Below are 72,089 nucleotides of genomic sequence, written 5' to 3' on the forward strand. Positions count from 1 at the left end.
TTTTATTCTGATGGGGTTATAATATTTACATTGATTGACTGGTTCTGTCAGACCCAATCTTTTCTCAGTCAGGAAAATACTTACCGGTAAGCCTAGTTGGGTACCTAGTACCATCCCTTAGAAATCCCTAACAAAAATTCAAAATATGCATAAATTTGACAATACAAATCCTCAGTTGATAATTTTTCAAATCCCCATAATGCCAACCTATCTTCAATAATGAGATATTATCTCACTACAGTTACGCACTCCCAGAACACGCTGGAGAAACCAACATGGCGTACTGGGCAAAAAAACACAGGTAAGAGAGTAAGGAAACCCCAGCTTGAGTCAGCATGATTAGCTATGTGACTTGAGAAGTTTCTCACTTTCTCTGAACCTCAAATTCTTCATCTGTAAAGTAGGGATAAAAAACTTAACTTGAGGGGTTACCATAAGTGTTAAAGAATACATAGGAAGTGTCTAACAGATAAGCACTCAATAAGTAGTAGTCACTTATTAAAAGCGATAGTATCCTTTTTAAAACAGTAACTCTTAGAAGTGGATGCTTATGTGGCCTAGGAGTGATCTTAGATAAAACTATAAACTAGGCCAAGTTTGTCTTTTAGATTTCATGCTTACCTCTTCAGCACTACCTCCAAATTCCATATGAAAAGCTCGCACAGAATAAATAATACAAGGATCAGAGAAAATATTTGAGTCTACAGTGAATGAATTGAAAAGACATGTCATCAAAAATCAAACAACCATAAAGCTTTTAAAGACAGGTTTATTTATACATAAGTGCATGAAATTGAATACAGAAACTTTATTAAAATACTGTATATTACAAATTTTTAATCGAATAAATTCTGTGTAATGACATTTAAGTGCTGGATTCATTTTTAACAGTTGTTTTGTGTGTATCAGTAAAGAGTTCACCCTGTATGTTACAAAGAGGAGAGACACGTATGGGCCTGAGAAATGGTCCTGTGATTAGACAGTGGATGATATGAATTGTGCATCTTTTTCAAAAGCAATGAACTGGACCTAAATCTTGTCTTTGCAGACCAACTTTCTATAATCAAAAATAACTTTCATATGTTTATTGCTGCCCTGTGAAAAAAACGAGCGGTAAAAATAATTTAAAACAAAGATCGACATCTCTAAAATTAGCCTGATGCTTACCACAATTAAAATAATTAAAATCCACTGCAAAATTTGTGTTCTCCAGGAAATTATGCTATATACACAATGAGATTTGTACATGAATTGGGAAATAAAAAAATTGCTTATATAAAATTAAAAATCAATAGTATACAATATTTACAGCTTGTTAGGTATTATACATAAACATAGATTTTTAAAATAATCCTTCAAAATTAACTGTAATATGTAAACATGCAGTACATACTCATACAGTGTGGTTTATAGTCTGAACAGAAGGGGGAAATTGTATTCACATAACGCAGGGTACTTCATCAGATATGCTTTTGTTTTTGTGCATTATCCCTCCCACATTTAGTCTTCCTGTCTTTAAGCTTCACAGTACATTAAGTATTTTGATAGTAAAAATAAATCCCTGATGCTAAACATATTTCTAAGGGTTACTTACATAAAGTGTCTGCCCTTGCACTACAATATAAAACCAACAGTGTTCACACTAGAATCTCTAATTTACAACAAAATTAAAATTTAAAATCACACATTTAATTGTCTTGATTACATTTTTCCCCATTTCAAACATACTTGAAAAAAAAAAAGAGAGAGACAAATACCATGCCATGAAAATGTAATGAAAGTAGTTGTCATCTGTCATCATCAATGGCAAAAAAATAACTGATTTTTATTAAACCATAAGGAATTAATTCTATTACACCATTCCTAACCTTTGCGTCCCCAGTAACAGGTGCACCAATCCTGAATTTCACACTAAATTCACTTTACAAAAGTTCTTAACTTCCAGGGCACCAAGATGTCATTTAGCTTTTAAAAACTGTACTGTGGTTTACTAAATGATTCATCAGTGATCTAAGAGTTAACACAATTTGAAAGTGAGTCTTTTAATATCTATCAGGTAAACTATGTTTTTGCTATTTAAATAAATACATTTTAGTTGGTTAACTTCAAGATAAAGTTGATCCTCTCATTCTAGAATGACTAGAGTCAGGGGTTAATACTTTATAGTAAAAGCATATGAATTTTACCAAGTTATATGACTGAAATGAAAAATACTGTGGAATTTCATGTAGTTCATGTAAATGTGCAGAGCTTGTGTGAGTGCATGTGTGGGGAGGGGGAGGGCAAGAATTAAAAAAATTCCTCCATCGTAAGTGCATCCAATACAAGTTCTAAGAAAGGGTCAACAATTAGACTATCAACTCATCCAGTATTGAAAGTAAATCATTTTTATTACTATTCAAACAAGTGCCACTTTTTTGCTTTCTATGGAGAAAACTTTAAAATGTTCCTTCCCAAAGATTCTTAGTGATGATGTGCAAATACTTTAAAAACAAAGGAAAACTTCATTATCAGTAGTACTACCAAGTTAACATTCATTTATACAGGGCTCTAAAAAAAATGATGCTTTTTAGAAATTACCAATATATAACATATTTAGGAGAAAAGTGACATACTGTTATGGTAATTATGCATTATACTTCCTCTTTCTATATATTTATATTACACTGCTTTCCAGTTTCAGTTACATATTTAAATGCATTCCCCAAAAGGGGACAGTCATGTTACCACTGAGGGAAGATACATATGGGTGCAGTATACGACCTAAAAAAATATGTAAGAGGTTCATGCTCTCTTGACTTGCCTATAGTATTTATTTTTCAATAAGATTACGGCTGCATAACCATAAGGTGTTAAGAACATTCACTTCTAAACCAGGACTTCTAATTCTATCAACAAACTGTACATACGGTTAAATTATAACATATAACATCTGTATGGAAGGGGGAGGGAGGTTTATAAGAAACTGCTAAATTAGTTATCAAAATCAAGAAAGGGTCATTACAAATAACTTCAACCTATGTGCAATGAATGTAAAGAATATGAAAATGAGTCCCCTAAACTTGGGACAAGACAGTTACTGTTCACAGCTCGGTTCACTCAGAATTTAGGTGTTCCCATTAATTTAATAAAGTATTAACTGGTACATCTGCACATTTACTGAAAATACTTTATATACTAAACACTACTTCCTCCAAACAAATTCACAGATACGTTTTTAGATAATTTATGCAGCAACCTCTTCAAAAACAATGTGTTGCCTACACTGAACAGAGAGGTCCCTAAGTTAGAAGGGCAAACCTACCACTACACGCACACGCACAAATGTAACACGATTTCATAATGCTTTGTGTTAAGTCTCACATATAAAGAAACACAGAACTTTGTAAACATGCAGTACACATATTCATACAGTGTATAGTCTTAACAGAAGGGGGGAAGGTTGTTCACATAGTGCGGGGTACTTCATCAAGTATGCCTTTGTTTTTGTTACTCTTCCAATGTTTCTTCTTGTATTTAAACTTCTCTCTGCTACAACATGTTTGACAATTTTTATCATTTAAAATCAAATAAAATGTCCTTTTAATCCTGAACAGTATCCCCCTAAGATGTTGTAAAAATGACTGAAAGTTGGAAATTATGACCATTTGATTACTAGTCAGTTTTAACCACTGAGATTCTCACCCCGATTATTAAAACAAACAGCAATTTACCCAGTTACCCAAGTGTTGCCAAATTCTCTGCAATCTAGGTCTAGTTAGAATTTCTCCAGTAACTTTCCACATTCTTCACATCTTAAAAACAAATGACAACTCTTTGAAGAGATTCTGATTAAGATGTTCTGAAAAATTTGTGATAGCAAAAGGAAGTGATTTGAGAGTATTTTAGAAAGTACTCAGCGTTCTGTTAATTTTTCAATTATAAAATGGACATACATTTATAATAACTGTATTTCTTTTTAAGTTAAAAACAACCAACGAACCAACCAACCAACCAACCAACCAACCAACCAACCATTTAGAGCTTAAGCTCTTGGTCCATGGAAGGAGGACTTGGTAGAACCTGAAGCCCAGTATATCTCTCTACAGAATTTGCACGACTCTGAGAGGCCAATGCCTGGAGTGCAGAAGAGAGGTGGACATGTGGAGGATATACTTCTCCAACCCTTAAACAAGGATAATAAGTTGCATGTAGTAGAGATTCAATAAATGGCAGCTGAACGAATACAAAGGAAGTAGCAGGATATGGAGTAAATGCTGACTACCTCTGCTTTTTTCCTATTTTAAACAGCGGTAAACATAACCTGCAATTTAATCCCGCCTGCTCTGCCATTTCCACTACCCCAACTTCCGAAAGTGCTCTTAGATAAATATCTGCTGATTTTAAAAATAAAGAGGTGGAGAGGAGGTCAAGGAAGCAAGATTATAAGGGAAACATTTTAGTTTTTCCTCCTTAAAATACATGTAGGAAAAATGTGGAAATGGAAGAAAAGAGATGAATTTTACAAAACAACATATTCAACTGGTATTGCAAAATGTAACTTAAAATAATTCTAAGGACTGATTGTTGATCATTTACTGTCAAACATATACTGCTTTGCCATTCATAAACAAAAAGTCAACAAGTGACAGGGCCTGGATTCAAATTTATGTCGCTGGCTTAGATTCTAGTATTCTCTTCATTATGTCACAGCAATGGTATCTCAGTTACTGAAACTCCATTTGGTGGATAAACTGGGAAAATCAGAATTCGGGAAGAAAAAAAAACAAACACCAAAAACAGGACTTGAACTCTCAGCAAGAATCAGGAAGCAAAACACCGTCCCAATCTTTTTAGGATTTAAAATCCTCTTGCTAGCTCTTGGTGGACTGAAGGGTAGGAATCCTATCTTAGTCATCCCGGTACTTCCTATAGAAAATACTTGGTACAGGGCTTTGTCTATAGTAGATCCACCAAAAATGTTTAAAAAAATTGAATTAGTTGGTGTGTGAGTATCAGCTTGGGCATGTTAACATGTCAGTCCCACTCTCCTCATCTTAATTAAATTTTTCTAAAAACCTTTTCCAACAATGTTCTTTGATTCTAAATTAGCCCTGTTCCTTACATTACAAACACATGATATACAGGGAAGTTCACTTTTTTATTTCTCGCTTATAGTACAAACAAAACCCTTACACTTTTTAGGGCAGTGGAAACGTATGCTGCAAATACTAAGACAGTACATTGGGTAACAAACTATAACACTGTTTGGTAAACATTAAGATCTAAAGGAAGAATAATTAAGCTGCAAGCACTGAATATAGCCACCATTTAGCCCTTTCCTTATTTTAGGCAACCAATAAAATCATTCCATGGCACAGATTACTTGCATGTCCTTCATTTAAAGGTTTTAAGCATTATTGTAGCTTAGATGAGGCCCACTGATTAACTCTGATCTATGAACTTTTCTAAACAGTATTTTAAATAATAATTAGTTTGGGCATATACGAGTCTCTTCTTTGGGGAATTTATTTCAACTGTCAGCAATATGTTACCAAACGTTTTTTTAAAAAAAGAAATGTAAACTGCAGAGGATTTCCCTGCCCTTCCTGCATTTATCACAGAAAATTTACAGCTAAATCACAAACACATTTTAAGAAGTTGTAACACAAATACATCAATAAGGGCTTTTGTCACATCACAAACAAGGGTCTCCAGCACTATTAAACCAAGAAAAATCTCCCCAAATTAAAAAATCTCAAATATCCTCAAACCTATTTAAAATATCATTCAACTGAACAAATTCTCCACTGGAACATGAATGTGTTCACGGAACAAAAGCTTTCTAATTAGTAAGTATTTATCTATAGCAGCTTTATATATATGTATATAATGATATATATGTGTGTAGATATATATCATTAAACATTTCTTATCTCTATAGGAAAACCACTAACTTTTTAAAAATCTCAGCATAGAAATAGCTATTAAGACAATTCCATCAATTCACACTATTAACTGTAATTTCAAAACATCAAAAGAGTGACAGTTACACAAAATCCCAATGGAAATAACTGAAAACAGAAAAGAAATAAAAAGTTCACCCCAAAGTTAAAAGTACACACACACACACACAAATGTAAATCAACTTGATGAGATTAGGACACTCTACAAATGAACTATTAACATCCAATTATACTTCCATTCTAGAGTAAAAGCAGGAGTTTAAATCTCTTTGGTCCACGCATTCATACCCTTAATGTACCCAAGTTATTTTCTGGTTAATTTTGGATTGTGAATCATTTGCTCCATAATATCTTACCATGATAACTTTCTTTCTTTTTTCTTTTTTTTTTTTTTTTTTAGCTGAGCCATCCTGCCACCTGTTAGCAGCTCAGCTCGGGCTGGGACTCAAACTGCTGTTGCTCAGAGCTCGCACTCTTAAACGAGCTCTTAACCAACTGAGCCACTCGGCCAGCCCCCATGATAACTTTCTTAACATAATAAATCATAACATAACCATATGTTAAAATAAATATTCATTTTATACATCTTCAACATGCTATTCTTAATGCCTCTCAAAGACTATGAATACTTTTAATTACTGACAGAATAGACAAAATTCAAGTCTAACAGAAAAAGAGAAATCAAACTGATTTGGAAAATTTATGCCTAAATTTAATTTGGGAAAATATCAAGAATATAAAGAACACATGAAAATAATTTCAGGGTTATACATAATTAAAAAGTCATTTTTTTACTTCAATGATCTCTAAGAGTGCACAGCTGCTAACTGTTTTTCTTTAAAACAAATTTCCAAGCCACATCATGAGAAACTCCCCCAAACTGGCTTTCCCACTGGTAAAAGTAACCCCCCTGAACTCTTCACTGTTGAGTTGTTGATATAGTCTGCATTTTGGTGAAGGAAAAGTGGCATGGGTAACAAAGATCTTAAATTTAAATGGGACCTAATAGAAACCTACTTTTTTATCAAACAGGTTACAAAACAGCAAGGCTAGAGGGTGCCAATTATTTTTCTGGATTGATCTTCATATTCTCTGCAGTGGCTCTTCCTTTGAGTTAGCACATTTGTAATTGTACCTGGTACTAAAAAAAAAATCTCAGCAGGAGATAAGTTCAATAAAGTTCTGTTTCCCTTCATTGCTGTACTCTTAAAAACAAGTATATATTGCCAAAACCCCTTAAAATGTTTTATACTAAGGAATTTTTCATTTCCAATAGTCATCACACATTCTAATAAACTTAAACAACAGCATAAATCAAGAACTGAAAAACTAAGATGAATCACTTAAAGATATGTTTAGTACTGTTCTGATACGCTGAGATGAGTTGCCAAGTTTAAAAATTATTTACTAAATTCCCCAATTTTTACTTAGCGAAATTATGTTACCACATATTCAAAGAGTTTATTACTCTTCCTATATAACTTACTACTTATCTACAAATGTGGCTTTTTGTTTTCACAGCCTAATTTAGGCCATCTTTAAATATAGTTAATACTCCAGAATGAAAGACTGTTTACATTTTGTCAAAAATCAAGACATATCAACAAGTAATATAATCCCACTGAGATACTAGTTGTAAAGATGTTTTCTCCATGATATACATGGCAAAAATTTTCTTTAGAAGGGTCAAATAATGCAACATGCATTTCAGACTTCTTTTCTAACAAAATTTATATGAAAATTTTTATTTTCAAATTATATTTTTATGCACACAAACTACAATCAGTGTGTGTGACCCATAGAGTTTTTGAATTCATCTCAATAGAACATTTATGTATGAGGGAGACTATTAGAAGTGTTATTTAAATTAGTGAAAAGGATGCGCCCTACAGATATACTTTGAGTCTTTAAAAGAGTTTAGCTAGTTTTCCATTATTATTTTCCACATAAATTAAATAACAATAATGCCTAGGCATATTAAAGCCCTAATCCCAGAAATGTTTAACATTAAAAATCAAATAATTTACCTCCTATTAAATGATTCGGTATTCAGCACTCATACAGGGTTTAGCGTTACAAAACAAAAATCTCACTACGTTACCTGAATTCATGTTAAACATGTTCACAGCACTCATCTACACTTGCAAATTGTCACATGATCAATTTATAAAAAAAGAAGAGAGTTTGGCACATATATCAATTCCTCGAAACGTCCCTGTAACTCAACACTGTTATAAACGATGATTCAACACCCATGTTAACCTGATTTGGCAGCTAAACAAGGTGCTTTTTCTTGCAGCTTCTCAGTGTCGTTGGCCTTGCCTGGGACGGAGGCACGTGAGGTGCAGTGCGGTAGTGCAATCACTCGAACACCAGAGGGCAATCTTTCCATGCAGCTCAAGGCCTTAGCTTCTGCCGGCTCCTTCCAAATTCTTGTACAGTATCATTCCCACCTGTTAACAATGCCATTTTCAGAGACTCTGTACATCTGTTTCCTTATGTGAAGTAAGACATTCCCACAGAAACCTCAAAGTGTGGCGAGGATCCTTGAAAAGGAGATGATTAATGTCAGTACAGTCTGTCCAACGCCCCACACCAGGGCTTCCAAAGGGGCCATGTTCTTCCCTGCGACTCTGTAAATGCCCGCTACTGCTGCACCTGGATGAGAAACGAGGGCAGAAACAAAATAACGCGTTAACTCATTTTTATAACACACTTCATGATTGTAACTTAGGATTGCTTTTCATTTTATCAAAGCAGAGTAAGTCATTGTTCAATTTCACAAATTTTCTGTGGAGTTTCTTTGTGATTGGTAAGTTACACTTTACCATACCACATTTACCCACTTAATTGAAACAAAGGTTTCCATTCAACCAGAAAATGTATGTTTATAGTAGAGTTGCTTGCTTGACGCCAAATACATGCATAAAAAATGAATAATTCATTACTGTATATAATCTCTCACCTGAGTACTGAATTGGCCAGAACTCATTACCATTTTTATAAACATACAAAATATATTGATAATTATAAATGATAATTCAAAACTACACAATTTACTGTAACTTCTAAATGATTCAAGGGCATTTTAATATTAAAGGAATCTTTTAAAATTTCTTTCAGTAAATTAATTCTTAAATATCATATAAGATATCAGAATACTTGATAAATTCATTTCACAATCTACCATATAAAATAGTTTATATTTACTACATTTAAATACAAATGTAAGGTTATTTGGAGAATACTATCGTGATATGTAATAAAAATGGAAGATGAACTTGACGTCTGTTTTAGGAAAAGTGTTTTAGATAATGTGCACTTTTGAGAATGAGACAATTTTAGAGTTACAAGGAGCCTCAGAGCTTTTCTGATTCAATAGTTCATCTTATTAATATTGTACATATAATGATATGGTGTCTAGATGGATGATTTTAAAAGCACATTTGGAAATCAAAAAGGAAGAAGCATTTAAATTACAGTAGGCCACCATCTCACAAATTGAGATGGCCTTAAAATGATTTTTCTGAAAAACAAACTGTCTACATATCGTAGAATGGTCAAATATACAGGAATAGCAGAAACAAATTATTCAAAGACACTCAATTGACAATTATTTGAGATAGCAATCTATTCATAAAAATTAGCTAAGAATTAATTCTGTAGTTCATTTAAAACCTCCCAAGTAAAAATTACTGTATTCCTCTATAAGAGATATAAATGAAAAAAGCAAATTATTAATCTAAGCTAAGGACCTTCATATGCATGTTTTAAGAAGGAAATTAAAATGTATAGTGTATTTACTGTATATTATGTATCTTGATAGGAACTTTACAAATATCTTATTTAAATATTATACCACCCCTGAGTAATATTGCCTAATTTAAAGATGTAAAAAGGAAGCTCAGAGTGGTTCAGTTACTAGCCCAAAGAAATATAGTAAGTAGAAGCTGGAATTTCAATCCAGGTTCATCTGGCCATAAATCCCCCAATCATTCTATCATTTCATAGTTATACTAAGTGGAAAAGAGTACAAGGAGTCCAGAAAATAATAAAGTAACTGATAATCATCTTAATAATAAATAAAATTCCTAGTGGTACCAAAATTTACTTAATCAAGTTATGTGCTTCACTTGTATAATTGGTCATATTGAACTTTAGAACTGAATGACATTCTTAAAAACTTTTTAGATCCCATGCCTTTTTCGTTATCAGATATTATGCTAAAATAAACCTGAAAAAATACTCTGTTTTTATTTGAATTTACCCTAGATTTCCATGAGTATCTTCATTTTTTTAAATTTTTTTTATTGGGAATTGGGGAAGGGGAACAGTGTTGAGGCATTGGGGAAGGGGAACAGCCACGTTTTTCCTCCTTCAATCTTCGTTGTGGAGGGTACAGCTAGCTTAGCTCCAAGTCCAGTCGCCATCCGGCTGCTCAGTTCAAGGTGCCATGTTCAGTCTTAGTTGCAGATGGGCGTAGCCCACCATCCCATGTGGGAGTTGATCGGGAAACCTTGTTGCTAAGAGCCCGCACTCTAACTACTGAGCCATCTGGCCACCCATCAGCAGCTCAGTGGCAGGTCAGCTCGAGATGCAGTGTTCAATCTTAGTTGCAGGTAGGCGTAGCCCACCATCCCACGTGGAAGTCAAATCAGCAACCTTGTTGTTAGGAGCACATGCTCTCACCAGCTGAGCCATCCTGCCACCTGTTGACAGCTCACAGCAGCTCAGCTCGGGCGCAGCTCACTGGCCCATGTGGGAATCGAACCAGCAGCCCTGTTGCTCAGAGCTTGCGCTCTTAACCAAATGAGCCAGTCGGCCGGCCCGAGTATCTTCAATTTTTAAAACCACAATTTGGTCTCTATCTCTCTGGCCCTAAGTTTCCAAAAATGATCCAAGAAGTAGAAAATTTAAGCAATTATTAGCTCAGGCTGCCTGGGAAATGGCAAACAAATCTGTCAATTCAAACTTCTCATGTTTATGTAAGGTTAAGAGCATGGGTTTTATAGCTAGGCTTGTGAATTAAAATCCAAGCTCCACTAAGGGCCCAGGAAATCAGTTTGGGACATCTCCCAAAAGGGTTTAGAATTTAATTGGAGGCCAGGAGCCATGGAAAAGCACCATATGAAATGTCAGAAGGGAATCAGAGAAGAGTTTCACGAAATAGAAGCATGAGTACTGAAAACATTTCTACTTCACTGTCATCTTTTCCAAATAAGCTGACTCCATTACTTAGTATGTAGCTGTTCTGGTGAGGATATAATGGCTTTCACTTTGGAAGGCCCTGTTATTTGGGGGAAAACAAACAAAACTACTAAATATTCCATTTTTCTTTATAATCTTTCAAGGAACAGAGGGCAAGATTTTCAAGTGTAGCCTACAATGAGGGGAGAAAAATGAATTTAAAAAAAGAAGAAAAGCCAGTATAAACTTCAGAGTTTCCACAATCAAGGGAGACATTTTAAGAAAATAAAGCCAGTTGCCAATTTCCTCCCAGTGGATAATCAGTTAGAAACCAATTTGTAAATTACAACTCTCCTCCAAAAAAAGATTTATAAAAGTTCTCACTGCATTGTATCATTTCACAGCACAGAAGCACTGGTCAGAAAACACTGTTCCAGTGAATCTCTTAATCTAAAAGGTCTCAAAGAAAATAATTTTGTGTGCCTATTAAATGATTTTGGAAATACTGCTATTAAATATTGGCAGATGTGAAAGAGTATTTATAAAATTATATGTAGGTTATAAAAATAACCATAAATTTCCAAGTACCTATCATCCAATTAAAGAAAAAAACATTACTACTTCCTTTGAAGTTCCCGTGAACCCTTCTCAGTCATGTTCCATTCCCTCCCTGGTTTTTATCATTTCTTTCCTTTTCTTCAGCTTTACCACCAGCTTATATTAATAAGGAGATATATTACTTAGTTTTTTAATAAAGGAATGTTATACATATTGATACTGTAAATATTCTACAATTTTTGGCTCAACATTGATGTTTGAAGTTATCCATGTTGTATATAGCTATAATTCACATTTTCATTGTTGTATAGGATTCCAAGTATGAATAGACCACAACTTATTTATTCATTCTACTGCTGATGACACTTGTTTCCAATCCGTAACACTGACAAACACTGCTTCTGTGAACATCTTTATACGTGACACCGGGCACACATATGCAGTCAAGAGTTTCTCTACAATACGCGGGTAAAAGTAGAATTGCTCTGTCCCTATGTTATGGACATTTATGACTTTACTAGAAAATGCTGAATTGTTTTCCAAAGTAGTTGTACCAATTTATACTCCAGTGACTACTCCATATACTCAGAAGCAGTTATCCAAAATATTGTTTAAAAGTTTTGAAATCTGGTAAGCGAAACATGTTATCTCTGTGGTTAATCTGCATTTCCCTGATAATTAATGTGATTGGGCTTTTTTTTTTCACGTTAAAGGCCATTAAGGTTTCTACTTTCATAAAATGCTTGTCAAATCTTTCATCCATTTTTCTACTGGATGGACTTTTTCTTATTTGAGTCATAGGGTTCTTTTCTTTAAATATAGCTTGGATAGTAATCTTTTTTACAAATGTCTTTCCACTATTTGTGCTTTAGTTTTCACTTGCTTTAAGGTGTATTTTTGCTGAATAGTAGCCAGCTGAAGGAGTACAAACATTATGGTATTTATTTTCTTGGTGAAATATGAGACGAAGATATGTGAGAATGAAGAAGACAGAGTAGAAATAGGGTGCTTGAAATAAATGATACATGATAGGAATTTCCAATATGAACAATGACAGGAAGAATCAGTTAGGAAAAAGGAAAAAATCCCAAAAGTATTAAGGGGTAGAGAAGACTGGTACATTGAAGACGAAGTGAAGAAAACAGCTGAGTTGATCTGAAGGTGAGTAAAAGATAAGCTATAAGGACAAGACAGACCAGGAGAAGATGTCAATATATATATATATATATATGTATATATATATATATATATGTATATGTATATACATACACACACACACACACACACACACACACACACACACACACACACACACATATATAGCAACATAAAGTGCCTGCAGAGGAGTATACCAATTTAAAGTGATTTGATTTGCCCTCCATATTTCCTGAGAGAATGCAAATATAAAGGTTATGACATTTAGTTTTCATAGTGTGTTGATTCTATCAGTTATATAGTTAGATAAAGGGTCAAGACCCTACAGTCCACAGGTCAAATGTGGCCCACCCCCTGTTTGTTTAAAGCATACAAGCTAAGGATGGTTTTTATATTTTGAAACAGTTGAAAAAAATCAAAAGAAGAATGCTATTTCTTGATACATGAAAACTATGAAATTCAAATTTTAGTGTCCATAAATGTTTTATTGACAGACAGCCATACTCATTTCTGATATTGAACTATCTTTGCAATCCAAGGTAAATGAGCCTCTATATTTCCGTTCTTATGTAGTCTTCATCTTGTTTACCAACAAGATTACTTTGGCTAATACACTATGCCTAGTTTTAACTCTTTCTATTATTTTTAATAATTTGGATAAAACAGGAACTAATTGTACCTTGAAAATTTGATAGAGATCATCTGTAAACTCATTTGGGATAGGAGTTCTTTTGGGAGAAGGGGTCTTTAACATTTTAATTGTTTAAAAATATTTACTGTTCCATTCATATTTTCTATTTCTTCTTATGCTAATTTTGATGCTTTATATTTAGGAATATATAGCTGTCCACAAAACTGTTATCTTTATAATTCTTTAGTCTCTTTATTATCGGGTCTGCAGTTATTTCTTCTGTTTTGTTCTATAACTTACTTTTCTGCTTTAATTCACTTTTAATTAGATTGCTAATAATCTATTCATCTTATTATCTTTCCAAAGAACCAGTTTTTTGCTTTGTTAATCTTTCATAAACTTAACTTACAAAAATTAACAGCATTTCTTTACATTAATAAAACTAAACAATGTAATCAAGAGATACCATGCATGATACCCACAGCATAATGAACTTAGGAAATAACTTAAAAATATACAACTCTCCTATTGAGAAAAACATTTTTAAACACTAACAAAAGACATAGAAGTTGATATGAATAAATGGGGATGTATTACATGTTCTTGAGTGGATTTATTTAATATGCGAATTCTTCGCAAATTAACCTCTACAGTTAATTAAATCCCAATAGAAATCACAGTCATACTTTTTGAGGAACTCAGCAGACATACTAAAAAATTCACATAAAAGAATAAAGGTTCATGAATAGCTATGTTAACTTAGAGAAAGAACAAAAATGAGGGACCTAGCCCTACCAGACATTATAAAATATAGGCATACCTCGGAAATATTGTGGGTTTGGCTTTAGACCACCACAATAAAGCAAGTATTGCAATAAAGGGAGTCATAATCTTTTTGCTGGTGTAGGATCCTGCCTTCAATTTGTTAAAACAATGCAACATCCGTGAAGTGCAATAAAGTGAAGCGCAATTAAACAAGGTATGACTGTACTATAAAACCATAGGGATAAAAAAATATGGCCTTGCTGCAAGAACCAACAAAGGGACTAATAAATCAGAACAGAGTTCAGAGACATACCTATGTACCTGGAGAACATAATACACAAAAATGGTGACATTACAAATCAATGAGGAAATGGATTTTTAGTGGCTGATGTGGTAAAAATTGACTTACTATATGAGCGGGATAAAAAGGCACCTGGAACCTTATCTAATATCAAATACAAAGGTATGCAAATTATGACCTGAATGGCAGACACCTGTTTTAGTTAATGAAATTTTATTTTAAAAAAGCCATGCCTATTCATTTACATATGTCTGTGACTGCTTTTAATGCTACAATGACAAAACTGAATAGTTGTGACAGAGACCATCTGGCCTGCAAAGTTGAAAATATTTACTATCTGGCCCTTTAAGAAAATGTTTGCTAAATCCTGCTTTAGATAAAGTAAAGACCTTAATATAAACTATAAAATTAACAGAAGAAAATATATCAGAATATCTTTAACATTAGTGTAGGGGAAAACAGTAAATAAAACCCTATAAATCATTAAGCAAAAAATCTTTAACCTGATTATTAGAAATGAAGGATTTCTACTCAATAAATAACATCATGGATTAAGGTAACTAATAAAAGGTTGAGAGGATTTATTTGCTGAGTCCAAAACCAACCAGAGATCAATATTCCTATATAGAAGAACACCTATCATTTAAATAAGAAAACAAAAATCCCAAAAGAAAAGCAAGCACAGAATTTAAAGCAGCAATTTGCAGAAAAGAAAATTTAAGTATATAATAATCATAGAAAGAGATGTTCAAATTCATTAGTAATCAGAGAAATGCAAATTAAACCAACAACGAGATATCACCTTATACTTTCAGATTTGCTATAATTAGACAGCTACATAATGCCAAGTGATGGCATTACACAGAAACCCAGTTTCTCCCAATTCTGTTATTAACTATTATCTACACCAACTGAAATGACAAAGATCACTCTATTCTGGAAATAAAATCTAAGTAGTAGAAAAATATAATAATATATATCAACATTCAGTCAGTATCTTATGCAATATAGATATTCAGAAATCATTTACTGAACTGAATATAAAGTTGGCACTCACATACATTAAGAAAATATAATTAAATATTCACATTGGCTAGTTTTCTTAATTCAGGTGTTTGCAGGTCACAAAGCCAGAAGAAATTTAAATGTTTTATTGCTAACCTAGATGCAGATTTTTATTTGAAATTGTGTCAGACTTATATTTTTTAAGATTTTAAAATACAACACTGCAGTTTCTAAAATAATTGGCTTATTTTATTGACTGAGTTGAAAGCTTTACACACACACACACACACACACACACACACACACACACACGGTGCCAAAAATATGTATACACATGTTAAGAAAGGAAAACTGTATTAATAGTGTAATACTCAATATATAGCTATGACAAAAGATGAATACAAGTCATGTTTGACTTCTGCAACTACAAGAGGTGCTCAAAGTGGCTGCCATCAGCGACCAGACACTTCTGATTACAGAGAAGTACTACTTGAGCAACGTTGACCAAAGTGTCCACTTGTATACATTTTTTTGGCACCCCCACTGGGTGCGCGTGCGCGTGAGCACCCCACTGAGATAAACGCAAGTAGTATGCCATTTCTTAAGTTGTACAATAATTTATAACAACAAATACGCATACACACATACTATTAAGACCTCCGAACAAGCTGTTCCTTTCTCCTCCCTCTTCTGTTCACTGTTCCACAATTACAACAGGGCCCACATCAGAAACACTGGCAGTCCCTGGCATGTCTCTGTATGCCACCACAATGAATAACTCATTTGAATTCTTCCCCCTTTGCCACAGTCCTTACATTAATTCCTTCTTTCCCAACCCACTGCCATTACTCTAGTTCAGATCCTGACCTCAAGTTCAAATTACAGTTAATGTCTCTGAATTCCTCTTCCTTCCCTTTCTTTCTCCATTCTTCCCTACCCTTTCTTCTACTCTTCCTCCCTCACTACATCCATCCATCCCAGTATTTTGTGAGTATGTATTATGTTCCAGGTAGTGCTTTATTTTGGGGGTACAGTAGTGATGAAGACAGACAAGGTCCCTGCTCTCTCAAGAGTTTTCTCTTGGTTCTTCACATATATTTTATATTCAGCTATAAAACCCATGTTCCCATCGAACTGCTTAGCCCCTTGCCAACTCCTTTCATAAATATCTGTTTCTTTTCCACTGCCTGCAGAATAAGTCCAGACTTTCCAGCTGACCTTCCAAGATCTTCTAGGATGTGGCTCCAGTCTATCTTTCCAGTGGAATCTGCTATAACTTCACTATGTGATCCTAAGCTGCAGGATTTAACCTGAAACAAGGTGAAAACTTGTCTATGGCAAACTGGATGACATACCATATGATAAAGTTACGGGTAGACTGCAGCAACAACAGAAGCAACAACATCTAACACAAGTTAACACAGAAATACCAAACAGTAAATTAAGAAAGGATGAGAAAATAGATGATTCACTACTACTACAGCTGTTGTATGATTGTCTTACCAGAGACATGAGAACAGGGCAAGCTATACCAACCACTCTGGGAAAGGTGACTGTGGACACAGAAGGAGAGGCCTTAGAACTACAGAAGAAAAGGACTTCCTCTTAACTCTGGGGCAAAGAACCCAATTAGAAAGGAAAAAGTCCTTGAAGTGTCTCAAAACAGGTCCAGTGGTAGCAGTGATTGTCCCTGACATTTGGAAGTTGGTCAAAAGCAAACGGCAATACCAGCCTCTGTTATTCAGTCACAGTGACAGAATCACCAGCAGCATAAAGCAGCAGCCAGTTTCTGGCAGTACCACATTAAGGAAGCAGCTGGGGCACGCTCCAGTCTCAATAAGATGCATCTAAGTTCACAGCAGAAACCAGAACTAACTGAGCCTGAGGCTGGAGCTGGGGCCTAGGGGCAGTGTTCAGAGAAGACGGAGGGAAGGGGCTGAGGACCTGTGTGAAACACATGCATAGAAAACTTGCAAATAGGGGGAGGACACTCTAAAGGGGCTAATTTCTCGTTGGCCAGGGGAGATTTGTGTCATAATTTGTACATAAGAAGGAAGTGCAATTTTATTTCATAGTCTCAGGCAGGTGACACATTTTCGCTCTCTTTTAATGACAATTATCACCATCATATTTGTGTGCCTACCTTTCTCCCTGAGGATATAGTGAGCTCCTTTAAAGCAGAAACTACATCCATTCCAAGATAAATTTTCTCATAAATTGCTTTGCCCCTTGCCAATTTTTACAAGTTTTTGTATTTCCCACACGTCCTTTCATGATGAGTCTTCCATAGTAGAAATACAAAAACTATTGCAATGAATAAATGGACTGATCTTTACCTTGCAGGGGAAGTGCGTTAGTCCTGAAAAGATATTCTACGTGAAAAATTACACTCATGTTACATTTACAATAAGAACAAAGTTACCCAAACCGTATGTGCATATAAAATTCTGTCTTTAAACAAAACAAAATCAACTTACTAGTAATCATTGCTCCAGTTACAGAAGCCAGAAATCCGATGCTGACTGCAATGACAGAGATTACTCTCCCCTGCCTATGTCTCTGCAGCATCACAAACATCAACACTCCTGCAGCACCATGGACAAACAGAGAGGAGAAGAGAGCCCAGAGAAAGATCCAGTACCACATCTCTGAAAGGAAAAGCAAAGGATTAATAATTCTGTTGAAAAACATCTTAGAAAATTCAATTTAACAAGCTGTGAGCACCCAGGGTTTGGGAAGGTTAAATGAGATAATAGATACAAAAATGCTTAGCACAGTACCTGACACATAGTAGTCCTAAATACATGTTAATGATTATGATCATCCCTAATGCTTGATGAGAAAATAATTCCCTCCACAACTTCACAAGGTTAAGGCTATGTTCTAACTTCCTCTAAATGTCTCTATCATATAGCTATAATACATCAATTTGTGTAAGATAAGACTAATGTATTTTTAAAACTCCTGAAATAAACCTTGTTATTTATTGCTGTCTGAGGTATACTTTTCTATTTGCTACACTAAGTAGTAGTATTAAGACATTTAAGGTGACCGGTTAGCTCAGTTGGTTAGAATGTGGTGCTGATAACACCAAGGTTGCCGGTTCGATCCCTGCATGGGCCACTGTGAGCTGCACCCTCCTTAAAAGAGTCAGCTATGCCATTGTAGCATGAAAGCAATGTGTAACCAATGACCAGGGCTATTCCCCATAAAAGAAAAAAAAAAGACATTCAAAAATCTACCCCTTAATTCAAATCATTCCAGAAATGAGTCAATGATTTTCTCTTTTATGATTTTAAGAATTTCAGGAAATTCTCCTCTTGGCTCTTAACTTCATATAACACAACTAAATAGTCAGATTTAAAAAAAATTTTATTAAGCATTCTTTGCCTCAGATCATTTTAATAGTTTTTACCAGAAACTTTTCACACTCCATTATTCTTCAATATATCCTGTTACTATCCATTGAAGTTTAGCTCATGCAGCGTTGATGAGCACACCTTTCATTCTGTCTCTAGCATTCATTCCCTTTCTATCTGCCAGCTGCAGCCTCCCAGTCAATACATACAGCTCCCACAGATACTGCTAGGTCCCTGCACTGACTCCATCTTTCTGACCATGCTTGTGGTGAGTTATAGCAGGGCAGGCCACTGATCCCAGCTATGTCATTCCCTTCTGCTGGGAATTCTGGATTGAGACCAATTGAGCAACTCGGTCTTTGGGTGGCTGAAACTGAAGGGTTCAGGATCTGTGAACAGCCATTTCATCATCACACGATGAAAACGACGATACAAAATGGAAAAAAAAAATCCATCAAAGACAAGAGAAAACCAAATCCCATTTCCAGTTGTTTTTAAGGCCCTGCAACATTACTGTCCTTAGATTCAATTCTAGTTTTCTTGTGATAAAATCCCTCTTTTTATTTAAACTGGTTCAGGTAAAGTTTCTGTTACTTATAGCTAAAAGAGGTGACTCAAAAATGTTGAGCTGTCACCTTGAGAGTCATTCTTACTAGCAAACATTCTATAATGGAAAATACCTCATCTGCTACTTGTGATAGTATCACTCTCTGTCAAGCATAAAAGTCAATAATAGTCATAAAATAAAAGTGATAAATTAAAACTAACTTACCCAAATATCATTAGAGTGCAGTTATACACTGTTGATGGGAATGGATAATAAAATGGTACAGCAGCTATGGAAACACTGTGGTGTTTCCTCAAAAAAATTAAAAACCAACAACTATATGATCCAGCGATTCCACTTGTGTGTATATATCCAAAAGAACTGATAGCAGGATCGTGAAGAGATATTTGCAAATCCATGTTCCTATCAGTATTATTAACAACTGCCAAGAGCATTCAAGCATCCATACATGCATGGATGGATGAATGAATAAAAAAAACGTGGTATACACATACAATGGATATTATTCAGCTTTAAAGAGGAAGGGAATCCTGTCACATGTTACCACATGAATGAACCTTGAGGACTTTATGATAATAAGCCAGTCACAAAAGGACAAATACTGTTGGATTCCACATATAAGAAGTACCTAGAGTAATCAAACTCACAGAAAGTAGAATGGTGAATGTCACAGGCTTGGGGAAGACGGAAAAGGGGAGTTGTTTAATGGGTACAGAGTTTCAGTTCTGCAAGATGAAAAAGATGTGGAGATCTGTTGCACAACAATGTGAATGTACTTAACATTACTGAACTGTACTCTTAAAAGTGATTAAGACGGTAAATTTCATGTTATATAGTTTTATCACACTCAAAAAATTGAAATAAGTCGAGTGGCTCAGTTGGTTAAGAGCGCAAACTCGAGCAACAGGACTGCCGGTTCGATTCCCACATGGGCCAGTGATGCTGCGCCCAAGCTAAGCTGCCGCTGAGCTGCCAACAGGTGGCAGGATGGCTCAGCTGGTGAGAGCACGTGCTCCTAACAAGACTGCCTGTTCAATGGTGGGCTACACCTGCCCGTAACTAAGAATGAACTCAGCACCCTGGGCTGAGCTGCGACCCGGATGTCTCAGTGGATAGAGCATGTGCTCTTAACAACAAGGCTGCCTGTTAGACTCCCGCATGGGATGGTGGCTATGCCTGCCCGCAACTAAGATTGAACACAGCACCTTGAGTTTAAAGGCCACGAGCTGCCAACGGGCAGCCAGATGGTGACTGGCACCCTCCACAACGAAGACTGAAGAACAACAATTTGGCTGGTTCCCCCTCCCCCCTCAATTCCCCAACACTGTTCCCCTCCCCCAATTCCCCAATTTAAAAAAAAAATGGAATAAGTAAAATTTTTTAAAAGTATGGACATAAATTTAAAAGATAATTATTTTAAGTCAAGACCATAAATGACAAGCCATTTAAAAACAAAACAAAAAACTCTTGAGAAAGGAAGGAGGATGTGGTTCAGGAAGGATAACACCAGGGATCTTTGTGGCAATGAAACTATTCTGTATTCTGACGTGATGGTGGATACATATACACTGCATAGAACTAAATATACACACACAAATGAGTACTAGTATCCAAGTAATACTCATGAAATTTGAATAAGGTTGGTGGATTGCATCAATGTCAATATCTTGGTTTTGATATTATACTGTGGTTTTTCAAGATATTCCCATTGAGTAAAATGGGTAAAGAGTACATGGGCTGCCTTTGCATTATTTCTTACAACTGCACATGAATCTACATTTATTTCAAAATAAAAAGTTAAATTAAAACCAAAAGAGGGATACGAAATTCTTAAGAATGGACCCTTAGGATGGACTCAGATCATTTAAAATCATTTCAAGGGAGGTACACTTGATATATTTTCCAATGCATATTAAAGTACCATGCAAGCTTCTCAATGGCATAAGAGATAGATGCTGGTGATTAAGGAAAAATGGACAAAGTTTGCCTTTTAAAAGGTTTTTCTATCCAAGCTTTCAGGGAAATAGTGCTTTCATACTATCACTCCCAAACAAATGGCTTCAACTTGTAATAAATACATTACAGACAAAAAGGCTGAACTTTCTCAGAAAATATTTGTATTTTAAAAAAAGGTGATTTTCCAAAGTGAACCTAATAAAGTAAGGCTATATAAGGGAGTAACAATGGGGGAGGGGTGCATTTTCATCAAGGGAGTTCTGAGACAAGGAAAGGCTCTGCAACGGGCAGGCAATCCTGAGACGAGAAGGCAATAATTTGCTTTGTGTCCTAAGACCACTGTTGACACCTCATCAGATTGGCCCCTCAAAAAACCACTTTTCTTTGTTGTCCTTGTCATAGAAGTAGAATAAAAAATTTCTTGACTATATTTAACACTATGAACGAGGGACTATTCAACACTACAAATTATGTTCTCTGCCTACTGGCTATATAGCTATTGACCTTAACAATAAATTTACCCAATAATTAGGAAATATAAATTTTAAGTTTAATGTTTTTACAAAACCCTAAGGTATCAAAGAATTCTACAACTAAAATGGAATATTAAATGGTCCCCTAATGACCAGGATTATCCCTTAAGCAAAACGATCACAAACTACCTAAACTCAAATTTACTTTCATGTTTCCCTTTATAAAAAGAAAAAAAAATCATACTTTTTATCATGGAAAAAATTAAACTCCCCTGAACATATCTACAAATCATTTAGGTGTCCCGTTATTACCGTTATTTTGAATTACCCGATAGATTAACACAGCCCTGTCAATGAACAGGCCTCTGACAATCTGGATCTCCTCTGGATAAACAAGTCTCTCTAAATTCCTACCCACTGCTGGCGAACACTGGGTCAGCTCAGGTGAAGACAACTGACAGATCCTAAGAGCACAGCAAGAACAGGAGCCCGAGAGCCCTAGTGGAAGGACAGATACTAAGAGGACAGAAATGGAATAGCACCACCTTTTCTTAAGCTGTCTATATCCTACAGCTAACATGAATACCCAGAGGCGTCCAGTTTTTCCTTTCCATCCATGTATCACCTACTCCAAGCTTCTAGCAATTGAGCAGCAATGAAAGGAGGAAGCCAGAGGGAGGCTTTTCAAGTGCTAAGCAAAATATGGAACAAAAATTTTAAAATATAATGCACAAAACAATCTTTGAAGCATGCCATCCATACAATCACTTTAATTCAACGGAAAAAGTATCCCTTCTTCCGAGGCACATATAAAGCCTTTTGGTTATTTTTCCCTATCCAAGGCTGTCCATAATCTTCATTTTAAATTAGTTTTGCCTGGATTTTTGCAGTGTTTTGTTTACTTTTTAGTCAGATAAGAGCCAGGAGAGTTGTGATTTGTTCCAGCCTCCAAACAATACTAGAATAGCCCTGCTCTCAATCTGTATCTCTCATCAGCTCTGGTTGCCAAGTCACTCAAAAATTACATTCTGTGCTTTCGTTTTTAATCCTTGGAAAAATTATTTATGAGAAATTAATTTCTCTAGATGTCTAGAATATATTGCATGAAAAGTCAAAGAATAGTACATATTGTTTGATCCCATTTATTTAAAAATTACATGTTTGTATATGTACATAAAATGTATAAACGAAAGACTTAACAAAGGCTATCTTTTAAAGACAAGATGGATGAATGATATTTTATATAATCTTTACTGTTTATTTTTTATCCTGTGTGAAATGCTTTTAAAAATTTTTACTGCAAATATACTGTCTTTAAAAAATAGTTTTTCATTCCATAATTCATCAAAGCCAATGGTATGGTGAGAATTACCCATAGTGGAACTAATACTCTCTGGAGCTAGGACCTAAACTACTACATTTTTACTAACTCAATCAAATAATCATGACATGCAATAGAGATAGAAATCACTATTCTGGGCTAAAGGAACATACAGATATTTACGTAAAAATCCAAAGTAAAAAAACAAGGAAACTTATCTCATTAGACAAACACTAAATATATATTTTTAATCCTCTATAGAGAATCTAACATTTTAATATCATTAGCAAGTAGATAATGAAAACTTACTATGTATTCAACATGCACTAAGCCTCGAGCTGAAAATAATATACCGATAAGACTATATTTGGGGACTGTTCATAATTTTCTACTTTCTTTATAGAAATGGTGCACATTATATGTTTAAATACTCATGTTCAAATTAGGTTGTCTCAATATCTCAACCTTTCTTTTTCATTCTAGCAAATCTAAGGTGTGGAACCTGGTCTCCTTAGCTTCTAACAGCAGTGATTTCTCAGTTTGGGGATATGTCCCATATAGGGGGCCTACTAGACTCTCAGGAAGATGATGCATTCATATCTGAAAGGTCCTCGGGGTCAGCCTCAGATATGGCCCATGAGCCATGTCTGGCCCACCACCTATTTCTGTACAGTCTGTGAGCGAAAAAAGTTTGAAATGGTTGAAAAAAAAATCAAAAGAACAATATTTCAAGGCACATTACACAAAATTCAAATTTAATTATTTATAAAGTTTTATTGCAACATAGACAGCTCAGTTATAGTTTATGGCTATTCTATTGTCTCTGGCTATGTTACAATGGCAGAGTTGAGTAGTTGTGAGAGATCATACAGCACACAAAGCCAAAAATATTCACTGCAGTTATCACATGTTGAGTATGTTGAGTACTAGCCCTTTACAGAGAAAGTTGCTGACTTCTGGTCTAGATGATTTTGACATGTGTCCGGGGGCTTAGATTGTCGCACACCTCATTGAAAATTACTGTCATGGTACTTTCATATATTAACAACAGCTGACACTTTTGGCATTTAATGAATGATACCTCAATGGTAGCATATATTCTAATACCCCAGGTTCTTCAGAGCATAGCATGCAGCTGATACTATGGGGTACATATTCCTGAGCAAGGAAGATCACAAGAGAATAAATACATTGCTACATTTGAATTTTTAAAAATTAACAGGATAAACCAAATGATAAACATATTGGAGATGGAATGAGGGTGAGGAATGGGGAGTGAGGCACTCTAAACAATCAATGGTTCTTTGGCTTGGTTGTATATTAGAGTCATTTGGGAGAACCCAAAAGAAATATTACCCCCAGAAATTCTGATTTAATTGGGCATCAGAATTTTTTCAAGTTCTGGAGGTGATTCTCATGCACACCCAAGAATGAGAAACAGGGCCGGCCGAGTGGTGTGGTGGTTAAGAGCTGGCTTGGGACGCCAGAGGGCCCTGGTTCAGATCCCACATATGAGGGCCAGTGACACTGCCCTCCATAGCTAAGATGCTGAACAACAGCTCAACCTGGAGCTGGGCTGACATGAGTCGCCGGTGACGGTGTAGGCTGCAGCCCCTGCTGCAGTGGGTTGCCATGGGCTACCATGTGTAGCCAGCAGCCAGCATGAGTGGCCAGCAGCCACTGTGAGCGGCCGTCCAGAAACCGGCAACTGATCTGCCTCACCTGGGAAGAGCGCAACGACGGTACCAACGTGGGCCAGTGAAGCAACGTCCTCCACAGCTAGACTGAAGAACAAAACGACAGCAACTTGTATGTTCCCCTTCCCCCAATTCCCCAGTGCTGTTCCCATCCCCCAATTCCCCAATAAAAATCTTTAAAAAAAAATGAGAAACTGCTGTGAGACATAATAATCAAATCATGGAATTACACGCAATGGGGAATATGACACTGTAAAAACTCTGGTCATCCTGAGGGTGACAGAATTTACTGTCATCCCCCAATGGCTTAAGGCTTTTGCTTTGAATAAGAGAAGGTGCCAAGAAGCAGGCAAGGTTATCAGATAGAAAAAAGAGTGTGGCTACCATAGTTCAAAAAGGCAAAAATACAGACAGCCCCGCTTGCCATGACCCTAACATACATGGTTTGCCAAAGACTAACAGTGGACCAGGACAGCAGAGAAATCCCTTTGCCCCCACCATAAGCCTAACACTAAGTAAGCAACAGAAGTCTGTAACTGGAGGAAGGCAAGTGTATGGACAGGAAACCCTTCCTTCTGTGGCACAGGCATGCAGAGATGGCTTCAACCTGACAATGGAACACCAACACTGAGAATAACTCTGCAGCACTTAGTCCCCATCCTAAGCACAAGGCAACAATAGCAATTTCTAGAGAATTTGAAGCCTGTGCTACACTGAAGGTAACCATAACAACACAACTCAAATTCAGCTCACTCTTGAGTAGATTAAATCAGCTCTTCACGCTACTGGTTGAACAAAAACAGCCCATTTCCTGGCATAAATACGATGTACATCAGTCTCTACTATTATACATACAAAGTACTGCATTTAATAAAAATGTATGGGACACACTCAAAAACAAGAAAAGCAATCCATTGTTAAGAAACAAAGAAATCAACAGAACCAGACCCAGAGATGACCCACATTTTAGAACAACCACACAGGGACTTTAAAATAATTACAATTAACATGTTAAAGGCTCTCATAAAAAAAGGTAGACAACTCACATGAACAGATGGGAAATTTCAGCAGAGAGATGGAAACTTCAAGAGAAAGTCAAATGGAAATGCTAGAAATTAAAACACACACACACACACACACACACACACACACACACACACACGAAAAACATGATATCAGAGATGAAGAATTCTTTTAATGGGCTCACTGGTAGACTTGACACAGTTAAGCCAAGAATCAGTAAACTTAAAGATAGACCAACAGCAATTTTTCAAATTGAAATGCAACAGGAGGAGGAAAAAGAGAAACCATCCAAGAGTTATGGAACAATTTCAAATGTTAGTTTAACATACATGTAACCTAAGTCCCAAAAAGAGAAGAACGAGAGAATGGAGAAGAAAAATAGTTGATGAAAGTGACTAAAAATTTTCTAAAAATAACAAAAAATATCAAACCACAAATCTAACACTTTCAAAGAATCCCAAGCAAGATAAAGACCTCCCAAAAGATCCAAAAAACAACAATAAAACAAAAATAAACCCACACACCTAGATATATCATAGTGAAATGACTGAAAAGCAAAGATAAAGGGAAAATATTGAAGGTAGCCAGAGGAATAAAGACATTACACACAGAGAAACAAAGATAAAAAGTACAGCTAACTTCTTATCAGAAACTATCAAACCAGAAAACAATAGTGGCATTTTTAAAAGGAAAAAAATAAAAATGGTAAAGACCAGAAATCCATTCCAAAGTGAAGGTGAAATAAATTAAGACTTTTTTTCCAGAAAGAAAAAAGCTGGGAGAATTAACTGCCAGCAGACCTGTGCTACAAGACATATTAAAGGAAGTTCTTCTGACAGAAGGACTAATACTAGATGGAAGTTTAACTCCACACAAAGAAATGAGCAACAGAGAAAGTTAAAATAAAGGCAAAGATAGCCATGTTTTCTCATTTTTAATCACTCTAACATTTTAATCAGGTTTAAATATAAGTTGCTCTATTTGCACTTGAAATCTCATTTAACAGAGGAAGGAATTAAAGCTATTGTAGATATTTAATAATTGTCTGCTTGTTTCTTAAAAGAGAGCAAAAACACTAGTTTGAAATTGAATTATGACACCTTCAAGAGCTACTTTAATAGACTGCCTCTCTTAAAGCTTATGGCAAACTGTTTATTACCCAAACTAAATATCCTTTTACTAGCTAATCATATAATTTTAAACTGTAAATTATAGTACTTATCACTGAATAATAAAATTCTTAGAAAAACAGATTTTTAATTTAAAACAAAGTGAATATCATTTGCTTTAAAGAAATAAGTTTAAGCTATTTAAAATAGTTCAAAAATTGCTCTATAATAAAGCCACAGCACTCTTCCTAAAAGATGCCATTCACTTTGTCCTTCCCATAATTGATTACTCAGTTATAAAACTATAGGGTTAGAAGTCAAAATCTGAATCTATTATAAAATTATAACAGAGCAATTATACAATAATTTCAATTTTTTTACTTGTATGTCCTCAAGCATCTTATATTATACCAATAAATTAGTAACAACACATTTGTTTGATGCAATCACTGACCTAAAAAAAATCTCTGCAAATGATAATATGCTATACAATCTCATGATACAGTATTTACAAGGGATATTTACACTGAATACTGAAAACTGAATTTTTTACATCAATGAGCATAACTTATAATGAAACTCCCAATGTTAGAAATTCCTAAAATTAAATCTAAATAAGAGGCCAAATGAATGCCAGGTCAGAAAACAAAAGCACAACCAGAAAATGTTAGCAAGTTAACACACACTGCGAAGATGTCACACCTTAGTCAGCGGTTCTCAACCTGTGGGTCGCAACCCCTTTGGGGGTCGAACGACCCTTTCACAGGGGTCACCGGGTACTGGTATGTGGGCGTAGCTGCATGTGGGCCTGGAGACGGACAGAGGAGCGGTGTCTCGGTTCCTAAGACCAACGAAAATATGTGTTTTCCGATGGTCTTAGGCGACCCCTGTGAAAGGTTGAGAACCACTGCCTTAGATAGTATTGATAGTAATCCTGAAGGGGCAGTTATCCACACTGGGATTAAAACCAACCAACCAACCCACATAATCTCAGAACTGGAAGGGATCTTCAGATATTGAATCCAGTTTCCTAAACCAAATTTTAAGACTAATTCTAAGAGCTATTAAATGGTATTCACAGAACAAAGATTTTCTAAGTCCTAAACCTCAACCTACAAAATAGCATATTAAAGACCTGAAGGAGTGCCTCTTTAAAAAAGAAAGTTTCTTAATTTTAAAGATTAAAGAAACAAGTTTATATGCAAATGTAAATGCTTCTTTTAACTCATAGTAAAATCTCCTTTTTCTGAACTCATTAAAATTTCTAAATCAGCTTTCCCTTAACATCAATATGAAAATTGTTGGCATTAGATTGTATTATAGATGAGAAAACCCAGGCCTTGGAAATACGTGGCTTGTCTGGTGTGCAAAAGCTAATTAGTAGCATTCAAGGATAAAACTCAGTTTCTTGACTTATAAATCCAAGGATCTTAGTGCTTATTTGCATACAGAAATATAGCAGAATCCAAATTATACTGAGGGAAAATTCCAATAACTGCTTATTATGTATTTACATAAATATTGTTAATGTTTAATTCTCCCATATATTTCAGATTTAATATTTAAAAATCTAAAAATTTAAAAATACTATTATTTAATAGCAATTATGCTCAATTACAGCTAATATCTCATATAAAAATTTTAAAAAATAAATTCTAATATGATCCTAATATTAAGACAGTCACTTAAAAAAACTAGGTTATAGCATCCTCTTGGAAATAAATGTCATTTATATTGAAATTTTAATAAGTTTTTAGCTATACTAAATACTTCATATTAACTTACATTATATATCTTAAATAGCTACAAATTGATCACAAAACTTAATTTTTCAAAATCAGGTGTTCCCAATCCTTGAACTCTCAGTAACAAAATCATCTGAAGAGCTAGTTAAAAACGTAGTTTCCTATGCTCTGTTCTCAAAGATCCTAATACCATTGGGATAGACTGAGGCCCTGGATCTGTACCTTCTACTAGGCCCAGTGATTCTGACATGTAGCAAGGTTTAGAAACCATGTCGGATTAAAGGAATTGATGGTAGGAGATGAGAAACAGGGAGAATTTTATAATGAAAATCCAGTTTCACATTACTGATGAAAACATCTTAGCTAGATACAGATATTCAAAAGCAGTGTAATACTTTTAAACTTAATCAAGTCCTAGTAGTATTCCTGGACCATCCTATAAGCAATTCACCTTTCCTCTCTCTCCATCATCCCATTAACAGGTTATGTCTCCACTCTACCTCTTCTGTTGTCTTCAAAACCCCACTACCTACCTAATTCTCCCTGAACTCAAAAAGCCACGAAAGTACTACTGAGTCTGAAGGTTGGTCAGTGTCTCTAGACCCTGAGCTCCTTACGGACAATGATTGACATTTTCATTTTTGCTTATCAGCGTTGACCACAGAGACAGACACATAACTCATGATCAAGAAATACCCAACAAGACTAACCCTTAAAAATGCTAGACACTGCTTTTTAGTATGATTTGTCAATGTATCAAGATGGTTTTCATTTTTTCCAGTCACCTTTTCCTCTTACAGATCCTTCATCCTCTTGCCCACTATGTTACCCCAAGGCTTCCGTTTCAGGGCCTCATTCCCTTCTCCCCACACCTACCTTCTGGCTGTGGTGGCCAGGCTCTAATTTAGAAGGACCCCAATGATCTTCACCTTGTACATACACCCTGGTACAGTTCCCTTGACAGCTTACTCAAGTTGGTCTGTGTGATCAACAGAGCACAGCTGAAGTAATTGTATATCACTTCTGAGATCAGATTATGACAGACCCTGTGGCTTCTTTTGGTTTCTCTTTCTCTCTCTCTGCCTCCCCCTCCTCCCAACCCTCTGCAGTCTATCTGGAGAAAGCCATGTTGTGAACAGCCCCATGGAGAGGCCCACGTGAAGAGGACTTTCACCTCCCATAGACAGTCACATGAATGTCCCTGGAAGCTAGCCTACCCTCCAGCACCAGTCAAGTCTGCAGAGACTTGACAGCTCGACTTAACGCTTTGAGACCCTGAGCCAGAACGAGCAAAACTATTCCCAGATTCCTGGGCATCAAAAACTGTGAGAAAATAAATGTATCTTGTTTTAAGATGCTAAATTGTGGGGTGATTTGTTACTCAGCAATAAATAACTAATAGAAATATTTGTAAGTTCATACTCACTAGAACATAAGCTTCTTGAAAACAGGCATGATGTGTTATTTCTGTATCTCTGATAGCACCATGTCCACTGCAGTTACTCAAATAGTTGTTGAATTGGACTGACTGATCATTTTTCAAGTCCTGTATTACATGCTTTGTAAGCATGGGCAAGATATTGTCTATGCCTGTTTCTTTACTTTTAAAAATGCAGTTAATAATGGTCCCTACCTCATGGGATTATTATAAAGATCAAATAAAATGATACATGTTAACATTCTTAGAATAATGCTCAGCACACTAAAAAGCATTAAATGTTGTTAACTATTAAAAGTAAAATTTCTAAAAAATAAATCCTGGATGTGAATTTTTTAATGTAAGAATTATTTACAAGCCATGTCAGGGTTATGAAATAAATTTATAAAACTGATTTACATTTAAGCATTCAGATAGCATATCAAGTGAAAGGCAATACTGGATATGTTAATAAACTAATATTAATTGATCTAGCAATCTACTGGGTTGTCGGAAAAGTCATGATGCATGTTTGCGACAGATGTCACTATTTCATTTTTGGGAGTACTAGAGTCATTGGCATCTATGTTATTGCTATGTCATTTGACAGCTGACAGTTCTAGCTTCATTCTAAAAAAATTTGAGTGATTTGGTTGAGTTTTGGAGATTTTACAACAAGTTGAAGATGGGAGACCAAACTGTGCATTTTTGCCATATTTTACTGTTTTACTTCCATAAAGGGAAGAACGCGCATCAAGCTTGTGAAAAGATGCATAAAGTTTATGGTGACAATGCTCTACAAGAAGAGAGTGCCAACGATGGTTCACGAAATTCCATGCTGGTGATTTTGATCTCAACGACGCTCCTTGGTAAGGGAGGCCCACTGAGGTTGATGATGACAAAATAAAGTCATTGATCCAGTCAAACCCATGTTACACAACACGAGAGACTGCAGAAACATTGAACATCCATCATTCAAGCATTTACGACCACCTGAAGAAGCTGGGATACGTAAGCAAGCTTGATATTTGGGTTCTGCATGAACTCAAAGAAGTTCATTTGACGGCGCATATAAACATCTGCAATATGCTCATTAAACGTGAGGAAAACAATTCTTTTATGAAGCGACTGATAACTGGTGATGAGAAGTGGATTGTTTACAACAATGTGGTGCGCAAATGGTCTTGATCCCGATGTGATGATTCGCCTCAAACAACATCGAAAGCGGACATTCATTAGAGGAAGGTTATGCTCTCCGTGTGGTGGGATTTTAAAGGTGTCATGTTTTTCGAGCTCCTACCAAGGAAACAATCAATCAACTTGAATGTACACTGTCGGCAATTGGACAGTTTGAATGAATCCATCATCCAGAAACGTCCAGAGCTTGTTAACTGTAAAGGAGTTGTATTCCATCGTGACAACGTGAGACCACACACAAGTTTGATCACCCATCAAAAATTATTGGAGCTTGGATGGGATGTGTTGCCACACCTACCATACTCACCTGACCTTTGCTGTCAGACTTCTACTTGTTTCACTCACTTCAAAACTCCTTGCGTGATATAATGTTCAATTCAGATGAGGCTGTAAATCAGCACCTTGTTCAGTTTTTCACAAATATAAAGACAGGTCCTTCTATGAACAAGGAATTATGAAGCTCACTGAAAGATGGCAAAACGGGCAATATATCATTGATTGATCTTTGTTCTTTATATAAATAACCTTTGAAAAACATAGACAAAATATATCATGACTTTTCCGACAATCCAAAACATCCTTCAAAACTATTTTCATTTTTCCCAGTCCTATTATAATAAGCACATAACACGCTCCTAGATTATATTCCAAGGTTTATATTATAAGAACACAAGCAATTGGATCCAGGTAAAAGTTTGGTTCTTCCTACTTGCATGAAGTTTGGTGAAAAATCTCTTTCTCTTTCAAGGCTTAATCTACTTAGCTAAGGTCATTGGAATTTGATAGTCTCATGAGACCTCTCTCAAATGTGTTTCTACTGCCACTGTTAACGCTACGATTGATTAATGTTTATTGCTAAAAGATTTATTCATTAAAAATACATAATTAGCCTCACACCTGAACAAAGATAAGTTTACACTGTGATAGTTTACTATCAAAATGTCAAAATCATAGCTTATGCAGTCTCAAGACTTATCCAGAAATTGCTTTAGATTTAAAACATGTCACCTGGTTTGGGCATTGCCAGAGGATATGGATATATGATTCAAGATAATGAAATGGGAATTTTAAAAACCTGAAGACGACAACTCTAATTTTTGAAAAATTACAGCAGCTTCATTCTCAATAAAATACACAGATAAGCCTTTCAAAAAGCAAACTCCTATAAAGTACAAATCATACCAGCCCTTATTAATTGGCTCTGTACCACAAAAGAATACAAGAGTTTTTCACAAGAATTTCAGAAATAGTAAATTTGGGGGTCCAGCACAAACACTGAAAAGTAACACATTGTCTTTAAGGCTCTATTTACAAAACATAAATACCTATAAGTGATATATGAAATAACTATCTACATCAACTCACCTTCTATACTAGAGCATTTAGGAAGAGGAATTTAACCTAATGGGAAACTAGGATACAAAGTAACACCTAGAAAGCAAACTTGTTTGGGAGCACTAGAAGGAAGGTGCTGGCTATACCAGCTGGAGGTGTGAACAATTCTAAATGCATACAGCGGTTACCAATTTTTTTCTCCTTTCTCTTTTTTGATGACAAAATTAACACTAAAGTGGCTTAGTAATTATAAACACAAAAATGAAGCTATAATAGTGTGTATATGTATACTGTAAAAATATATAAGCACATATATATTTTACACACACACACACACACACACACACACACACACGCGCGCGCGCGCGCGCGCGCGCATGCACGCACGGCTGACCTTCATTTCAGTGTGAATTCGCAGTGTCCCAATGCCTATTACCAATAAAAAGAAGGGAGCACCTGCCCCCACATTCTCTGCTGACATAAGGAGGAGACAAGCCAAAAGCCAGGCTTTGCCTGTTTTCCCAGGGACCAATTATCCCTTTCCCAACACCAACCTGGATCAGTGTTTATCCAGGGGTTTTGGGATCCTGCCTATATCTGTGTAAAAAATTTTTCTCTAAACCCTCAGCAACCAAATTTGGGTCAGAACACAAAGTTGGGGGCCAAAGTAGTTGAAAATTAAGGTAAAGCAAAAGAATACTTTTCATTGTACATCACTTTTTTTTTTTTTAAACTCAAGTTCCCCATAAAACTGAAAGACTATATAAATACTGACTCTAATTTTAGATTGGGAGGCCCGGATATGTCGAACAATTCAGAGAAACTTTGAGAAAGAAAGGAAGCCATTTAACTCCCTACTTTAGTAAGCTGAAGAAGCACACAACCAATACACAGCTAACAAACAATTTAGGAATCCTGTGAATCACACACTTTGGGAAGTGATGGACAGAAGAGAACTTTGGCAATGGTTAAGTGACAGAGATGGGGTCTTCTGATATTAATCTACTCTCTATGGAGTCCCCATCCTAGTGTCTTCCAGGAGGGAGAAAAAATAAATAGCAGACTGAACTTGGTAGGACTTCTAAAAATGGATATGTAATAAATATGGATCACTATCTTTTACATAGGCAATGTCAAATTGAAATTTTAGAAAGCATTATTATTCAATAAGATCTTGCATTTTCCAATATCTTTGATTTGCTGTACAAAAATTAGTTCCATTCACACATTTTTGGGCTCACTGGAATACCAGGCTTTTCTTAATTACATTAAGATTTATTATCTATCAGACCTGCCTGAGCTAAAAAGCTATGTGGAATAAAAGAAAAAGGCACAGAACTAGGGGTCAGGGAAGGTCAGTTCCAGTCCTTCCTCTATCATTAAATAACTGTTTGATCCCTGCAATGTCATTTCGGTGATGTGATATTTGGTATTTCTAACATGAAGTAGTTGAAAAACATAACTTCTAGCTCTAAAATATTAAGTTCTCATTATTATAATTTTTAAACATTTATTTATATCAAAGTAATACATACACAAGACTACTTTTTAAAGGTCGGTCTCTAAGATAAAAAGATCAATATAAAAATTTTCCTGCTTCACCTATGGGATAAGATACAAAGAGAAGAATAAATTACACTTGTTAGTCTGTATAAGAAAAAAATAAAGATGAGAGTACATTCCCTCTTTATTGGTTTTAATTAACCAGAATTCCTATTAACCAGATTTCTGCAAAGCCTTCAGTCATTTCTTACATCAAAATCAGTCTGGTTCTACACTATGCTCCTGTGTATAACGTGCTTCACTTTCAACTTTATTATGATGACAAAAATGCCTTCTGACTTAATATGTTATAATTTGTAAAAAGGTAATAATTTCTCACTTATTAGCTATCAGATTTAAGTGAGTTACTCTGCTTCAATATCTAAATGTGTAATATAAGGGTAAGCAATCTCTCTCAAGATTGTTGAAAAAATTAAATAAAATACATGAAAGTATGGTTAACTAGTACAGGAAGTGCATTCAATAAATATTTGTGTTTTCAAGGTGTGACAATTATCTACAAAAGTTACTTAACACCCCATTCCCTAGTTAACAACGTATTCACTCCAACAGCTGTAGCTAAAAAATAACACAACTAGAATGTTTACATCATGCAACTGTTAAGTATTATTTGAAAAACTCAATTCCAGAAACATGTATTGAGCATTTACTATGTGCCAGGTACTATTAACACTAGGGTTCCAGAATTCAGTGATTGAGATAGTGATCCCACCCTCAAAAACCTCAGTCTAGGAAATATTACAATGTAGTTGAAAAATATAATTTTAAAAGCATGTACAAGGAGCAGAAGTAGTAGGATGAAGCACGTAATTCATTCTGTCTGAAGAGGAAGGAGCTTAAAGCATCCCAGAAAAGGGGAAAGTAGTCTTGCAGGCAAAGACGGGTTTTAAGCCTAGCTCAGCCATTTACTAGCTATATGATTTGGGGACAACTTAATTTACCTCTGTGAGATTCTTTGAAAACCTACTTTGGGATTATTCTAGATTAGAAATAATATATGAAAAGTGCTTGATGCTGCAGGAATTCAGTAAAATGAGAGCTGTCTTGTTCTAGGAGTTGTATTTCTTTACAATAGACTAAGTTCTAAATGGCACTGTAGGTAGCACCTCTTGACTGATTAAGCTACATAGGGGATCACCAAGGTCACCAGCATGCAGAAGACCACAATGAGCCACATCAGAATGTTACCACTCCAAAGTCCACTTTTGTGATATGATGTGGTTCCTAACATGTGGGACACTCACCTGCTGGTGAAACATATTTCTGATCTATTTCTTTCTCCATTTTTACCCTGACAAACAGAATTTTGCACACTCACACTCTAGTTATTTCTTAGAAGAGGTTCCAATTTTTCCTCAGTCCCATGTCGGTCCTAGTTTCAGATGTTCTGCAAGTCTTTTACGAAATGGTAAAGTCTGATGAACAACTAACGATTATGAAGACTGTATCACGAGGTAATTAGAGCTAACCCTGGGTTGAAACTATTATTAGCCTAATGGTTGACTTGTGGAACTTGAAGCTACTATGTAATGATTAGAATCTTAAATATTTTGAAATATTGTTGAATTTGGCCAAGAGAGGTAAGTTATATTTACATTTACTGTCTCCAAAGCTTATTTTTTCTAAATATCCACTGATGAACTAAGCCATGTGTTAACATATAAATATATACACATATTCTTAAGTCCTTATTTTCATTTCATTCAAATAAACATAATTGATACATTTGAAATATTAAAAGTGGACAAATACAAGCAAAGCCGTAAGTAAAATAAAGCAGTCTATCTCAAAATTCAATTGAATCATGAAATGGTCTTTATATCAATGTAGTTTTTCCGAACTAAGAACATGTTCTTGAAGTAAAAACATCATACAAGGTCAATTTGCTCCAAGTTAACCAACCACGTATTAAAAGTGAAGACACCATGAATCAATCTAGAATCTACATTAATTTTATAGTTTCTGCATTCAAGGAAACCAGTATCTTTAAAGTCATCCTTTTGGTATATAATTAAAAAAAAATTCTCTATGAATAGCTGAATTCCATATAATGCCAGATTTTAAAATATATTGATATCATATATATATATATATACACACACACTATATATATATATATACATATATATATATAAATAATACACACACAAATATGTGTATTTATCTTGTCAAGACAGGTTATATTTGTAATATAGTCTTCCTATTTCTAATCACTTTGACATAATGCATTTTGAAATACTAATGTTCTATCAAAATTAGCTGCCTTATACATTTTCAAGAAATAAACCCTGCATATGTTTTTAAGTTTTTAACTCTAAGGAGTAAGCACTGAGGAGTTACCAAATTGTAAACAAATCTCTTTCTTATGAACACTTATCTTTAGAGGATATTTTTTAAATTCCGAACTCAAGAGTATAATATATAAATAAGCATTTCCACATTAACAAAACCATAAGTTTCTTCACAAAGCAAACCTACAAATTCGATAAACACATGAGTATTATTGCTCACTTTTACAACTAGAAATTGATGTTAATTATAATGTAGTTAAGTCCAATTCCCTCCTGAGCACCTTGACGAATGTAAGGAAATACACAAAATTATCAAATGTCACAGAAGCAGCAGCTTGAGGCCAGAGAGAGACAAAAGGAAACAAAATGCTTATAAGGCACGAGACCTTGGCCCAGCCCCTTAATTTGTCATCTATATTTGCAAAAGAACAGCGGAAGCAAACTGATCACTGTGAGCAAGAAATTTAAGTCCTGCATTCAGTTTGAGATTTGCCAGAAAGAAAAAAGAGCTAAACATAAAAAAGATCTAAACAGCAAAAAAACAGGGTGTGTGTGAATGTCTACGTGTATGTGCACGCGTGGGGGAAGAGATGGGTAAATAAAAGCTAACTGCTCAAGTCAGCACCAATGCCATTCGACGCGTACTACAGAAGGCAGGGCCGTCGGGAGCCCTTCCCAGCGCAGGGCAGAGGGCGGGGGTGGTGCACTCTTACCCACCCACCCCACACCTCGCGATTCAGAAGGCTCAGAGCGCCGGGGGGACGTGTGGCGGGCGTCTGCACCCCAGAACCCTCGCGGAGTGGATCTAATTAACACCTTCCTCGCCATGACCCGGGACCGCGAACTCCCGAGGGGGCGCGCACGAAGGTGGGGCAGCGAGGAGCGCTTCCTCTCCTCCGGAGGGAGAAAGGAGGCAAAGGGCGGCACCGCATCCCCGTCCCCAGCCCGGGCGCATCAATTACCCGTGAGGCTCCTCAGCACCGTCCCGTGGGCCCAGAGGCTCAGGACCTGCTGCACCGACAGGTTGATCATGGAGTGATCGCCGCCCTCCGCCTTCATCTTCCCCGGGGGGCGCCCGCCGCCCTCTCCTCGGGCGCCGGGTGGCGGCGGCGGCTGCGAGGCTCCGGGGGCGGCGGCGGCTGCGAGGCTCCTCCAGGCCGCCGCCGCCGGGCAAGGCTGCGGGGCGCCGGGCTGAGCGCTGCTGCTGCGGCCGACGGGCCTCCGGGGGGGGCCGCTCAGCGCGTCTCCCAGGCAGCCCCCTCCCCGCCGGGGAGACATTGAGGACAGCGGACGGGGGAGGGGAGGGGGCCAGGCGCTCTCCCCGTGCTGCCCCCGAGCTAGGACTCGGGGCGGAGGAGGCCGCTGCCCCTGCCTCTCAGGGGCACAACCACGCCGCGAGGATCGGGCACGAGGAGGCCGAGGTCACGCCGGGAGGCTCCGGGTGATGGGCAGCCGGCAGGTGCAGCCCCCGAGGGAGTCCAGCTCATCACCGTCGGACGACGAGGAGACCCGGGACTCGCAGGAGGCTGCGGCAGCGGCCTCGGCGGCACCTGCCGCCAGCCTGCCCACCCTCCGGCTGCTGACACTCGAGGAACCGCCCCCTCCACCCGCGGCCGCCGGCGGGCCCCTCGTGCGCGCGCGCACGGGTCCCTTCCTCCCCCTCCCTCCCCGGAGCCGCTGCGCATGCTCACTCTCCCCCTTCCCGCGACCCGCCGCCCTCCGACAGCCGGCCGGTCCCAAAGCCCTCCTGCCTCCCCCCGCGCGGAGCTCGCGAGGCTGACGCCGCCGAGAGTCGGCCCGCAGAGGGGCGGAGGGAAGCGCGGCCTACGTTACTAGCGCCACCGCCAGGTCTCGCTGCTGATTGGGTGCTCCAAGGGAACCACCCACGACTCCCCGCCCCCAGATCCCGGGCGCGCGCCCTGGGAGAACTGGAGCCTCTTGCCCCGGGAGCGCCGGGCGCTCTGTTCTGGGCGTCTTAGATATATTTATCATATATTCTATATATTAATTCACTTTTTGTTCCATTTACATTATCAGTTTCTTCTGCTTTCCTTTGGATTGTTTTTGTTATTTTCTGTAAATTCTATGTTAGTTGCTTGATTCATTTATTTTTATTTTTTCTTGTTTCTTAATACAGATTCTCTTCAACTTACAATGGGGTTAACTTCTGATAAACCCATCATTAGTTGTAAATATAAATTGAAAGTGCATTTAATACACCTAACCTATCGAACATCATAGCTTAGCCTAACCTACCTTAAATGTGCTCAAAACACACATTAGCCTACAATTGGACAAAATCATCAAACACTGTGAATATACTGTATTCGTTTACCTTCAGGGTCATGTGGCTGATTGGCAGCTGGGCTCACTGTCGCATGATGAGAGAGTATCATATGGCAGCATATCGCTAGCCAGCGAAAAGGTCAAAATTCAAAGTGTGGTTTCTACTGAATGCAGTTTGCTTTTGCACCATCATAAGGTCGAAATGGCCTAAGTTGAGCCATCGTAAGTTGGGGACTGTATGAGTATTCAAGTTAGAATTTGCATGGAGCACTGCTTTAATTGTATCCCGCAGCTTTTGATACATAGTGTTTTGTTAACATTTTCTGTTATTTTCTAGAAATGTTGCCATTTTAGTTTTTATTTCTACTGTGAAGTTATTTAAAAGAGAGTTTATTTTTACATTTTCAGCTTTCAGAGGGAGGAGGTTGTATATTTGTTAGCTGTTCGTAGTTTAATTATAGTGGAGTCAAAGAATTTTATCTATACTATTTTCACCTTGGGGGATTTACTGATAGTTTCTTTCTGGCCCAGTATATGGTTAATTTTGGTTGAGTACACACAAAAAGGTATATTCTCTGTTTTTAGGGAATGGTGTGGTATATATGAATAAGATCTACCATATTTATTATGTTACTAAAGGTCTATAATCTTACTTAATTTTGTTCACTAGATCTGCCATAGGTTTCAATAGCCTGTGCTGCGTAACAAAGAAACTTAAAATCTCATTGATTTAAATAATAAATCTTATTTCCTGCTCATGTTGCCTGAGAACGGCAGATGGGTTGCTGTTCACCTGGGATCTGCTTCGTTCTGCTCCGTCCAACTCCACGGGTCTTCTTATCTCAGATGCGGGGCTGAAGGAGTAGCCATGCTGTTCTCGTGTATAGGGCAGCAACCAGGGCCACAAATGGGGGACTTGCCTTGCATGCAAAATTTAAGAGGACTCCAAAACACCCTGTGATCAAGAAAAATAATATTCTAATTCAATATTTTTAAAAGTCAAAATTAATACAAAAATCCAAGATAAACAAAATATCAAAATTTTAAAAGAAAAACAGAATCTGTCCCTGCACTTGTGTGACCCTGCCTCCCTCACCTCACCCTGATCCCTGCCCTGGCAGGAGTAAGAGAGGCAGGGCCAAACCATGCAGGTGTATTGGAAGTTCATGCCCAGATGTAGTCTGTGTCATGTAGATTCACATTTCTTTGGTCAAAGCAGAAATGGTCAAGCCCAAAGTAAACAGGATAAAGAAGTACCTTCTGCCTACAGGGAAAGATGGCAAAGGTGGGTGGGTGGAAACAACAAATAATTTGAATAAATAATGCCATTTAACACAAGCTGAGTGAGGTCAGACTCCCACAAATGACATATTTCTGTTTATTTCTCTTTTTGTAGTTTGGGCTTTATGAGTTTTGAGTCTATATTTTTGGTACACAGATATTCAAGAGTATGTTACATTTTTAATTATGATTTTACTTTTTTAATTATAGAATGCTTTTAAAATTTAATTGAATCTTGCCTAATGTTAAGGTCATGACTTAAGAAGATATATCAACTTTCTCTTTGTTTGTATTTGCCAAATGTATCTTTGTCAATTCTTTTTTAACCTTTCCGAATCACTTTGTTTTAGGGATTCTCTGTTGAGTTTTACTTTGTGATACAATGTGAGATTCTTATCTCAATAGAAGAATTTAAACTATTTCTACTTGTCGGTATATTGTAATAGGTGTGCAGTATTAGTTATATCATATTTATATTGCTTTCTATTTTTATTTCTTCTTTTTAAAAGGTATTTCATTGGTGTGGTTTTTGTTGCCTTTGCTTGGCCCATATATATATATATATATATATATATATATATATATATATATATATATATATATATATATATATATATTTTTTTTAAAGATTTTATTGGGGAATTGGGAGAGGAGAACAGGGTTGGGGGATCGGGGAAGGAGACAAGTTGCTGTCCTTTTGTTCTTCAGTCTAGTTGTGGAGGACGTTGCTTCACTGGCCCATGTTAGTATTATCATTGCACTCTTCCCAGGTGAGGCAGATGGGTCGCCGGTCTCTGGAGGCCACTCATGGCGGCTCTTGGCAGCTCACACCGGCTGCCAGCCACTCATGCTGGCTGCCAGACACACATGGTAACTTATGGCAGCCCACTGCAGCAGGGGCTGCAGCCTATGCCGTCACTGGCAACTCACGGTAGCCCAGCTCCACGTCGAGCTGTTGTTCACCATCTTAGCTGTAGGGGGCAGTGTCACTGGCCCTCAGGCGGGATCTGAACCAGGGCCCTGCTGCTCAGAGCTGGTATCCCAAGCCAGCTCTTAACCAACACGCCACTCAGCCAGCCCTTGGCCCTTATAATTTGAAAGGGTTGCTTCTGCATTTTTTTTGTATTGTAATCTCTATCACCATACCCGGTATAAACTTCATCCTCTAAACAGAGTGTAGCTATTGACCCACTCTAAGCATTCCTAAAACTACACATCTCTCTGTCTTCACACCTTTTCTTCCTCCTCTTCCCATCAGATTATAGTAGATTATATATTTTTTCACCCTGTACATCTACCACTAAACTACGTGGTTTTAATCCTACTTTGGCTGCTTTGCCAGATATGAACGTTAGGCAAGTTACTTAACCTCACTGATCTTCAGTTTCCTCATCTGTAAAATGAGAAATATGTATGTTTAATATATATTATTCATTTATATATTATATATTTAGAATGAAGTCTGGGATTATAAATACACAATAAATGCAAGCTTTTATTGTTTCATTTAAATATTAATCGATTTTAAAAACTATATGGGAATGTCAACCTTCTAAAGAATATTTCTCCTAAAGAACAAGCAAAGTGGACTTGTGACTCTTAATGAGCAAGCATCTACCACTATTTTCCCACTTTCATTTTTTTAATGTAATATATTCACATGGCTGAAAACTCTTCATTTAAAATGTGTTCAGTAAAAGTCCCCCCACACCCTGCTCCCCAATCACTTCGTTCCCCTTAGGCAACCAACATTATTAGCTTTTCTCTAGATTCTTCCTGAATTTTTGCCACCTAAAGTATCTTTTTAACCCAAGCTATGAAAGATGAGGAAGTCAGCACATTTAAACTTCCTCCCCTTTCCCCTTTCTCTCCCAACTGCTGTCAGTTACACAATATTATTTCATCGTTGACATCAAGAATGCTTATGGAAACTTTTGTTGTTGTCTTTTTTTATACTTGAGTGAAAATTTGAGCAAGTATAAAATTAATAAGTCAGGGTTCTGTTCAGGGTAAGGTGGAGTAAACAGCCTTCATCCAGTGTCTCCTATGAAATGTAGTCCTGAACTTAGCATGCAGGGGGGAGTTCGGAAAGTAAAGAGGGGCAGGTGAATTGGGAAGCAGATGAGAATATGAAGTGTGATCAAATAGGCTGTTAGTTCCCTGTGTCTTTTCCTCGGCATCCCCTGGCTTGGGCTCAGGACAGCATAGAACGTGGACATGGACATAAGTACCAACAGAGAGAGCTCCAGGAGAAGTCCTCTTATTTGGGCTTGAAGAGAAGTAAAAAGGTTTCCCTATATTCAGAGAGGGTGGGGGGAAATCCCCCACTTTCTTTTTCTTTCCTTTGTGCTCAGTCCCAGCCCCTAAGGTGCTGTAGCTTTGGCAGCTGCAATGACAGTCCATAGAGGACTGCAAGATGTTGAAACTCTGAGAGAACTTATTCCCTGGTTGAGCTGTGGTCCCAAGAGGTTGGGACAAACCCCGCCACGGACACCTAGCCTAGTGCCGCCTGACTCCAGATCCTTAAAATCTAACTGCTGCTCCGCTAAACTGCTCCCTTGTTTTAGTAAGACTTCTGAGGCCCCCAAATTCACAAAGGCTATGAAAGAAGACCTGCTTGTTGAATGACTTTTGTGGCAGAGACCTTAGCTTTTCACCAAAATCTCTTCTTCCCTTCCTCCTAGGAAATCAACCAGATACATTTCCCAGGCTCCATTGTAGTTAAGTATGGCCATGGAATGTGCCCAGATGTGATGTGCACCACTCCCAAGCCTGATGTATGAAAACCTCTAACAACTGTTCCTTCATACTCTCACTTTTCTGATGAAAAGTGAGATGGTGTTACCCCGGTATCCTTGAAAGCCACATGTTGAAGATTTCAAAGCTGTCATCAGCCCAGGTTCTTTGTAAGGATGCATGGAACCAAGCACAGAGCACCCCTGGTGGTCTGTAACCCATTTTGAACTTTCTCAGTGTTGAGCTATTGTATTCTGGAGCTTTGGTTTCAGCAGTTTGGCTAAACTAATTAATATTTCAATACTGCCCTAATAGGAATACATCATTCTGTCCTGATGTTTCCAGTGATCCTATTTCCTGGAAGTCTATTGATAAATTCAATTTAGTAATCAAATTTTGATGATCCAAATTTTCTATCAGAGCAAAACAATACAAGTAGGTGTTGTTTACCCACAAAATCCTGTTACCCAAGAAAAAGTCTTGCAGCTAGCGGAGGTCATTTCCTGGAGAACTCATCCAGACCACCTTCCTTCACCCATTTTGTCTCATTTTTTAAGTCACATGCAGAATAAATGTTACCCTACAACTCTACTCCATCTTAAAGTTCTGTCCAATTAAGTTACATAACCAATCTATCATAGATTGAATTCAGCTGGAAACTTTTTTTGCATTTAAAAAATAAAATTTTGAACACACACTTTTCCAATGGCCATTTTTTATACCATCTTAGGTAATATAACTTTTTCAAGTTCATAGAGTACATATCTGGGGTAACTGGAAATATAATGAGAACATCGGGCCCACTGAAAAAAATATGAAAGTTTATAATTTTCATCATTTTCTTTTTATTATATTAATCATATGTATTAAGAAATAGAAGACATTGTTTCTACTCTTGAAGACTTTAACATCAGTTTAAGGGAGAACAGAACATACACTAGAAACAATAAGGCAACAGGTAACAAACAACCTGTGACTGAATACATGCTAATATATATATGAAATACATATATATCATATATGTATGTATTTTGTATATGTACATATATGCTATATGTATAACTTATGTATCATTATATATGTATATAATATAATATATTATGTATTATATAAAATATGTTTAAGAATATATAATACATGCATTATATATTATATGTAAAATATATGATATGTTATATAATATATGCATGTACTCAGTAAATATATTACATATATAATATAATTGTGTTCTCAGTTACATATATGTATATATTTCATAAATGCTAAGGGAATTACAAAAATAGGATAGGATGAACCAAGGCCTTCCTCATAACCAAGGTCTTATGACCCAATCCCAAATTTGAGAAATGGTTGTATCATCTAGGGCACTCAGCTCCCTCTCATAGTTTCTGTCTTTCCTGATGACCAAAGAAGTGAAATACAGTGTTTTAAAATCAAATGAACAGATGCTGATTGAGCAAGACACTGAGTTAGACGATGGTTAAATAGGCGTCATCTCTTAAAATTAAGCCAAAGGCTCTGTGCAACCAACAAGTTGCACAACAAAATGCACTTCCTCTCTACAATCAGGGAGCATTTCTTGCTTCTCCAAGAAAGGCTCTTCTTTTATTTTGACCTCTTTATATTTGTTCTGGATTTCCAAGCTCAAATAAAGAACAGTTTAGTATTTTACTGTGAAATATCATGCACAAAGTACAGTAGAAGGATGAATAAAGAATTTAATTTACTCCAGGGTGAAGATTAGGAAGTGAAAAATTCTAGGTCCATGTGTACTGAGAGGCCCATTTAAAAACATTTCATTTCAAAAAAAATAACTTTTTGGTAATGATACTTTTTTTTTTTCCTGTTTGGAATCTCTGGAAAAATTACTTAAAATAGGGACAAATTAAAATAAGATTATTTTGCCTTTTGCGTGTCCTCCTTCCTTTCTGAAATTCTGAACATAATATAAGTAGATTATTCAGCATTTTGAAATCATTGTTTATTCCTTTTTATTTTTTGTAAGCCTTTGAAAAATAAGGCCCTTCCTCCTAATGCATACTGAGGTCTAAGATATGAGGAGGAATATATAAATCTATGTATTTAAATTTACTTACTTTGAAATTGCTTCGTGCGCATCAATTGGAAATATACCACTGAAAATTTCATCATTGCACCAGTGAGTAGCCAATTAGAGCTAACCATTTAGGTATATGGGGAAAAATTGATATATAATACATACTTACAGAAAGTTATGTCAAAAAGCTTGCCTGGTTTGAAGTCATCAAGCATTTTTACCAATGAGCTTAATATTTTATTTGAATTTTTTTTATTTGTATATTTTCTTTTGCATTTGGGTATTTAAGATTAATTTTGATAAATATTTGGCACACTTTTAAAAAATGCCCTCAATGGGGCTAATGTTTATAATTCAACGTAGATTCAGTATTTGGAAATAGTCAGAAGTTATTTGGTGTCATGTTAGTTGAGTGAACAGCCTGGGAACATATTCCTTTTCACCAAAAATGAGGTGTGCCGTAGGTGGTGAAAGCTTTGTTTGCATAGTTTGGAATTACCTGGTTTGGAACAAAATTCTAAAAGTTTTTGAAGTAAGGGCAATGTTATCAGAATAAGAATCTAACCTTCCAGAGTGTCTTCTCTGAAGGATAATATCGATTTGGAACTATGAATGACAATAAATCATTAAAGTGTGTAGTCTGTTACTTTATAGTCACATCTCTTGAAATCTTCATTTGCATTAGATTTGGTCTTCGATGAAGATATACATCATCTCCAAATTGTTTAGTCTGTCCCTCTAGCTGGGGATTTTATTTGTTTTCTGTGTTTAAATATGCACACAGATCTCTTATTGAGAAAGAACATTTACTCCATCATGTATGTGGTTTTTCTAGGATTATTTTTTCTTTTCCTCCACACCAAATTGTTCAAAGAATGACATTATATATAACAACATGTAACTCAGATCTTCCTGTGGGGTAGACTCTGTGTTTCGCATTTTTCCTGTTGTATTACCAACCTTGCCTATGAGGAAAGCGTTAGTATCTTCACTTTAAGAATGAAGTAACTGAGTGTGTTAGTTTGCTAGGGCTGCCATAACAGTACCACAACTTGGGTGGCTTAACACAACAGAAATGTATTTTCCCACAGTTCTGGAGTGTAGAAGTCCAAAATCAATGTGCCAGTGGGGTCATATTCTCTCAAGGTTCTAGGGGAGAACCTGTTCTGTGCCTTTCTCTTGGCTTCTAGTGTTGCCAGCAATCCTTGGCTCTCCTTGGCTGGCAGCTGCCTAACTCCAGTCTCTGCCTCTATCTTAACATGGTCATCTTCCCTATGTGTGTGTCTCTCTGTGTCCTTTCTTCTTCATATAAGAACGTCATTCATAATGGATTAAGAGGCCACCTTATAACCTCCTCTTCACTAGTTAAATCTGCAATGACCTTGTTTCCAAATAAGGTAACATTCTGGGAGTCTGGGAAGGATATGAATTCGAGGGGATACTATTCAATCCAGTGCATGGAGACTTAGGTGAACTTCTGCATGTTAAATAGCCCAGTCTGGGTGGGGCCAGGATTCAGGGAGAGGGTCCACCAGCACCTGTCCTAACCAATTCATTATTCTGCCCATGTCCACTGCCCCATCCCCTCACCAGCCCTTATGTATGTGACCCTGCTTCCAGTCCCAGATCACTATTGAAGCTCTTCTTCCAAAGGTCCTCATCTTCTTGATCATTGAGCTTCTTCCAGCACTGATGACATCCTTCTCGTTAACCCTCTGCTACCTTAATTCTCTGGCAACACCGTCTGTGTCTCACATTACGGGCCACATGCTCCCTCTTGCATCGGCTCATCTTACATGTCCTATGTCCTAAATGTGGGTGCTTGCTAACTCCCATTTCTCTGTTCTTCCCTTCACATTCCTTCTTTTAGAAATCTCCCTCATTCTCCTGGCTTCAGCTGTTACTTCTATGCCACTGAGTACTAAATCTTTGTCAGTCTACTTCTCCATGCTGTTCTCTTCCCCAAGCTCCAGTCACATACCCACCAACTTGCTTTAGGCAAGAGGTTCTATCATCTCTAACATAGCTTGCTCAAGATCAGAAATTTTTTTCCTTGAAAAGCTCTTATCCATCCTCCTTCTTTGCAATGACACAGCCCCAGTCCAAGTCCTCATTACCCCATGGGAGGATTACTACAGCAATGCCCTAGTTAGCTTGCCAGGCTCCAGTCTCCACCTTTCCAGGATACCTTTCATAAACTTGCCCAACTAATCTCCCCAAACCCAATTTTCATCCTTTATTCTTCTGATTCCCTATATTTTCATGTTTAAATATTCTGACTTCTTTTTACTCACCATACTCACCCAGTATTAGTCTCCAGGGCTTCCAACATGCACTTATATTCTAGCAAGACCAATGGCTTCTCTGCAAAACTGAGTGTATTCTCATTCCCACACTTTGGCTTATATTTTTCACTTAGCCATTTATCCTTTCAAATCCCATCTTTTCTTTCAGTCCCCAAATCAAATCCCACATCTCTAAAAAGTTCTCTCTGACCATTTCAGCTTCAGTTCATTTCAGAGGAGTCCCAAGAAGGAAATAACAGAAAAGCTGTCAGAAAGCAAGATATACTCTCTCTGTGTGTTCTCTGTTCTTAGCTTCTGAGTTTATCTTTGTTCCATTTCTCTCTCCTCAATCTCAGAACTTCTGAAAATCAGCACACACATCACTCTGCACTGTCCTGTTTTATTACTGTTGCTTTATATCTCTTCCTAAGTGTTTTACAAGGCAAGGGAGGGCAAAGGCCATATCTCACCTTTTTTTTTGACACCTAATGGTTATTGAATAATTTTTGTTTGATTCACTTAATTTAATAAAGTTTCACAATTGTTTGAGTGGGTTTCATACAGAAGTACAGAGAAACCAAGTTTCCAAAACCTAATATGTTACACAAACTGGTTTTCTAAACTAAAAATATTTCACTCTAGGTAAACAGAGTTTGCAATATGATTGTAAAGGTAATTTTCTCAATCGTGCGTGGAAAAATAAATTATCAAAACATTTTAGGGTTGTGTTAACGGTCTGCTATCTTTGGTTTTCTAGACATAACTTAGAACTACACAAACCAATACAAATTATATTTGTAATACTGGAAAAATTTTATTTAGCAATATGAGTGTATGTCATTCCTTTTGCCTTAGTCACCAAAAATATGCCATGTAAATTCATGCTTACCCTAAAACAAATTTCTGAAAACAGAAGTAATTGACATGCAAAAGCCAAAAACTCTCATGTGCTTCATTCTCACATTTAAAATTATTGACTACATTGGAAACAATAGTAAGACAAATAAAACTTGATTTCCTTTCCAAGTACAACACAAAGGGATTAGACTTAAACACTAATCTGAAGGTGTCACCGAATATCAAATCTTAGGCATTTTCTGACAATATGCTCTCTCAAGTCAAGAAAATATACTTAAGGGCCGGCCGAGTGGCGCGTTGGTTAAGAGCTGGCTTGGGACGCCAGAGGGCCCTGGTTCGGATCCCACATATGAGGGCCAGTGACACTGCCCTCTACAGCTAAGATGCTGAACAACAGCTCAACCTGGAGCTGGGCTGCCCTGAGTCGCCGGTGATGGCAGGTGGGTTGCCATGGGCTACCATGTGTAGCCCGCAGCCAGTGTGAGCGGCCAGCAGCCGCTATAAGCGGCCGTCCAGAAGCCAGCAACTGATCTGTCTCACCTAGGAAGAGCGCAATGATGGTGCCAACTTGGGCCAGTGAAGCAACGTCCTCCACAACTAGACTGTAGAACAAAATAAGAGCAACTTGTCTGTTCCCCTTCCCCCACTTCCCCAGCACTGTTCCCATCCCCCAATTCCCCAATAAACTCTTTAAAAAAAGAAAATATACTTAAAAATCTGACATTAAATCCTCAAAAGAGCAAGGACAATCTGGATAACTCTACACTCAGCACCTTAGTGCAAGTTTACAGCTGCCATGGACCCTTAGACTGAGGGACTAGAACAGAGAAGGGCCCTCTTCCACTGGCGAAGCCTAAGAATATACTGATCATGAAGAAGAAGGTTGTGGGAGAAAGCCTCCCACAAGCCATATTCATTTTTGTATTTTTCGTACCTCTTTCACAGAAACTTGATTTGACAGAAATACAAGTTAGGAGTTGGGCATTAAAATAACTGAGAGCTTTCACAAAATTCAAAGGCAGGGTTACAGCTGGCGTTCTGGAAGGAAGTGGAACCAATGACTAACAGCTGACAGATCCCCAGGAAGCACTCTTGGTCCATATCTGCGTCTCTCTTGTTCAGCTCCTTTTGTCTTTTTTCTTTCTGAAGACTTCCTGTCTTTAACCTTCAGTCCACAAACTGGGCTATAATTGCAGGCCTCATGAAGAGGCACACTTAATTCTTGGACTTGATTTTGAAATTCCTGGGTGAGAGTATAGCTGGCCCATTCAGCTCATGTTGTAAGACCTTTAACAATCAATGATGGCCACTGAACAGGTTATCTACTGTTAGTTTGGCTTCCTAGAGACTGCTTCTGTGGTTTTTCTTGCAACAGGTTACTTAAACATAATTTTGAAACGCTTAGTTGTGTGACCTGCCCAAATTTTATCAGAGACAAGAGAAGAACTAGGCATACAAAATAAATTTAAAGTAACAGTAGAAGACAAAAATAAATTTGTTCCATGATTATTTCCCTGAGTCATGCTTGTTCAACAGTAAAGTTACATTTTAGATAGGGAATTGTGAAATGGGCAATTTCCGTAGAAGAAGAGTCATTATGAATTTGGCAGATATTCCAGAAATAGATGTCTATTGAAAGTGCAATTTGGATAGAGCTTGCTGTTAAAATGTATGTCTTCAGGAAATGCAATCACAAATGTCATGAAAATATGTTAAAATGAAAGCTAATATTATCATATCACACGCAAACAAAAAAAAATAAAACCTCAAGGAGTCTTAAAAAAGAAAATTACATACAAAATAATACTAGTTTAAAAATAAATTATACAATTTTTAAGACATCAACTATAGAAGATTTAAAAGATCACCCCAAAATGTCAATTTTGGTGATTTCTGGGTTGTATGATCATGCGTAATTTTTGTTTACTTTGTACTTTAATATTGAAGCTATCATTAATGAAAATTGTTACTTTTATAATTTAAAAAGATTATTTTTATAAAAAGAATACCTCTGCAGTAGGAATATTACCATAATAGTGAAATGATGCTTTGCTTAGCTGATACTACATTACGAATGTGTAAATTTAAAATAAAACAAATTGCTATATTGGACAAAAGCAATGCTGAAGAACATCAAGGTTCCTTTTAGATAATCTTTTCCTAGTTGAATATCCAATTGTTCTAGCACCTTTCATTGAAAAGATTTTCCTTTCCCCAAATGTAATGCTTCAGTGCCTTCGTTGGAAATTAATTGGTTGTATTAAGTGTGAGTCTAATTCTGGGCTGTCTATTGTATTCCATTGATATTTGTCAATCTTTAAGTCACTACCACACTGTCTTGATTAAGGTTACTGTAGTAAATTTTGGGTTCAGGTAGTATAAATCCTCCAAGTTTGTTCTTCTTTTTCAAATTTTCTTGTGTCTTCTAATCCATTAACATGGCATACATGTCCATTTATTTGGATTTTCCTTAATTTCTTTCAGTAATATTTTATAATTTTTTAGTGTAAAGGTCTTGAACGTTTTTGTTTATTTTAATTTAATTTATTAAAGTATTTTGTGTTTTTCCTAATTGCTCTTGTAAATGGATTTTTAAAATTTTATTAGGAGCAAATCAATTGTTTTGTTGCTAATACATTAAAATTTTGATTTTGAAATATGGACAGTGTATTCTGCAACATTAAAAAATTTGCTTATTAGTTTTAGTAGCTGCTTATAGATTCCCTGGAATTTTCTACATAAACATTATCCTCTTTATTTCATTTTCTTGCCCTATTCCACTGGCTAGGGCCTCCAATACAATATTAAGATATCTTTGCCCTGTGTTCAGTCTTAGAGGAAAAGCACTTAGTATTTTACCACTGAGCACTATATTAACTGTAATATTTTCATAAATATCTTTTATCAGGTGAAGGAAGCTTTCTTCTACTCTTAGTTTGCTTAAAGTTTTTTTTTATGTTTTGAATGAGTTTTTAATTTTGTCAAGTGTCTTTATGCATCTATTGAGAAGATCCTATGATTTTGTTTCTTTATTCTGTCAATATGATTAATAATATTGATTGACTTTTCAATATGAAACCAATCTTGCAATTCTGTGATAAACTGTACTTTTTCACAGTGTATCATTCTTTAAATATATTGCTGGACTCAGTTTGCTGACATTTCGTTAAGGAGTTTTGCATCTATGATCATGAAGAATATTTCTTTGTAATTTTCTTTTTTCTTTTTTTTAAATTGTATTTTATTTAGATTAAAACACATTGCACAACATTTTTTTCTCACCCAAAATAATGGCAATCATTTCTACATTATTCCTATATTAAAAAATTCTATTTTTCCAGGTACAAATCAAGACAAGACAGTGGATATGGTCATGAATAGTCAGTATCCTTGGTCCTTGATTCTGTTTTGACCATGAAACAGAAGTGTTCCTGTACACCTGCTAGAAAGTTTATAATTCAGCTAAGGTGTAGATTCAACAAATGAATGCAGATAACAATAAGATGTGGAAGAACAGTGGATTGCTTTCTTTTTCTTTTTCTTTTTTTTTTAATTGGGGAATTGGAAGAGGGGAACAGCGTTGGGGAATCAGGGAAGGGGAACACACAGGTAGACAAATTGCTGTTTTGTTCTTCAGTCTAGTTGCAGAGGATTTTGTTTCACTGGACCGTGTTTGTATGATCATTGAGCTCTTCCCGGGTGAGGCAGATCGGTCGCCGGTCATTGGTCAGCCACTCACAGCTGCTGCCGGCCCTCACGCTGGCTGCCAGCCACTCACGTAGCTTATGGCAGCCCACTGCAGCCCCGCTGCAGACTAGCTACCGCCGGCGACTCACAGCAGCCCAGCTCCAGGTAGAGCTGTTGTTCATCATCTTAGCTGTAGAGGGTGCAGCATCACTGGCCCTCTATATGGGATCCAAACCACAGTCCTGCTGCTCAGAGCTGGTGCTCCCAAGCCAACTCTTAACCAACTGAGCCACTCGGCCATCCTGGATTGCTTTCTATTCAAATTTCAATTTTCTCTTCACACTCACTTAATGGAGACAAAATTTACACTGAAATCTCTGTGAGCTCACAGTTTCTTCTTTCCTTTGGAATTTCTTTAACTGCCCATTAGATATTTTTAACAACATATGAAAACACCTACTGGTCAATGGCTAGTCCTGAACTTTAGTGTAATATTTTATAAAATATGTTTCTCCTTCCCACACCTCCCCAGCATTTACTTCTTCAAAGAACTGGTAGTTGATACCTAATAATTAGATTCATGGCAATAATAATGTTATATTCAAAATGATTTAACTAAAGTATCCCCAGAGTGCCACCAACAATGCTGTCTACTGAAAACAAAGGTCATCTATGAATAAACGTTCAAACAGTAGTCATTTAACAGGTAGATTATCAATGTTTAATGCATTCAATGGAAGGCCCATAGGAAATATTCATTGATTAAGTGACCTATATATACTTTACAGCTTTTTCTCTGAATATCAAAAAGAAGGATAAAGCCTATATTCAAATCTTCTCTTAGCTATTTTCAGTGGTTTCTGAAATACTTGTAGGAAACTCTGGCTTATATGTATAGTTCAATTATGTATCTACCATTATATTAAAATCATATCTTATATCAATATTTATGTTAAACATACTTAAGTTACTTGACTTGTGGTCTTTTAAAGTATTTTTTAGTTATGCTTGAGCTGTTTTCACCCAATTTCATAGCTTCAATTCTCAAACTTCATCAATGAAGAAGATACAGGACCTTCAGCAATGCACAGACAGGAAGAAAAATGTGAAGTGAGACAAACAGGGAGCTTTGTACGTGTGGATGGAATCTCTATGTCTTTTTTCGGTGTTTTGGCTTAATCTTCTGACCATGAAAGTTGGCAGAGAGTATGTTGGAATCGAATATGTCAGATTGATACCTGCTGGCATGTGTCGGGTCCGAGTATTTCAAGCAGGGACAGTTTCGGCGGCGAGGTACCCAAACAGAAAAGAGCTTTGCAGAGTCTTTGACAGGAACGCAGCAACACTTTTATTCAGCAAAGGCAGAACAGCAGCAGAACTCAGTTAAACAGCAGCAGCAGAAGCAGAACTTAGAACCCAGCAGTAGAGCAGCACAACACAGAACCCAACCCCGTTAAGCAGAACTGGGGGTTTTATAACACAATAACAATAGTGTCCTGGTGCCAGCACACATGCGCACTAAGAGCAACTCACATAAACAAGCTGTTTTCCTTGCAATCCCACCTGGGCCTGGGGGAGTCAGGACTGCCTGTCTCCAAAGCCTGTAAACATTTCCTGACCCTGGGGGGCTCTGACAGCTGGGCCCCCACAACATGGTTTTGAATGTTAACTGTTCTGACTGAGTCTACCAGAGATACGCATTTAAGAGGTGCTGTTCTGAGAAAATATCTTTAAGATCCTGAATAATGTGCTTAATTGTTGGAACACTAAGTATTTCTTTATAGTAGTTCTCAATGGTTAGTTGTGATCCTAGATTATCTTGCTGAGCCCTGAGAAATTTCCCAGGAAGTTTCACTTAAATATCAAGTCCGGTGTCAAATTCATGGCTTCCTCAAATCAAAATTTATGCTAAACATAAATACATACTTTCCATCTTTTCACATAATTCAACTCTGCAGTCAAGCTGCCGGCTACAAAGAAGACATCGGTGTTGTGGCCCTGGAGAGTTTTTCCAAGGGTTCTTTTTAAAAATAGAACATTGTTTTATGAATAACGATGAAATAATTAAAACAAAATCTATTAATTCACTACAGAGAACAAAAGCTCAACCAGCTATAGTTATTCCATCTAACATTTGTATCACTATTTAAACCATCTAAACATAAAATCGATATTTGCAGAGGTTCAAAAAAGTTTCAAAAGCATCATACCAGCCTGTATATTGAGAGAGACAAATTCCCTTCAGTTAGTTTCCCTTTTTAAAAATTGTTTATAAGTTATATTGCTGAGTTATAAAGCAGCTGTGATCGACAGAAAAAAGAACAAACATTTTTAATTGCTCCCAAAGTCACAGATACTCCCACAGCAGACATGGCTTTTGACAACTGTCTATTTAAGGCAGAGGAAGGGCAGAATGTTTAGCTATCTTGGAATTTTTTTTCTCTAAAAGTCTAGTTACCATGACTTGCTTTTCTTGCACAGAACTTTTCTTTGTTTTAAGGGTCCTAGGTTGGGTACTAGAGAATGTTGCCCAGTGGCTTGCCCCACCCTGTTTATATGGGGGCAAGCCCTGGTGGCCAGCCTGTCAGCTTGCCTTTGCATGGGGACATGATTCTGCCCTCCACCCAGTGAATTAGTCCCAGCACCTGAACCAGAGTGACTACCTCCAGTCACACTGTCTCCTTAGCATGGTTGACGTTAGTGATAGAAGGTTATGTTTCAGCATTTCCATTTGTGCTGTACAGTGCTTTATAGAGATTGTTCACCTTCAAGTTTCTTGCTAAATGTCTATTTATCATACTTAATTATTCTTGCGGGCAAGTGTGCTCTGGATTTCTCCTTTCTGGATAGAGCTAGAGCTGTGTTAAAAAGAGAGACTATAACCTAAAATGAAAATAAAAACAGTCAGCATTAAGTTCAGAATTCCTTCACTTTGGGTGAGAATATAGGGCACTGCTTCTGCTAGCTCCTGTCACAGACCCTGACACATGGTAGCTCCCAGTAGGTACCTGGATTGCGGGCGCCAGAGGAAACAGCAGGCTTGCTCAGCCCTTTAACAAAACCAGCAACAGCCAGCGGGGTTGCTCTCACCTGCTTAATTAGGAGCCACATGAGGCTGTAGAGGTTTAAAAGGTGTAATAATGTGTCTATTCTTGAGGGTCTTGCTCTCTTATTGGGAGAGAGCAAGTAACTAACCACTATCTTAGTTACTGTAGCTGGAAATTTCACAGCCAAATTTCTGCATCAGGTTCAGAAGGCAGAAAGTCCGCATTTCCCTCTGGTCTTGAGATTCATCGATGAACCTCATCAATACTGGCGATTACCCTTCCCTTGCTATGCCTACCATATCATCAGTGATGGTGGATAAAGGTGAGTCTCTCACTTCCCTGTGTCTTCCCAATGGAGCTCCTGCTGACCTCTAGCACCTGTTGCGATGTTTTCAGATTGCTGTATTAACTGCTGTTCTCAAAGCACTTTCTCAAAATGGCCTCGCCAGAATGTACCCAGCATTCCAGCAGTGCTTGACATTAGCAGAAGAAAAGAGACCTTTTGAGATTTTTGTATCCCTCTAAGGTTCATCCAGGCATGTGCTTTGTAAGAATCAAACTTCAAATAAAGACTTTTGGTAAACTTTATTTTCATTCTCTTCAAAGCTTAAGGATAAAATATCTTCATCTTTTTCTTTACATTTTCCTCTGCATTGGAGTTCTGAGTATTGCTGTTGTTTATTTTTGTGTTTGTTCCTGTTCAGAAGTTTCATCACTCTTTCCTATTTGTGTGCTGATTTCATCACTCAATTGTTTTTTTCATTTTCAATGTCTGCCACATGAACTGTTCAGAAGATTGATAAAATCAACTATTGCTGGCACAGCATAGTCTCAAAGACTCTCCAATAAGGACTAGTTCTACAAACCATAGAGTTCACCCTGTCTTTGGTAATAATGTTTACTTAGCTAATCAGGCATTTTATCTTCTAAGTCAGCTTTCCTACATTTCTTCATCCACTTCTGGCTTCTGTCCAGATCTTGCAAGAACCTGCAGATGGTCAGACTGAATTGCATTGCCTTCCATGTTCAGTTGGGGGTTGTCTTAAAGTTTGATATTGTAGCCCACCTGCCAGTCAGCCTGCTGTCCCCTCCCCTCCCTCAAATCCAGGGCAACCTGCTTGCTGTTCGGTAGTGGGGAAAGAAAATCAAATGAGGCAGCCAATTTGACATGACTAATGTTTTAATTTTCTTTCATTGAAATGTCTTTGTGAGATTTAGTGTGAGGGTCATGCTGGCCTCACGAAATACATAAGGAAGTGTGTCTATCTCTTCTGTTTCTGTAAGCATTTGTGTAAATTGATATCTTTTCTTATGTGAGTCCACCAGTGAAATCATCTGACTCTAAGGTTGTATGTGAGCAAAGATTTTTTATAACAAATTCAATTTATTTAATAGACATAGGAATAGTAAATTTTTCTATTTCATCTTTTGTCCATATTGGTAAATTGTGTTGTTGAATTTATTAGCCAAAAGTTGTTCATATTTTCTGTAGGATGTATAATATATTCAGACATTTTTTTCCTGATATTAGTAATTTCTCTCAATTTTTTCTTGGTAAGTCTAACTAGGGTTTGTCAATTTTTTTATCCTTTTAAAAAAAACCACCTTGATATGTGGTTTTCACTTTTCTCTATCATTTATCTGTTTTCTATTTCACTGATTTCTCCTCTTTATTATTTCCTTCCCCTAGATACTATGGATTTGCTTCTCTCATCTTTCTTTAAGTCTTACTGTAGAACCTTAGGTGATTGTTTTTATTCCTTTATTCTTTCCTTACCTAAGCATTTAAAAGCTTAGCACTACTTTAGCTATATCTCACAAATTTTGATATACTATGTTTTCATTGTAATTCAGTTTGAAATATTTTCTAATGTGTCTTGTGATTTTTTTTTGACCCATGAATTATTGTGCTGTTTAATTTCCAAATGTTTGGATTTTATCCCTCCGCTTGTCTTGTTATTGGCTTCTAATTTAATTCCATTGTGGTTATTAGAGAAATACAGTTCATTATTCCAATCATTTTAAATGTATTAATACTTGTTTTATGGCCCAGCATATGGTTTATCTTGGTGAACATGCCATACACTTGAAAACAATGTTTATTCTGCAATTGTTTGGTGTAATATTCTATAGATGTCAGTTATATAAAGGAGGTTAACAGATTTTTGTCTATTTTTTTTCTATCAGTTGCTGAGAGAACACTCCAATTATCATGGTGGATTTGTTTCTTTAATTTTATGTTATTTTTTTTCATCTAATGTATTTTGACCCTCTTTTATTAGGCATGTACTAATATGTACTTACGTATGATTCTTATGTCTTTCTGTACACAGTAGTTGTGCTTTTATTGTTCCAATATGTCTTTGCTTATCTTTGGTAATACTTTTTGTCCTTGGCATCTATTATATATTATATTAATATAGCCACTTTAATTTTCTTAGGTTTATTGTTTGCATAATATATATTGTACTATCATATACTTTCAACCAATCTACATATTTATATTTTAAGTTTATCTCTTCTGAAGAGACTTGGGTCTTGCTCTTTTATCTATTTTGAGAATTCCTGACTTCTAATTGGAATGTGTAGTCCATTTATATTTAATCCAGTTATTGATATAATTAACTTTAAACCAACCATTTTACTGGTTGTTTTCCATTGGTCCCATCTGTTTTTTTGTGTTTCTTTTTTTGCTTCTCTGTTCCTAGCTCCTTAATTTGTTTTGATTTAACCTTTTTGAGAATTTTTTTTTTAAATGGGTTTTGGCTTTTTAGTTATATCATTTTGCATTGTCTCAAGTGGCTGCTCTGGGAATCACAATACACATCCTTAATTTTTCACAGCCTACTTAGATTTAATATTGGACCATTGCACATAAAATATAATAACTTTACAAAGAATATAAATCTTTAGAGCCCTTTCCTTTGTTTTTAGTTGTCATATGTATTTCATCTAAAAATATTATAAATCCCATAATAAAATGTTATAATTTTTGCATTAAACAGTCATGCATATTTCTAAAAAAATTAGAAGACAATGATCTTTTATATTTAACCACATGTTAATCATTTTTGGTATTTCATTCACTTCTGAAGATTTGAGTGTTCCCCCCCTAGTATCAATTATTGTCACCTGAAGAACTTCTTATGCATTTTTTGGTACTGAAAATCTGTGGATAAAAATTCTCTTAGTTTTCGTCTATCCGTAAATGTCTTTATTTTGCCTTCATTCTTGAAGGTTATTTTCACTGCATTGAGTCAACTTCTTTGTTCTTTTAGCATTTTAGTGATGTCATTCCACTCTCTTCTTGTGTCTCTTGTTTCCGACAAGAAATCTTGGTTAATTCATATCATTCTACTTCATGTAATAATTTAATATGTGGTTAATCTATGGTTGCTTTCAAAAGTGTCTTTTAAACTGTCATTTTCAGAAGTTTTACTCTTATGTGCCCAGATGTAGTGTTCTTTGTATTTTTTCTGCTTGGGGTTCAACTGGACATGCTATATGTATAAATTTGTGCTTTTCACCAAATTTGGGGAAATTATCACAATTATTTTCTCAAATAGTTTTTCTCCCTCTTTTCTTATTGTGAGATTACCAATACACATACCGAGGGTGCCAAAAAAATTTATACACATTTTTAAGGCAGCATCTCTTAAAATATGTGTATATCTTTTTGACACCCCTTTATATTAGACCTTTCCTCAGTGCTCTCGTAGTTCACTGACTATTTTTTTTCTAATCTTTGGGGGATTTTTTTTTAGCTTAGATACTTTCTATTGATCTGTCTTCAAACTTACTTATTTTTTTCTCATTTCAGTCTGCTGTTAAAGTCACTTTGCACATTTTTAATTTCAAGTACGATATTTTCCATTTTTAGAACTTTCATTTGGTTTTCTTTTCAGTTTCAATTTATCTGCTAATATTTTCATTTGTTCATTCATTACAAGCATGTATTCCTTTAGATCCTTGTGATGGTTGTAATAGCTGTTTTAAAATCCCTGTTTTCTAATATTTAGGTCATGTCAAAGTCAGCCTGTACTTATTGCCTTTTGTCTCAAGTTTAGATCACATTTCCCTGTTTCTTCATAAATGTAGTAATTTTATTTTTATTTTTATTTTTTTTTAATTGGGGAATTGGGGGGATGGGAACAGTGCTGGGGGAATTGGGGGGAGGGGAACAGACTAGTTGCTGTCGTTTTGTTCTTCAATCTAGTTGTGGAGGATGTTGCTTCACTGGCCCAAGTTGGCACCATCATTGCGCTCTTCTCTGGCGAGGCAGATCANTTTTGTTCTTCAATCTAGTTGTGGAGGATGTTGCTTCACTGGCCCAAGTTGGCACCATCATTGCGCTCTTCTCTGGCGAGGCAGATCAGTCGCCGGATTCTGGACGGCCGCTCACTGCGGCTGCTGGGCGCTCACGCTAGCTGCTGGGCGCTCACGCTGGCTGCTGGCTACATACGGTAGCCCATGACAACCCACTCCACTGCCACAGGGACTGCAGCCTACGCCGTCTCCGGCGACTCATGGCAGCCCAGCTCCAGGTTGAGCTGTTGTTCAGCATCTTAGCTGTGGAGGGCAGTGTCACTGGACCTCATATGTGGGATCCGAACCGGGGCCCTTTGGCATCCCAAGCGAGTTCTTAACCATCGCGCCACTCGGCTGGCCCGATAAATGTAGTAATTTTAAATGACTTGGGCATTGTGCATGATACATTGCAGAGACACTAAAAAGTGTCTCTCTGAACAGTATGCTTTCATCGTTTGTTTGTTTTTAACTAGGTAGCTAATTTGACTTCCACTCAAATGCTAACCCTGTTTTTCCTGCAGTGGAAGAGCCAGTTTAATTCCTTTAGAGTTAACCATTAGACTTAATTGGGCTATTTGGAGTCTATCTCATCCATATGTAGTTCAGGTATCAGCCTAAGGTTTTCGTCAAATTTATATACAGAATCTTTTTTTCCCTACCCTGCCTATGGCTTTCACCTTTCCAGGGCTTCCCTCCTCACTCCCCAGCTGTGTCGCCTCCCCAAACTCTGTCCTATGGCTCTCCAAGCTAGTATGACTATGGATTTTTATTAGAAAGTTAGCTACCCAGTAAGCTGCAAGTAGGGCCTAGCTTCAAACAAAAAAACTATATCAAAACAAAACAATTATCATGTGCCACTTACTTCTTTCAAATGTAGATTAATTTCCAGTTTCTTTTAGTTCCTTCAGAATGCCTTCAGGTTATTGTATTTTATATTTTCGGTAGGGTTTATAGTTGTTATCTGTGAGTGTGTTGACCTGACATACATATAGAATATTTCCATCATCCAAAAACTTCTAATGGACTGTGTTGGTGTCGTGGAAGAGAAAGATATGAAAATTCATGACTAAAATATAGTGTGATAAAGTATCAGAATAGTTATATACAAGGTATGGCAGCTGAACAGAGGTGATACTACTTAATTAATATTACAAAGATAAAAAAGGGAGATGATTTTTAAGCTGAATATTTAATGATTAGAAAATTTGATCAGTCATCCCAGAGAATATAAATAGCATATTAATAAGCTATGAAGACTTGAAACAGATTAGGGAACTATAAGAAAACTACTGATTCTCATATATCTATTTTAGGTGTTTGGATGAATAGCAGTTTCACTCACTGATAGGGGGACTATAGATAGAACATATTTAATATGAACGTAATGGCCTTGGTTAAGGTCATATCGAATTTGAGATGCCTATTGGACACTCAAGGAAGTTGGATGCATAGCTCTTGAACTTAGAGAAGGAAGGCTTAAGTTGGAAACTCAGATTTGATGACAGAATATGTTTGAGGTAGTTGTTAAATTTGTTAACATGTTTGAGATGCCCTAGAGAGTGTAGAGGGAGAAGTGAAAAGCACTAACACATCTTGATTAACATGCGACAGACATTCTGTTAGGTACTTTACATGTGTTTGCGAAGAAGTACAATTACACCTGTACTTTGGTATTTGATAGACCTGGATTTGAATTTGAGCAAGTTACTTAAGTTCTCCAACTTCCAATTTTCAAAAAGCATAATAATAAATCATGGGGTTTGGTGAAAATTAAACAAAAAGTAAATAGGAGTCCCTTGCATATGTTAAGCTCCCAATAAATGTAATCTTTTATTATTATTACTATCATCATCATTATTATCTTATTTAGCCTTTATAATAAACTTATGAAATAGCTTTATTGTCATTATATATCTAAAATTATTATGAATTCCCTAAGGTTTCAGGTTGACAAATGGATGATCCGTAGTCAGAGTCCAGGTATTCTGATTTCTTTCCAGGGTTTCTTTCACAAAATTGTTCTGCATTAGTTTCTCACAGGAATTAGAGACATTTACTTAGTTAATTATATCAAATGAGCAGATATAAATTTTTCCCCTTTTTTTACGAAAAGGAAGAGCAACTCCAGACGTGACTTTGAAGCAACTGCATAATCAAACTTCAATTCATGTAGCCCCTTCTGTTGCCAAGATATCCAGTGGTACTGAAATAATATTAGTCTGTCAACAGATTTGAGTGCCCGCTGCTTTTAGACAACTGAAAATAATAAATCTCAGGTGTCAGAATATCAACCAGGGACTACAAAAAAATGTCCTCCATTAAGTTTTGGGCAAGTAACTTGTATTTACTTTTAAATACCTTGTTAAAACTGAAAGTCTTAATATATAAATATGATGGTAGTAATTCACACAACCCACCAATTTCAAAGTTTACACGAATGATTAAAAGAGTTTCAGATCTTTGTAAAGAGTTACAAAAACATAATTATTTATTAGCATTCCAACTGCTGCCTTCTTTTTCCTTTGATGTCTTGACAATTTTTATCATAACTCCCTTAGTTGGTGATTTAGTAGGAGTAGCAAGCAAAACTTAGCTGTAAAATTACACAGCTCCCTTATTTAAAGCTGCAGCTATTTGTTCCAATGATATGTTACTTATTTAGCAAACATTTATTGGTACCTTGTTATACACCAGATAGTGCTTGGAACTGAGGACCCCAAAATGAAGAGGCATAAGCTCTTTCTTTAATTTAGAGTTCATAGTCTAGTGAACATAGTCTACAGAGAAATAATTGCAGTAAATTTCATAATAGAGGAAGTTCAGGCTCCATGTGGAGGCTACCAAGGCAGTCTTCAAAGAAGAGGTTAAATTTCAGTATGATATTAGTAGTGTGTAAATTCTTAAAGTTTATTAAATTGAACATTTATGATTTATGCATTTCAATGTATGTAAATGTTACCTAAAAAACTAAAGAGATACTAAGCTCTAGTTAGTAGGATTTCTTTATACAGGGTTATAGGTTGACAATTCTGAGAAGTCCTTCTGTGTATTCTAACCTTAATAAAAAAAACTATATATATATATATATATATATACACACACACACACACACACACACACACACACACAAAAGACTTGAGAGTCAGGTTTCTCACTGTTGAGAAAAGCGTTCCATATGGAAATGGGTAAAATGGCAATTACCCTGTGGTGTTTACCGCAATAAAACATCAACATGAAATCATAGTTTTTAATAGATAAAAAAATAATTATTGACATGTGTGGCTATATATGAATGTTTATGTATCTATATATGTAATTGTACATTTACACATTACTATATATATGGGCTTCTATGTATACATACTAAGGTCTGACAATTAAGTTTGCCCACTAGTTGCAACAATGTTGCTAACATTTTTGATGTAGAGGGATTATTCATTATGAATTTGTACCAACTGAACAAACAGTTAACCAAGTTTACTCTTTGGAAGTGATGAAAAGGCTGTGTGAAAAAGTTAGACGACCTGAGCTTTTAGTTACCAATTCATAGCTCTTGCATCATGACAATGCACCTGTTCACATGACACTGTCTGTGAGGGAGTTTTTAGCCAGTAAACAAATAACTGTATTGAAACACCCTCCCTACTTACCTGATCTGGACCCCAATGATTTCTTCATTTACCCAAAGACAAAGGAAATACTGAAAGGAAGACATTTTGATGACATTCAGGACATTAAGGGTGATACGATGCCAGCTCTGATGGTCATTCCAGAAAAAGAGTTCCAAAATTGCTTTGAAGGGTGGACTAGGCACTGGCATCAGTGCCTAGCTTCTCAAGGGGAGTGCTTTGAAGGTGACCATAGTGATATTCAGCAATGAGACATGTAGCACTTTTTCTAGGGTGAGTTCATGCACTTAATTGTCTCGCCTTGTATATAAACTCACAAACATATATACATATTTTCTAGCTCTGTCCACTAAGAGGACCTAGAAGCAATAACATCCTAGTAGCAATAAGCACATGTAGCACCAAGACATTGGTTTTTAAATATCATTCTTCATTAAAAAACCCGAAAAACAGAACTTCTTGGGAAAATGGCTGATTATAGGGTTGCAGCAGTGAAACTCCAAGATAAACCTGGAACATCTTCTTACTCTGGGAAGTAAGAAAGTACTCAAACCACAGTGGGGACATGAAACAAGGACACAGAAGCCAGCTTAAAGGAGCTCCTGTTGGCCAAATATATCATTTGAGCATCAAAATGAATAATGACAATGATGAATTATAACCCATTGAAGAAAACAATATCCATGAATCAATGCTGATATAAATAAATAAATGAAATAATTGAGAGAGAAGAGAATTCTCCTTAAAGTACAATATCAATAAAGGTCATCTGAATGATGAATTTAGAAATTCTTCAATGGATTCTAAAAGTGCAAGTGAAAAAAAATGATAAGGAATAAGATATTTGCATACCTTCCAAATATCCTGACAAAAAACTTATGAATTACAAAGAGGAAAACTTATGTGTATATATTTATACAGAGGGTGCAAAAAATATTTTAAGAAAGGAAAAAAACTATTAAAATTGTAATACTCAACATATACGGATAGCAAAAGACGAATACAAGTCACGTTTGACTTTTGCAATTACAAGAGGTGCTCAAAGCGGTTACCATCAGTGTCCAGACACTTCTGATTATGGCAAACTACTGCTTGAGCAACCTTGATCAAAGTGTCCACTTGTATACATTTTTTTGGCATCCCCAGTATATATATATATATATATATATATATATATATATATATATATATATATATATATANATATATATATATATATATATATATATATATATATATATATATATATATATATATATATATATATATAATATTTTGGATATCCCAATGGTTCTGTTTTCCTGGAGGAACTACAGAAAGTAAATATTAAAGACATTTTTGTACCTTTTGACCACCTTCTCTCATTTTTCCCACTCCCTTACCCTTTGCCTCTGGCAACCATTAATCTGTTCTCCATATCTATAAGCTGGGTTGTTGTTGTTAAGATTCCACGCGTAAATGAGATCACATGATATTTGTCTTTCTCTGTCCAACTTATTTCACTTAACATAATGCCTTCAAAGTCCATTCATGTTGTTGCGAATGGCAGGGTTTCCTTCTTTTTTATAATTATGCACTTATTCCATTATATATATATGTACCACATTTTCTTTATCTATTTACCCATCAATGACCACTTAGGTTGTTTCTATATCTTGGTTATTGTAAATAATTTTGCAATGAACATAAGAGTGTATATATCTTTTCGAGTTAGTGGTTTTGATTTCTTCAAGTAAATACTCAGAAGTGAAATTGCTGGGTCATATTTTTAATTTTTTGAGGAACCTCCATACTGTTTTCCATAGTGGCTGCACCAATTTACATTCCCACCAACAGTGTACAAAGATCCCTATTTTTCACATACTTGCCTGTACTTGTTATTTCTTGTCTTTTTGATAATCGCCATTCTGACAGGTCTGAGGTGGTATCATATTATGGTTTTGATTTGCATTTCCCTGATGAATAGTGATGGTGAGCACCTTTACATGTACCTGCTGGCCATCTGTACATCTTCTTTGGAAAAATGTCTATTCAGATCCTCTGCCAATATTTAAAATTAGATTGTTTGGTTTTTTGCTACTGAATTTGTAAGAGTTATTTATGTATTTTGAATATTAACCCTTTATCAGAAATATGATGTGCAACTATTTTCTCCCACACAGTAGGTTGTCTTCATGTTTTGTTGATGGTTTCCTTTGCTATGCGAAAGCTTTTTAGTTTGATGTAGTCCCTCTTGTTTATTTTTGCTTTTGCTGCCTTTGCTTTTGGTGTCAAATCCATAAAAACATCTCCAAGAACAATGACAAGGAGCTCATTGCCTATGTTTTCTTCTAGGAGTTTTAGGAGGTTTTGCATTCAAGCTTTTATCGATCTTAAATTAATTTTTTACTGTGGTGTAAGATAGTGGTCCAGTTTCATTCTTTCACATATGGCTGTCTAGTTGTTCCAACACTGTTTATTGAAGAGACTGTCCTTTCCCCATTGTATATTCTTGGCTCCTTTGTCATAAATTAGTTGGCCATATATTCATAGGTTTATTTCTGGGCTCTCAATTCTGTACCATTGACTGGTGTCTGTTTTTTTTATGCTAATATCATATTGTTTTGATTACTGTAGCTTTTTAATATAGTTTGAAACCAGGGAGTGTGATGCCTCCAGCTCTGTTTTACTTTCTCAGTATTGCTTTAGTGATTGCAAGTTCTTTCTTGGAGGAAGATCTGAGTAGCACGTCTCCATAACTACTACACCTACCCTTTGGGAAGAATTCACTCTCTGCTTTCTACCAAGAAGCTGGTGAGTGTGTGTGTGTGTGTGTGTGTGTGTGTGTGTGTGTGTAAGATGTATTTAATTCATTAATGAGGAAACCAGCATGATGACGGTGATAGTTACAAAAAGGAGAGAAAGAGCTATTATATCTAGTTAGTGGACAAAGAGAATGCTAAAATAAGATTGTAAATTAAATTGAAACTGATTGATGTCCTATAAAACAACAAAACCATAATCTATAAGATTTTCATTTTCTACTGGACAGGAATAAATTGCAACATATAGATCTTCTACAAGTTAACATTAACTTTATAGAGTCTGGCCTTAGTAGTAAATAATCAAAGTTACTTTCCCCTAAAACAATGGTTCTCATCTGATGGCAAATTTCTCCTCCCCCCCGCCCCCCACACCCTGATATATTTGACAATGTCTGGAGACATTTTTGGCTATCACAGCTGAGGAAAGGAAGGGGTGCTAGTGACATCTGATGAGTAGAGGCCAGGGATACTGCTAAATCGCCTACAATACACAGGACAGCTACGACAACAAAGTTACCCGGCCCAAAATGTCAATAGTGCTGAGACTGAAAAACCATGTACAGATAACACTTCAGATGGCTTATTAAACAGTGCTCTAGTATGATACTGAAAGGACATGTGAAGCAAATTTTTAATGTCTCTGAACCTCATTCCCTTAACTGTAAAATTGGAATAATGACAGTAGCAACCACATATAGTATGCGGGAGTATTAATTAAAACAATTGTGGTTGATTGTATTTTCACCAAGATGGCCACACACACACACACACACACACACACACACACACACACACACATCTCACCCCATGTTGGGGTTATGTCCCTCCCCTTAAACCTGGGTGGACCTCTGTATCTGCCTCTCCCAATAGAACACAGTGGAAATGACACTGTATGACCTCTGGGGCTAAGTCATAGAAAGCGACACAGCCTCCTCCTGGCTCTCTTCTTTGGGAAGCCACCTTGGAAGCCCTGACTCAACATAAAAGGAGTCTAGCTATGCAGGAGGAACACATAGAACTACTACACAGAGACGAGGCGAGGGGTCGGATGTTCCTACCCCAGCTCTTGGCTCCTAATAAGGGCATAATTGATCACTTTGTTCTGTTTTAATACTTCGTAGTTTTAGTATTTTTAATAAGTATTTAATTAGTAATTGGCATTTAATTTGTAGTTTTACTCTGTTTCTATGCACTAGAGGGCTCTCTATCCATGGACAGAGGGCCCTCATACGTAAGGTGCAGTTTTCTAACTGAGGCACCAGGAGGGGCTAAACCCTAATTTTTCACTGTCCCTTTCAGGAGGTGAACTTGACAAAATGGAAAAAAACTTTAGAGTCAGTACACTGGTATATGTGAGGGAGATGTGTTAGACAACACTCTGTAAACACATTCTAAAACTCAAGGAAACTTATTTTGATGAATAACGCTGCTCTCAGACTAGATGTGCAGACAATAGTCAAGAGCTTCCCTCTTTTAAAAAAAAAATTTTAAATGTGGCAGAGCAGGTTATATTTTCTTTAATCCTGGAAAAGAGATCTGCAAGCCTATGATTTCTAAATAGTGCTGTACCTAATCTTTGCGTATCTAGAAACATGGTAAACGCAGCCTCTATGTTGTAGTTAGCTTCTGATGGCCAGAGGATAATTCTGAATACTATTTTATAGACCCCAAAGTTATTTGTGCCACCACTTTAACTGACAAATTTTAAAGTTTCCACCTTTTTTTTAGTGCTTTATTTTGTATGCACAAGATATGATAGTCCAGTGACTGTGAAAATGGGCCGTGATTATGATTGCAGGAAATCTGGGAACCAAATCCCTTACAATGAATAATGGCCTGAACCAAACGCATTGTAAGTCTTCCCTTTTCCCAACAAAATCAAAGCAGACTTTACCCATAACCATTCACAGTAACCTGAGAAGGTTGGCAACCTGTACTTACGATGACAGTTTGCCAGTCTCTGTGTAACTCTTGAAGGCTGCCTCCTACCCCAGGATGGCTCAAGTATAGCTGGGGCTTTATTGGAGCAGTGGTCTTGAAAATAAAGGAGGTTTTGTGGTCAGCTTATCTGATTAGGGCATTACAGTAGGAGGTCAGGACTTTGCAGCCTGGTAGAGTATAAATCAAAGGGGACCTGGGGTGGGAGAGAATTCAACTCTGAAAGGCTGATTCTCTAAGAGTATCCTGTAACTATGACTCAACCCCAACTCTAGCTGACCTGTGATCTTGCTGATCTGCCACAATGAGAACTGAGGGAGGAATTAAGGTTGTATCAACTCAAACCCTATCTCATGCTGGGGATTGAAACCAAACAAAACCGAAGACAAATGTATGGTAAGTCAGTAGCATAATGTGTCTATAAAGGATGAGGTTGATTTTCAGGTATAACTTACAGCAATGTCTCATCATTTTGTTGCTCACAGACGTAAATGTAACATTCTTTTCTGTAACATACTAGTTGTAGCAAACGCTGTCCTCTCTGGCTTAACCACAAATTGTAGACTATGAGAGCCTCAAAGCACATCTAATTCCTCCAGCTAGTTCTGGAAATTCCCAGGGAGTTTCATGCACGTGCTCCTAAGAAGCCCTCTTCTTAGCCCTCTTGGCTTCCCAAACTGCCTTATAGATCTGAAGTAGCAACGGTGACATGCTCACTGAACTCTTTAGAGGCTACTTGGCTGGATCCCCAGGTCACTGATTCTGACAGCAGGGGTTCAGGTTACCGCTGGAAAAGCCCTGACCACTTCCCACCGGTGGCTGCTACTTCATTCCATGTTTTGGTAGCTTCTCAGTGCAGTGACGGGACTATGCTAAGGTAGGAGAAATATCCTGTGTCCCTACAGCTATTGTCCTCTATTCAAAGACCATTTTCTAGAGCTCACCTTCTAAGGTTCTTTCTCAAGTCTATGAGGGGCTGGTCAGGCAACCAGTGGTATGAGCCCATACCTCCCAGATCCTCCAGAAATGTTAAAAGACTCTATTCTGGGGCCCAAATCTGTACACATCTATCTGGGGTGACTTTCTTCTCATAATCCATTCCCTCCTCATGCCAAGAAAATCCCACCATGATCCCACCCTATTGATATGCTTGGACTCCTCAGACTTTACAAAGAGCAAACGCACTTTGGCACCTCGGCTTCACAGGTGAATGACTCAATAATTACCCTTTTTCGCAATTAATTAAATCTGAAGTGGATTCAGGCAGGATTTAGAATCTTTAGGCAGGGTAGAACTTTTTCAGATGGGCACATTTCCAAGGAATGGAGTCACTGGATGAAGTTTGCCAGTGTGATGGCCCTTCTTGGGTGGAGGCGGCTTGTTGAGATTGGGAAAGGAGAGGAAAAGCAGAAGCCCAGCTACAACGCTGATAAATTAGAGCTCTGCCACTTTGTATAACAAAGTAGCATATTTTGCAGTCTTCTTTCACCTGCAAATGTTAGATTGTCCTCAGGAGCAGGCCAACCAGCTTTCTTTCTGTGCTTGTGTACTCCTACACAGTTCCCTGAGTTATGCCCTTTTCCTATAATTTTGTAAGAAGGAGTCTTGTAAAATTATTTCATCAGACATGGAATTGTTTGACATAATTGTTGGTGCTCATGAACCTGATGAGATCTTGCAAGGGTACTGCAATCATCTTTTCCTTGCCTGACCCCTTTTCTCACACTCTGTCCCTTTTCCCATTTAAAACCCTAACCAAACTTTGCTTTACGGTGGCTTGGTAAAACTGGGCATGTGTGTATAACTTTTTCATTAGACCTGCCCAAATAGCTGTTTCAAACTCTAATTGTGTGTGAAGATTGGATCTGGTAGAGATGGATATATTTGGTATTTACCCCCTGTTCCCTTAAATTTCAAATGCTGACAGCAGCAGGAGGAGGAAAAGGTAAACATAGTGACATTGACTAGAAAAATCTGTTGACTGTAGTTGTAATTATAAGGAGATACTGGGGGAGGGTTGCTGGGCCATAGGTGAATGCTTACCAAGTACCATAGTAACTCTATCCTAAACACAGACAATTTAAGGGATTTCATTTACAATCAGGGAATCTGTCTGTTCCATGTGCTATCCCAATAGGGACCATCTCCATGTCTTTATAGACCAATATTGTGATAAAGAGAGGAGAACAGAGCAAAGCATTCTAGTCACTCGAGCACCTCTGAACCTCTCTACCTGCTGGTAACAGATGCATTTTAATAAACGCCATCCAGAGAAGAGGTTCTTTTCTTGGTTGACCAATCAGGAGATTAAGCATTTGGAATCCCACCAAGGCAGGAATTCTGCAGGGTGAGACAGCAGAGATTCTTGGAGATGGTGTAAATTATTCTGAGCAGATCACTTTCAAGTTTCCTGTACTTTGTGCTGGCCTATTCCCATTTTTACTGCATAATTTTTGGGAAAAGTCTATGAGGCTCCAATCCTATCCCAGACAATCCCTTCCCACACTGCCCTTCCCTCCCCAAACCTGGGGTCCACTGATGCCCCCACCAACAGGCTCAGCCCATGCTGGTTCCCAGACCAACCTCTGGATTCTTTAAGCAACTTTATACCCCAAGCCTACAAATCTAGTGTGTAACTCAGGATTTGGTGAGTGAGCAATGACCCAGATTCCTGGCTGCCATATTATACCCTTAAATGCCCTTCTATAAATTTGGCCTAGAATGCAGTATCACAGAGCTGTCCACTGAGATCCTGAACTCACACAATAGCTGTTCTCCCCTGAGTGTTTATGGCCTGGGCACCCCTTTTATCCTTACATTAGTCTTTGAGTTGGGCACTTTTGCCATCTTCATCTGAAACGTGAGCATTCTGGGGCCCAAGAAAGATGACATGGCTCCCCCAAGTGAGTGTCAAGCTGGCATTGAAAGGTGAGCAGTCTGGAAATTACAGTCTATGGGCTATGATTCCACCTCGGGGTATATAGTCACAGGCTGAGCCTTAGCTTTGTTCTCAGCTTCTACCTGGTAATCTGTCTAATCCCACCTCTTACTAGGTTCCTCTTTTGGAGGTTGAAGTGGCCTAGTAGCCCCAGCCAACACCTAGCACATCAGTTTCATCTTGCCTGGCCTTCATACATTGATCCCTGAATTTCCTATTGCAATTTTCCCCTCCTCTAGGGATACATGCCTGCCTAAGGTGGGCTCCCAACATCATCTGTGAGCCTTTCATCACTGGAAGAGGCCTGTGAACACAGAAGAGAGCAATCTCATAATAATATTCCTTGATTTTTTCCTGAAACTTCAGTTGTCAGACAATCTGTCTTTGTGTGTGCCATGCACCCTCCTCCTGGGCAAAGCTGGGGCTAGACCCTCAACCCCATTCTCTGCCATCTTTCTGGGAATTACAGCAATACTTCATGTATTCAAAGATGTAGTCACAGGCATCAGTTTTCCTGGAAGGTGTTTTTCTTATTAAAATATAGCAGAATTGGAAGGAGTTAAACTGTAATGAATTAAGAGGGAGGCTGAAAGTTCATTCTTGTTGCTGAAATGTGCAATTTGCAAAGATGGTAAATGAAGCAATGAGGTCGGGACATATAACATGCTTGCTTAAGGGCACTATTTCGGCTACTACCAGAGTAATAGGGATGGAGAAGAGGATTTAATATGGGAGATATTATGGAGTAAAAATTAAAAGATCTTGGCACCTAATTGGGTATAAGAAGTAAGATTTATATGTCTATGCGTCTATTCTCTCATTCATCTAAGTCCAAACTATGGTGTTATGGTGTTATCTGGAATTCTTCTTCATTACTCAGTCATCACAAATATAATAGGTACACAAAACATAAATTTATTGCACTGAATAAAATTAACACGCACAATGCTACATGGAGGTTGAGTGGTGGGAAGAATGAGGATTCATTGCTGAACACCCTGAATAATGCAGTTACAGAAGCCTCTAAGACAAGGGATTTTCCAAGGAGGTGGGGGGATCAATGAATGATTTTAAATGCCTTAGCAAGTTTGAGGAGAAGATGATAAATTGATATTAAAGTTGGGAGTTAAGAAAAAAGTTGAATTCAGAAGTCAGAGTGCAAAGATTTCAAGGATTAGAATAAAAGGAAATGAAGGTGAGACAGTGAAGGCAAGGAGATAAGCTACTCTTTGCAGTACCAAGCTTCTTGGTAAATGGGAGGAAAGCGGTAAGATATTCTGGGAACACTTAGGGAGGTTCCTGCTGGCTCTATTTTCTAATTTTGTGAAATCTTAACATGCCTAGAACACCCAATGTTCTTTCAGAGGAAGTCTTTGGTCATTATCACCTTACTTAGAATCATGTGGGTTCCCCACCCGGCTGATAGGACCAGAGATAGACAACTGATATGAATCAGCCATTACTGTGCTAACCGATGGCCAATGGGGTGGCCTGGAGGATGAGCTCTGTCCCACAGAAGCAGTGTGTCCTGACTGCTGGTAGGCCAATCCACTCATTCTTCACGTCAAGGAGTTAGGACCAAAGACACCAGAGAAAGACTCAGGTCCAGTAAAGGTACAGACAGAAAAGGCAGAT

The 72,089-nt window shown here is 37.0% G+C and overlaps 1 protein-coding gene across 1 annotated transcript; it reads right to left on the minus strand.

Moving 5' to 3' along the window:
• Nucleotides 1–6,635: 6,635 nt before the first annotated feature.
• Nucleotides 6,636–38,213, minus strand: TMEM170B (transmembrane protein 170B). The gene is made up of 3 exons (XM_019628481.1): nt 37,564–38,213; nt 18,025–18,195; nt 6,636–8,603 (listed from the first exon to the last, which is right to left on the minus strand). Exons 1-3 carry the CDS (start codon nt 37,877–37,879, stop codon nt 8,473–8,475), a joined length of 618 nt encoding a protein of 205 aa, XP_019484026.1. The 5' UTR covers nt 37,880–38,213; the 3' UTR covers nt 6,636–8,472.
• Between the last annotated feature and the right edge of the window lie 33,876 nt (nt 38,214–72,089).

The sequence above is a fragment of the Hipposideros armiger genome, unplaced genomic scaffold, assembly GCF_001890085.2.
Source record: "Hipposideros armiger isolate ML-2016 unplaced genomic scaffold, ASM189008v1 scaffold_796, whole genome shotgun sequence".
Lineage (NCBI taxonomy): Eukaryota > Metazoa > Chordata > Mammalia > Chiroptera > Hipposideridae > Hipposideros > Hipposideros armiger.

What these genes read in the sequence shown, in the direction of transcription:
- TMEM170B (XM_019628481.1), bottom strand. Translation starts at nt 37,879, where the DNA reads ATGTCTCCCCGGCGGGGAGGGGGCTGCCTGGGAGACGCGCTGAGCGGC. An exon ending in GGTGCTGAGGAGCCTCACGG is followed by an intron (nt 18,196 to 37,563) that starts GTAATTGATGCG and finishes TTTTCCTTTCAG; the next exon opens with AGATGTGGTACTGGATCTTT. An exon ending in AACTGGAGCAATGATTACTA is followed by an intron (nt 8,604 to 18,024) that starts GTAAGTTGATTT and finishes TTTCTCATCCAG; the next exon opens with GTGCAGCAGTAGCGGGCATT.